We start from the raw sequence: 61,579 nt of genomic DNA on the forward strand, positions 1-61,579 counted from the left end.
GCACTGAAAACATTTATTTACTGTTTTTAGAACTAAATACAGCCCAGCAAGCATGAACAAAACACCATGGCAACCCAGGCATGCTCTGACACCACAGTATTTTCCAATAAACACTTTAATAATTTGTTTGGACTTTGCAAATAGTTTGTGAATTTTTGTTAACCCCTTAAATGGCCAGAGTCCACTGGCAGGCCCAAAGTTGTATTACACATTTTCATTACACTATGACCTAAGAATTTGCATCCCTGTAGTTACTGAATAATAATAAGCCTTAGTAAGTAACAAACCTGGGATATTAAGGAGTTTTACATTTGTAGTATTTCTATTGGTCCATTCATCATGACAGTTTGGCACACTGTAAACAGCTGCTTTCAAATCATGTTAATACAAAATGCCAATGCAGGGTTTTGTTCTGACAGCAATGATTGTTGTACTGATTTATTATGTCATATCAAAACATTTGTTTCTATATTAAATCTGATTTGATCTTTCAGGGTTACAACGAAGAAGAACAAGCAGCTCTGCATGAGGGAAATAATCCTGAAAAATGACTAACTTCAGAGCTGCAGCTTCAACACAGCCCCGACGCAGCAAACAGAGCAGCTAAAAGCTTCACACTCCCCTTTAATCATCACGGGATTTTATCAATCAGCGCTTTGCTTTTTTCTCTGTTTATCGGTTCAGTTTTAATCAGCTTTGTCATATCATTGATGGTTTAACTCTGTGGAAATAAAACAATTTATAACAAAAATCTCAGCAGAGCAAAGTAACATCGGAAAGACCAATTAAAGTTCGGTGCTGCAGCTTCTATACAGTATACAATACATAACACAGCTTCTATACAGTATACAGTGTATTGTGTCTTTGCAGTATTTGTAATGCTTATTTTATGCTGTGAATCAAAATAAAACAATGCATTTCAAACATTAAGTGAATTATTTATATTGTCAACGTACTTTATGGATATTATATGAAAAGAGTGATGCAGTGAGATTGATATAGCAGTGATATCGTAGAGGCTGTGTGTGTACAGAATCGGTGTGTAATACTGAGATATGCATAATACATAATGTGTTTCGTATAGTCATCTTGTAATAATGCACAGGATTGGGTCGACACCTCAAAAAGTGGTGGAACAAAACTTTTCAGCTGTTTGAGAGACAAAATGCTGCTACTCCACTTCATGTCATGACATTAGCATGCCAGCCTATTAATGAACAGAGTCAGTGCTTGTTTTGGTTCTATACTTCAGATTTAAACTGTACCAGACTAAAGTGCACCAAATAACACATGTGGGGTTTTTTTTTAGTTATTGGTGAGAAATTTTGCAAGTGCTGTGTTACTCTCACATTCACCACCATGAAAAGAAAGAAGAGAGAAAATAGAGACGCTTCTAAGTTCATCATACTGCAACAGAATTCGTGACCAAAACTCCACGATCCATATGCAAAAATCAAAAGCATTTCTTTGATTTTTTTTAGCTTGTGATGCAAGAACAATATCCCTGTTGTCAGAAGAAAAACCTTGTCTCCAAAATGAGTGAACTGTACAGGAGAAGGAAAAAAAACTGCATTACTTTTAATGTAAGTCAGTGGAACCAGACCTCTTGGAATTCATGAAATTTACACACAGTGTAAAAATCAACAGGTATTTTCAGCAGTGTTTCCTGCAGATGTTAAGGAGAGCTCATCTCCCACCAACCAGCTCTACCACCTTCTGCAGAGGCACAATGGAGAGCAGAAGCAGCTGTTTTACTGCCTTGTGTACCGTCTGTGTTCAGTTTTATATTTATTGTCTTTTGTATTTAAGTGACACTTTTTTTAATCCCACAAACGGGGAAATTCCACCTCCGCATTTAACCCATCCGTTAAGCGAAACACCACATACACACTAGTGAATACACACACTAGGGGGCAGTGAGAACACTTGCTCAGAGCAGTGGGCATCCCTATCTACGGCGCCCGGGGAGCAGTTGGGGGTTAGGTGTCTTGCTCAAGGATCGAACCGGCAACCTTCCGGTGACAGGGCCAGTTCCCTAACTTCCAGCCCACGACTGCCCCATTGCACTGTCCTGTCTGCACTGTGTAAAATGTACTGATTAGCACGTGTTGAAATGAGCTGAAATGACAAAAAAGCCTATTGAACTCTTGCATGTTGTGCCTGTGGCCCCTGTACTACCCATGAGCTACAATAATGATCTTTATCATAACCTTACACATGCTGACTTCTGCTCAACATTGCATTGCACTGCTTTTCACCATCATGCCTTTTAAATTAAAGGGTCCCTCCAAAATTTTGTTTCTGTTGCTTATATATCAGTATACCTATGATACAATATGTTATTCATGAGAAACAGACTAATTTTTGTGGAGTTCATGGTTAGGGAACCATGAAAGGAGGGAATGTGGAGTTAAAGTTTTCTTAAAATTACTGCATTGACTATTAGTAGTAGATTAATAAAAGCACAGTAATCCTCTCACTAAGGATAGGCCTTGATTCATGTATGTGGGGGAGGTTTAACACTGGAGAGTCCCTGAAACTAGAAGCATCGAAAACAAGGACGATCTAACCTCCAAAGAGCGAAGTAAGCCGATAAGAACACGCAGATAACGGGTTTTTGGAGGCCGATAATAAACAAAAGTTAAAGGGCCTTTGAAAAGGATGGAACAGGTTTGGTACAGCCAAAAACAAAACAAAACAACAAACAAACAAACAAAAAAAAACACAATGTTTGCAAAGTGTGTCCAAGAAAAGTGCAGAGTCAGGATATAATGGGGACTAAGATGATGGGAAACAAGGTAAACAGGAGGGCCGATTATTTCATCGCCCCCAAATAGGATATATAAAAAAGGGTGTTTTGTGATGATCTTTGCATTGTGGTTGCCACCTGAAGCTCAGTAAAAGATGAGGGCCTTTTCCTTCCTTCCACATGAACTCAGCGGCTGAAGCCTTTTATTCTACTGTCTCTACTTTTTTAGTTGAATACTCTTTTATTTATTTCTTGTAAGTGAATAAGCAACAATTAGAACAAAACCACAGCACAGAATAGTTTACTATTTAAACCTCATATGTCGGAGCTTTGGGCAAGGAGAAAATAGCTCTTAGTCCCGACAGTTTCTTTTAAGGGTCCCTTAAACTTTGTTTTTGTTGCTTTTCAACTTTTTGGTTTCAAAAAGTTTCTGTTTTTCAAAGAAATCTGCAGACACACCTCCCAAGTTCGGTCTTAGAAGGCCAGAGTCAGGCTTAGAGTCCAGAGCCAGATGCTGTCCTATGTGGACCTGCACCTATAACTGATAAACTATGGAGAATTATCAAGTTTTGATGGAGTGGTCCTATTTTAATTGGCGTAGATTTTCTAGCCTGTACAGTACCGGTTTAGCGGCCCGGGAGAATCGCATGTGTTGTAAATATCACACATGACGCTACTCAGCCAATCAGATCTGTGCATTACGATGAGCACTGAGACTCGAGTGGGTGACACCACACAGGGGAGGGACGAGGCGAGAAACAGCAGTCGTAAGTTATTTCACGTCACGCTGTAAAAAGACAAAACTGATAATAAATATTGTTGAAATTTGACTGAATCAGACTTTATTTGATCTGATATTCAGTTGTCGGCTGTATAAGATGTTGATATTCCTACTCGGCTACTTCAGTAAACAGTATATGGCACTGAGCCATGATGCAAGTTAGACATTATGATGTTTTGGACCTTTGCTTGAGGATATTTTCTCTAACTGGACCTCATTGAATTTTAATTAAACACCTCCGTTTTATTTTTTTCACTAGCACATCCTTTCAGACCCACAGCGCAGAGTCATCTTCTCACTGTGGAAGGATGGGCAGAAACACCTGTGGATGTTTTCAAATCTAAGGCAGCTTGATGTTCTCCTCTCTCTCTATTTGCTGTTTATCAGATTGGGGTCGACCAGCTCTTCCAGGTGATTGTTAGGAGCCCCATTTTCTCTGCAGCTTTTAGTCATTTTCTGAACTTCAGTTTTGAAACTTGTTTTTTCACTTAAAGGAGAAATGAAAGTATTTGCATCTTTACAGAAGCCAGATAGGAAGGTTTTAAAAAGATGAAAATCTTTTCACTTCTGCATCAAATTAGCTGTGATGCGTGTGTGGAAGTGTATTGTTATCGGTTAATTCATGAACAGATAGAGACACAGGCCTTCACTGACTGCCTGCAGACTCATGCACTACACTTCAGACACATCAGGGCTGCTGTCATGGGTCATTTTCACACTAGAGCTTCTGCTCTGTGCTCTGAGAGGAAGATGTGGTGAGTGGTGGAGACGGCGGGGGACAGAACGGCCTGCTTTTAATAAACTAATTTAAATACAGAGCCTTAACAGCTCAAAATGGGGGTAGAGAGAGAGAGGGGGGGTGTGAGAGAGAGAGAGAGGGAGAGAGATGGGGGAGAGAGGGAGAGAGATGGGGGAGAGAGAGAGAGAGAGAGAGAGAGAGAGAGAGAGAGCGAGAGAGAGAGAGAGAGAGAGAGAGAGAGAGAGAGAGAGAGAGAGAGAGCGAGAGAGAGAGGGGGGGGGGGGGGGGGGGGGAGAGGGGGGGGGGGGAGAGGGGGAGAGGGGGGAGAGAGGGAGAGGGGGGAGAGAGAAACATTCAGAGCTTCAGAAGCCTGCAGAGATGGAGATGAGCTGTGTGTGTTTGGTGCTGTAGCCTATTTGTTTGGTTCAGATTGCTTCAGCCTAACAGGACTTACAATAGAATATTCAGGGTCTCTTTCGAGTGAATCTCTCTATGACAAACACTGAGAAAGACACAGAATAACAAACTACAAGGCTTTAAACCAAGAAGCACCCAGAGCAAAGCAAACACTGGACAGACAAGTAAACACTACATGTAACAACGTAATGTAGAGTAGACTCCTATGAGCTTAATCTAAGGGCTTGATATAAAAAACTGGAAAACTGCAACATTTAAAGTAAAAATTATATTAATTTAATGTATAAATGTCAAATGTCAGTGTTTAAGCTAAACGTAGAGTCTGAAAGAGAAAGGAAACTCTTGTTAACTCGCTGCTCGGTGAGCAAAAAGGCCGCTTACTGGTCTTTTAGAGTGAAATGAAATGCGTTCATTAAAACAATTACATCACTTAAAGTCCCTGAAATGATACATTAACATGTATCTAAACTTGTGTGTGTTTATTTATAGTCATTAAGGATATTTTCTTGCTGGTAAAGCAAAATGAATAAACAGTTCAGATGTTTTTCATTAGTGAAATCTTTGGTACTCAGGCTGTTCTGTTTATGGACCGAATGCTGACTCTCATCAGTTAGATAACACAGCGCTGAGAGATTAGAGGCACAAAACACACGCACTGCAGGCGACGGTCGCTCACCGATGTTTACCGATAGCCTAACAGCATCTGAGGGCAAACAGTCGGCTTGGTGTGTCAGAACCATAAAACACCTAAAGCAATGAACAAGAAAATTTGGGTGGTTTAGAAATACAAGTTCTTTTCTGCTTTTGTAATTTGAGAGTTTTCTGAAGAAACAAAGTCATATGGTGTCCCTCAAAGCTTAGTTCTAAGGCCCTTACTGTTCTTCATTTAGCATTCCAGGGACCATTAGGAATGCAAGCTTGATATTTATCACATTTGCTTAGGCTAGTGTATGCTTATAAGTACAGTGGCTGATTTTCGGCCCTGTGGTGTGTATTGACAGGCCTGAGCGCAGACATTTGGTAAGAGGCTCACGAAGAAAAAAGAGAAGAGAAATCAAGCATATTGCGGTCAGTCTTATTACAGAGATTGTGTTCGAGATGAAACCAAAACCAAGTGATGAGAGTTTTTCCAAAGGCAGTGAAGAGCAGCAACATTACCATCCCTGCTGAAATGTGACCTCTAGTCACTCTGGCTTTACTCAGTACACTCTTTAATTGCAGAATCCGGTTAAAACTCTGTTAGGAGCTTGACAGAGTCTCTTATAAATCCCCTTGTAGGAATGTTTTACAATAAAGAAAACTTGGTGTACAGAATTATTAACACCACTTATGGCCAATGTTAAGTTTAGTTGTTGCTAAAATAACTGCATATGGAATGTGACGCTTTCTTAAAGAGATTATTAAGAGATCATTGGGGGGATTTGCAGCTCTGTGGTCATGCATTACAGGTTTGAGTTACTGAAGACAACCACAGAGAGTTTTGCTGCACCAGAGGAGAAGCCTGAGAATCTCAGAGCATAAGCCGACTCACTCGGGGTGAGGCTGAGCCTCATCGAGCAGAAATACACACGCAAACCAAGAGGGCAGCGGTATAGTCTAAGGGCCAAGGGGCAGGTGCCTAAGCTCTGCTGGGGTCTATCTGTGCATGTGCCTGGAAATTGTGTTACTTTCATTTGGACTGTAGTGTTTTCATCTTTCCATGAAATGTACAAGCAACCAGCTGCTTCATTAAAACCACCTCCTTTTATTGACACTCACTGTCCATTTTACCACTTCTGCTGACCATATAGGAGCTTTTTGTAGTCCCACAGTTACAGAATGTAGTCCATCTGTTTTTTTTCCTGCATACTTTGTTATCCTGTTCTTCGGTGGTCAGGACCTCCACAGAGCAGGTATTATTTGGGTGGTGGATCATTCTCAGCACTGCAATGACACTGACATAATGGTGGTGTGTTAGTGTGTGCTGTGCTGGTGCAAGTGGATCATACACAGCAGTAAACTCTGTGTCCACTCTAAACACTCCTACCTTGCTGGCACACCTTGTAGATGTTACGTCAGAGACAGTAGCTCATCTGCTGCTGCACAGTTTGTGTTGATCATCCTCTAGTCCTTCATCAGTGGTCACAGGACGCTGAGGTGTTTACAAACTCAAGCAGCACTGCTGTGTCTTATTCACTCGCACCAGCGCAACACACACTAACGCCCCATCACCACATCAACCACCCTCACCTGGGCTCTGAAATTAGTCAGTCATGGTCACTGGGGGCTTTTTCCCTTTCTAAATGAAAATACAGGTGCAGATGTGTAGATGACCACACTGATAATAAATTACTTTCTCAAATGCAAGTGAAGAGCTGAGGTTGGTGGCTTTGAATGTTTTGCTCAGAATGTTCCATTTACCCTGCTTTAGTCTAGTTTTAGGTCCTATTTGTGGGCCTCATACAATCAGATTCTGGACCCGGCTGCAGCCTGCATCACCTCCATCTCTTCTGCCCACTGTAAAGCCTCCCGCAGGCAAGTTGTCTTAGCCAGCCACAATAGCTGGTGGAGTTGGTGCCCCACCAGATCATTGCTCGTTCCATGAGATTGTCGTCTTGACGCTGCTTCTTTTGCCAATTCTGACACCACTGTAGCATAGGGGGTACACAGACGAAGCTAAGACAACTCCAAGTTCATGCCCATAAAGCATCTTCGTTTGGAAGTGACTCGCCAGTCAGAGTACAAGACAGGAAAATTGCTCTCATTTCCAAATGGGAAAAATTAATCTGGCACAGCAGATTAATAGGTTACTGCATTAATAAACTGCATCACAGGTTTCTAGTAGACCACTGAGCTTATCAGATACAGAGTTGTTATCATCATGGGTCATCTTCATACTAGAGCTTCTGCTTTGAGAGGAAGATGTGGTGAACAGGGGAGGCAGCGTGGGGAGGGGGGCTTTAAGAAATGATTGAAATTTTTTTTAATTCACTTAAAGACTGAGAGACTCAAACTAGAGTTGCAGTTGAACAGACAAACATTCAGAGATTCACTCGCCTGCAGAGAAGATGAGCTGTGTGTGTTTGGTGCTTGGGCTGGTCCTGCTGATGACCGTCTCCTCAGATGCTACCGGTGAGTTTAACACACTTTTTAGCTGTACATGCAGATCCAGGTGAACAATCAGGGGTGGGAAATGTAGTAGTTGTACTTTATCACTACATTTAAATGTTATTTTGGAAGTTTTGTAATTTTCTTTTTAGTCATGTCAAATGTATAAAACAAACATTATAATAAAATCTATTAAAATGTTTAGATGAGGTGTTACAATACATATTATTAATATTAGCTATTGTTAGCTAATAGCATTAACAATACAACTACTAATTAATACAAATAACTTCACATCATGCTATTTATAGCCTTAGTTTTATTGACGTCATTTTTATTACTGAAGTAAAGTTAGTTGTAGTGGAGTTTGATGGATGTTATACAGAGTCATTTAACCCTGAACAGTCTGGATTTAACAGGTGTTTTGTGTGCAGGTGTAGCTGTAGTGGAGCTGATGATGGTGCGTTGGTTTTTACAGTAATTAAAACATTAATATTCTCTTCTCCTCCTCAGCTGCTCTTGGTCATCCTGATAACTGCTGCTTCACTTTCGTCACTTTTAAAATTCCAGACAAAGAAATACTAAAAGTTGAAAAACTAGATTCCAGCTGCCCAAAGCAGGGCTTTCTGTGAGTATCTAACTTTAGAGGGTATATATATATATATGCTCCACTGTCTGAACGCAGCTAGTTTTGTATAATTAATGTCTTATTTATAGCAGAACACACAAAAAACAGAAAAGTAGCAGCACTGGACTTCGTCATTACACCGGCATATCAATAAACACACGCGTGTGTGAATGATGGTAGCCGACTAATGTTTGATCAGAAATTTCATAAAGCCTATAAAGAAGAACCGTCGCGCCTCGTCTGTGAAAACGTGGCTGGAACGCACAGCGAAGACTCAGACTGACATGCGATGTTCACTTAATGCAGCTGAGTGGAGGGAAGCAACTCTCTATAAACAGAAGCTGCAGTCTGGAAAACTGGAAAACTGTAACATTTAAAGTAAAAATTATATTAATTTAATGTATAAATGTCAAATGTCAGTGTTTAAGCTAAACGTAGAGTCTGAAAGAGAAAGGAAAGTGTTGTTAACTCGCTGCTCGGTGAGCAAAAAGGCCGCTTACTGGTCTTTTAGAGTGAAATGAAATACGTTCATTAAAACATGTCAGTAATTACATCACTTAAAGTCCCTGAAATGATACATTAACATGTATCTAAACTTGTGTGTGTTTATTTATAGTCATTAAGGATATTTTCTTGCTGGTAAAGCAAAATGAATAAACAGTTCAGATGTTTTTCATTAGTGAAATCTTTAGTACTCAGGCTGTTCTGTTTATGGACCGAATGCTGACTCTCATCAGTTAGATAACACAGCGCTGAGAGATTAGAGGCACAAAACACACGCACTGCAGGCGACGGTCGCTCACCGATGTTTACCGATAGCCTAACAGCATCTGAGGGCAAACAGTCGGCTTGGTGTGTCGGAACCATAAAACACCTAAAGCAGTGAACAAGTCGGGTGCCATTAGCGCTCATGTAGGTTTGAGTCTTGCGACTTTTAGCTGCGACCCTTACTACACGATTAGTAGTGCGCTCAATTGAAATAATAAAGAAAATAATTCATAAATAAGTCATTTCCTGTGTGTGTGTGTGTGTGTGTGTGTGTGTGTGTGTGAGGATGGCGTGTCATATTGTTGAAAATTTCAATTTCACATAAACGATTAAAAAAATATTACAAAATACTTTGTAGCTTGGCGACTCTTTACGTTGCTTATAGCAAGAAATGGCCAAAACCATTAAAATAAAACCATTAAAGTAAATGTACACCACCGTTAGCTTGGCACTAGTGAAAATGATTATACTGGCTGTGATGTTTGGATAAATAAAGTGAAGATAAGACCACCAGGAGTGCTGAGTGTGTGTTAATGTAATTGTGCTAGTAATATTATTTATAATGTAATCTTTTCTGTCCCTGTAATGGACAGTTACCCTTTTTATATTCCGATTATGTAACTCTGAGCTATTTGTGTGGTTCAGGATTACAACACCGAGGGGCAAGTACTGCAAGAAAAACCTGTGGCACTCTACAGGGAATTGGGAACCCAGACCACCTGTGGATTTCAGCTCATCTCAAGGCAAGTTGTGCACATTATATGATTTTCATAATAATAATAATAATAATAATAATAATAATAATAATAATAATAATAATAATAATGTGAGTTTAAGACACTTTCTAGCTTTACATGCAGATCCAGGTGAACAATCAGGGGTGGGAAATATTCCGTAGTAGTTTCAATTTTTTTTGTTCATGTTAAATCCAGTAAATATCCACTAACTACATTACATACAATTATTAATATTGACTATTACTATTTTTAATACTACTAGTAGTAGCAGAGGTAAAATATATTTTTGATGGTTTATTTATGGTTTATAAGGAGGAAGATGCCCTAGGTGTTCCCTAATAAAACATAATACATTTTATAATAATAATAATAATAATAATAATAATAATAATAATAATAGTAGTAGTAGTAGTAGTAGTAGTATTGTGTTGTTAGAATCAGAATCAAGATTTATTGGCCAGGTATGTTTATAAATACAAGGAATTTGTTTTTGGTTACAGGAGTTCACAGTGCACAGTAGTCATAGTAATAAAAACTGCTGTACTATTGCAGCTGAACATATTACAAAATAATATTAACTACTACTATTACTACTACTACTACTACTACTAATAATAATAAAGCTGTCAACATTTCTAGTAAAAGTAATTAAAATATTAAAATTAAGCCATTATTATTATTATTATTATTATTATTATGAGTGGTAGTAGTAGTAGTAGTAGTAGTAGTAGACACTGTTGTAGTACTGTATACTGTACATACCCAGAGAGGATATATTGTTTCTGGATGTTTAATAATGAGAGGTTGTCAGGTTTTAATAATGTCAGGTTTTGATGTTCGGACACGCCTGTTTAACCCTGAACAGTCTGGATTTAACATGTGCTGTGTGTTCACGCGGAGCTGCAGTGGAGCCGATGATGAATGTTGTTTTTACAGTAATGAAAAACATGAACCAAGAACATTTTCTTCTCCTCTTCATCAGCTCGTCCTACTCGCCCTCCTGATCCTCCTCAGTGCTGTTCCAACTTCGTCACTTTCACAATTCCACAGGAAGAAATCATAGACACTGTAAAAACACCTTCCAGCTGCCCAGAGCAGGGCTACATGTGAGTATTTCACTTCAGCAGATATTATATATAGACATATAAAGATATGAGTTACTGTTTTATTACAGTATATACACCTCTGTCTGTGTATTATACCTTTGATCTGATTTGTTACTGAACAGTAGTAACTGCAAAAATAAATAATGGATTACTTTTTATTACGTTTAGATTGTTTATATATGTTAAAAAGTATATGATGAAATGAAGACAATTGAAAAAGACAACTATTACTTAACAGAAGACAAACAGGACAACTGCACTCGTCAAGGAAAGTGATATTTTACATGACATGTAATATTCATGTCCTATCTTGTAACTGCTTTTAGATAAATGTATGACTTAGAACTGACAAGCAGGTAATCTCATCTCCTGGGAAAAATTGATGGGGGGTAGCAAGGTGAGGGGGTCCCACCTCAGTCATATTCTTTTCAAGTAATTATATATGATATATAACTTTTACTTATCTTAATTGTGTGCAAATTAAACAATAAATGATACTTAATACATATGAATAAATTAAATCAGTTGCAGTTTGCATCAAAAACGTAACATTTTAATTTGACATAAATAAAAAAAATTATATATATATATATATTTTTTTTTATGGGCCGTTTGTTGCTTTGTGACATCTTACATTCCTTAAAATGACAAGAATTGTCCCTGAGACCATATGTGATAAATGTAGCTTGACAATAACACAGCTTTGCAATTCCTATAGAAATGAAGTGAAGGTTTACTGTTATTGTGCTAGTAGTCTTATTTTTGATAATGTAATCTGAAATTTGATTACTCTTTATTTCAGTACCTGTATCCATCTACTCTGTAAATCTGACTGTGCTCTCCTTGGCTAAGGCTGTACTGTTTCTTTCAGGATTACAACACATAAGGGCCAGTACTGCAAGCGCTCCCTGTCACGCTCTACAAAACCTACGCCTACTGTGCCGCCAGTGACTTTCAGGATTACAACACCTCAGGGTAAGTTGTGCAAGGAGGAAGATGTACTAGCCTTCCCTAATCATACCTTATTATTTAATGGTGTTGTTGATGATAATAATAATCATTAATAATAATAATAATAATAATAGTGGTAGTAGAAGAAATAGTAGGAGTAGCATTATTATTATTATTATTATTATTATTATTATTATTATTATTAATAATAATAACAATAACAATACTACTACTACTACTAATAATAATAATAATAATAATAATAATAATAGCATTAGTAGTAGTAGTAGCAGCAGCAGCAGCAGCAGCAGCAGCAGCAGCAGCAGCAGCAGCATTATTATTATTATTATTATTATTATTATTATTATTATTATTATTATATTATATTATATTATATTTATTAATTATATTATATTATAATTAATAATAATAATAATAATAATAATAATAATAATATTATTATTATTATTATTATTATTATTATTATTATTATTATTAACAACAACAACAACAACACTAATAATAACAATACTAATAATAATAACTAACAATAATAATAACTAACAATAATAATAGCAGCATTAGTAGTAGTAGTAGTAGTAGTAGTGTTAGTAGTAGCAGCGGTAGTAGTAACAGTAGTAGTATTAGTAGCGGTAGTGTTAGTAATTTTAGTTTTAGTAGTAGCAATCGTAGTGGTAGTAGTAGTATTAGTAGTAGCAGCAGTATTAATAATAATAACTAACAATAATAATAATAGCAGCATTAGTAGTATTAGTAGTAGCAGCAGTATTAATAATAATAACTAACAATAATAATAATAGCAGCATTAGTAGTAGTAGTAGTAGTAGCAGCAGTAGTAGTATTAGTAGCGGTAGTAGTAGTACTACTACTAGTACTAATACTACTACTACTAATGGTAGTATTGCATAATTTACATCCAGTTCCAGGTGATTCATTTTGAGAAGACAGATCATTTTAAGACGCTTGTGCACATTCATGTAACCCTGAACTGTCTGTATCTAACATGTGCTTGTTGGTCAGGTGTGGAGTATAAACTGCACTGCTGGTTTTTTCAGTAATTAAAACATTAAATGTCTAAAAATGTTTTTCTCCAAAATCACTGACTAAAAATGTTTTCTTCTCTTTCTCAGCTCGCGTCATCACTCGTCCTGATCCGTGCTGTCGCAACTTTATCTCTTCTAAAATTCCAGAGAAAGAAATCATCAAAGTTGAAAAAACACCTTCCGACTGTCCAAAGCAGGGCTATATGTGAGTTTTTACCTTTAGAGGATATAAACACATTTGTCTTAACATTAACCTCTCAGTCTCCAGGGTATATTTTGGTTGTTCCATCTGAATTTTCATGACCAAATCGTAAGGCGAATTATTCAGTAACTGCATGAAATAATTGCAAATTTTTCCTTTTTTTTTGTAAAAGTTTCCCTCAAATAAACAAAAAGTGTTTTATGATCTACACATATTACTCTATGCTTACAATGCTTTGTATTTTATACAATTTTTATAAAAATAATGTTTCCAGAGCAGATCACTGAAGAGACGCCGTCTGTTTATAGTTTAGAGCCCAGATTTGGGGAAAAACGGGTCGACTTTCAGTAGAAAAACAAAGTTCAGCTTCTTTTATTATAAGGGTTTAAAATGACGTCACCGTCTATTAGACTGGAGAGAAGAGCTACAGCCTCACACGACGCCCAGCTTCTGAATGGAGCTTATGAAATATGAAAGCTATGAAGAACATGACCAAGTGTGTTTTGGAACCACCGGTGGTCTCAAGGATTTATTTATTTGATTTATTTTAGAAACATTTTAGTTATATTTGTTGAAATACTCATTACATCCCGATAGCAATCAATAAATCAAATACTGTGAAAAAAAAATCTGTGTAGGCGACCAGACTGTAAAAACCCTGTCTAGTCATTTCATTCAGACCCAATACCTGCCCACCTCATGTCCTGCCCACATCTCACTCTGCACACCTACTTGTTTGCTCATGTGTGGAGTCTGTTATATGACTCTACACTTACATACATACACACACACACACAACCGAAAGGTAGTGAGCTAGGTTCACAAGAATGGCACAGAAAGTTACACAGGCACCTACAACCGCTTGCACTTCCAAAGAAAGAAAAGAGACAGAAGTTGGAAAGGTGTGAATGAGGTTGGATAAAGGGGTCAAAACCAGGGTGAACAACCTGGTGGCTTTCCAACAGTGGAGAAACCCGAAGGGGCTGAAAGGCCCGGAACGTGATGCCAAGGTTGCTCATTTTCTGTTGGACAGGCAATTTCCTGGTTTGTTTCTGGGACTTTTTAAATGTTGTTTTCCTGAATTGTGTAGGCAATGCTCCTGGCTACATATGGAGCTATGTTTTGTATTAGTCCAGCACTAATGTTTGCTAAGCTATAGGTGTGTGCTGGCTAGTGTGTGTGTGTTTTTGATGCCGCTTTTAAGCTCATTTGTCTTTATTTGTAGTTGTGAAAAGATTCTTCAACATCCACATCCCCCTTAAAAGCAAGACCACCACTCCCTGCAGTTTCCATTATTTTTGGAGTCTGATTGGGTGTATTTGTAAGTTTTGGGGGTGTGGCTTTTGGAGCTAAAAGTGCATGTTTTTTTATTGGATTTGTTATACTTCATCACCTACTCCAGCTTTAACTGTGCTATTCATGTCTTTCAGGGTTACAACAACTAGGGGCAAGTTTTGCATGGAAGAAGACATCTTAGCATCCTCTACACAGCAACAGAGTACTGTACCATCTGTGTATTTCACCATTACAACAGCTAGGGGCAAGTTGGACGATAAGGAAGATGACCTAGTGTCCACTACACCTCAGCAGAGTAGTGCATCAACTGTGAGCTCCAGTGTTCCACCAGCTATGAGTGAGTTCTGCACTCCATAATTCATGTAGAGCTTCTTTCAGAGCAAGTTTGCAGAAGCTATAGAACTGAACAGTCCAGACACAACACAAAAGATGCTTTTCCACTGCACTGAACGGCACGACTTGACTCACTTTTAGTACCAGCTACTTCATTTTCACCAACAGACAAAAAATACCCCTTTAATATAGCTGGTCATCACAGCAACGCTGCCTGAAGCTGATGGCAGCAAGACAAAAATCTGCTTTTTATATATTTTTTATATTTTTATACTGCAATTAGTGAGTGAAGAGGGCAAAACAACAAGCTGAAAGTTATCAGAAGACTACTTCGGTACCAAAATAGAAAAAATGAATCATCCTACTATCAATCCCCCAAATGCCACCAAAGACTCTGTTGATGGACAATCGTAATGAGTTTTAAAGCTGGATGTCCTCTAGATCAGGGTTTCTCAACTTGTGGGTTGTGGACCACCAGTGGGCCCTGAAGCACCCTGTAGTGGTCTGCAGGCCTGAACTTGAGGAGAGGCAGTAGTTCCTAGTGTGCCGGTCGAGACGTATAAATGAAAACATCGCAGGCACAGGCAGCCACGGGAGCGCAGTGCAGAGGGTTAGCCGGAGATGGAGAGGTGTCCCAGGGTGTGAATGCTCTGCCTGTATTCGGGTCTGCCTTAAACAGCTCAACTGGTCCAGCAAAACTTGTGGGTCTTGATCTGCTGTTCAGTTCACGGCTGGGGGAAACAAAATATGATAAAACGAGGGAATTCATCTGACAGCTGGCTTTCGCCTTCTTCTACCAGCACTTTCACACTGTATAACGTCTGATCTAGCGCTTGCATTTCATTCTTGCGGCTTGAACTGCAGCTGATAAAAACGTCACACAGGCCATTTTGACTTCGCATCAGCGACCTGATAGTTAAACTTGATGAACTAATAACAAAGAAGCAGAGATCAAGTAAGGTTTACTATTACTGTTGATTGTGACAATGCTAATCCAAAAAGCCCACTAGGTGGAGAGATAAACCACAAAAACCCTCAAAACTAAAGAGACATCACCATCTACCTGTTTTTCTTTTCACCCTTTTTGACCTCTGTACAAACATGTTTTACAAGGTGTTATGTTTTTTTTCACACAACTGTGACTGTTGATCTGATGATCTGATCTTTTTCAGGTCCTAATTCAAAAGGTTTTCAGTGCAAGCAATCAAGAAACAAAAAACTTATTTAAAAACATTGATTTTAGTTTTTCTGTGGGCTGCTATACTTTACAGTAATAAGCAGGTGGGGTGGAGAAGGTTGAGAACCCTTGCTCTAGATCAACCACTTGACATTCTGATTCAAAATAGCAAATTCTAGGTTACTCCCAAATTTGTTACCAGTGATTGGAGATGATTGTAACTCACTCATCCTGGGCTGTGCCCCTAAATTGTTTACGTTAGCTCCTACTAAGCCATTGTCCCAGTGTAAAATATTACAATTGTTTGTACATTAATAAAATAGTTGTAATGATGTTTGTGTGATATTAAATGTAATAAAACGCAGCTGAAACATCACTGACCAGACATCTGAGGACCATCAGCATAAACATGAATTATTTCAGTCTGTCTTTTGGAAACATCAGAGCACAGAGTCAGTGCTGGCTAGCATAACCAGTGATTTACTGGTTGCCAAATGATCTGAATAGAGAAGAGCAATATGGTGTTCCTCAAGGCTCTGTTTTAGGGACTTTACTGTTTTCCTTTTAGCTGTTAAAACATTTTTGTATAAGTTAGTATATGCAGGTAAGCATTATGGCTGATTTTTACCTGCGGTTTGTATTTGTGATGCCCATGCACAGACAGTTTGGGGGGCTGGGTTGTCATAAATCAGGGGCCAGATTCACAAAAGTCTCTTCAGTAAGAAAATCTTAAACATGTTTTTTTTTTACTTGACTACATACTTGCAAAAAAATTGAAATTCGTCCTCGTTTCATTCTTCATTTTTTTTTAACTCTTAAAAGCAAACACTTTTATGAATGATGTTCTTAAATATGTTTAAAAATAACCCCACAGCAATATAACAATTGTTTTAGACTAACAGCTAACGAGGTTTCATAAAATGCTATTGTAAAAATAAACCAAGGAGGATTTTCCTGTTGACTGTTTCCTGCTCCATTACTTCAAGTTTTGTTTGCAATTTAAAATGCTTGTTTAGATTTTAGATTAGTTACTCCCTTTAACACTGTTTATTGGCAAATTTGTGTTTAGGTGTTGTTCAAAATAACCACATTATGGGCTGTGACGTTTATATAAAGAGATCATCAAGTCAAGCAAGTCATTTGGGACGATTTCCAGCACTGAGGTGATGTGTGACAGGCTGGAGTCACTAAGGACCACGTATGCGTGGTGTTGCACCAGAGGGGGCGCCCGAGAGCAATTAATCTCATAGAACCTCTCATCTCATAGTTTACCCACGGCAAGGCTGAGCCTCATCTCTCTGGACTGGATCTTGAAGAATATGAAATACACACCAGCCAAGAAGGCAATTGAGGTCAAAGAAGACAGGTTGAGGTCAAAGGGGCAGGTGTACTAGACCCACCCACCCCCCACCCCATCAATGTTCTTTATATTCATATATAAAGAAACCAGATTTTTAAAAAGATTATATTATTATTATTTTTTTTTTTATAAAAGAGTAAGAAACCTTGAGAGGAATCAAGACTTAGAAGGGGAACCCATCCTCCTCTGGTCCACACTGGATAGCAAACATTGTTAGTATAAAATATTATAGAACACAGTGGGAAAAGCAGGTGGGGCAGCAGTTAATTAGATTAGATTATGATTAAGCAGCAGCAGCAGCATCTGAGGGTGAGGACTGCACAGCGTTGAACAGCAAGAAGCTCAGTGGTGGTCAAGCTGGTACAGAAGAGGCAGCAGCATTAGACGCGCAGGATGGACGGCTGTTCAACTCAGCAGAGAAAGGAATAAAACACTCAGTTCTGTAAAGAGTGACTGACCACAGATTACAGTATAATAGAGCAGCAGAGACTCCAGCAGGTCTAGACCTGACAGGGAAGACTAATCACCAAAGGCTCGACTATACATGTAAGTTTTTAGCCTAGACTTAAAGGCTGAGGCTGTGTCTGAGTCCCAAACATCAACAGGTAGATTATTCCAGAGCTGGGGGGGTTTGTATGAGAACGCTTTCCCCCCTGATGGAGCTTTATTAGTTCTAGGTACCAGTAGTGAGCAGCACCTTGTGATCCAAGCAGGTGTGGTGGTTCATAGTGGGAGAGAAGTTCACTCAGGTACTGAGGGGCGAGTCCGTTTAGAGCTTTATAAGTCAGTAATAGCCGCTCCCCACCTCTCTGGGCAAGTGTGCTCACTGTCCCCAAATGTGTGTGCTCTCACTAGTGTGTATGTGGTGTTTGACTGCACAGATTAAAATGTGGTTTAAATGTGGAGGTGAAATGTCCCTGTTGTGGGACTAATAAGGGCCACTTGATCTTAATCTACATACAAGTACACAGCGAAACGAAGACTGAGACCATGGTACAAACACAAACACAAGTGTAAAGCAATACAAAGCAAAATAAAGACTTACCACAAATACAAATACAGAACTAAGAATATACGCAATGCAGGATGAAACACACTGACGTATTGGCAGATATGAGCTTAGCAGTCACTGAGGTAGCAACCAAAGCAACAGTACACTGCAAATGAATCGATTCAGCATTTCTGTTGTCTTCCTGTTTAGCGATGTTATAAGCTACTGAAGGCCGACTGTAAAGTTTTAGAATGGTTAGTTTTTCTCTCTCTCTCTGGGTAAAGTTAGTGGTTTAAAGAAAGCTCTTAAGGCCCATGCTTGGAATTAGTTGTTTCGATGGGGTTCATTAGCTGAATAATCTGGTTTAATTTCCTGACTTTAGAGAACAATGCATTAATCAATTCATGTTTTTTCAGAATAGACTGGTTCTCTGGTTTCCAGTAACTGTGATGACTCATGCACTACATTCACACATCAGATGTCTTATCATGGGTCATCTTCACACTACTGTTTCAACTCGGTGCTCTGAGAGGAAGTGGGTGAATGGGGCGGAGGATGGGGAGGCGCGGTGGAGGAGTTGGGGGATTTGGAGGGGGGGGGGGGGGGCGGGTGTTGGTTTGGGTTAAGGGGAGTGGGGGGGGCAGAGTCACCTACCCTTAAATACACATCTAGATTTAAAGCGAATTTAATAAGTGTGTGAGCATCACCAGATCAAACTCGAGATACCCCCAGAGAGGAGAGGAACTTGCGGAGAAGATGGAGATGAAGATGCGCTGTGTGTGCTTGGTCCTGGGGCTGGTCCTGCTGATGACCGCCTCCTCAGACAGTGAACGTGAGTTTACAACATTAAGACACTTTCTTCTTCTTACAGGCAGACGCAGGAACAGAACCTGATTTGTATTGGAATAACAGTAACTATTCTACTGATCATCAATAGTAACAAGTACAAAATCATCTACAGGCCGAGTCCAAACTCACAGGACGCAGATTTATTTTATTTTATTTTTTATGCTGTCACAAGCCTCCGCCGTGCGGGGCTGAAGGTGGCGTTTGTTGCGGATTTTCTCAGCATACACAATTTGAGATGACCCCAGAGATAAAAGTGGATAATAAAATTAAAAATAATAAATAAAACCTGTCCTGTGACTTTTGACTCACTGTATTATTATTTGGTTGTAGTCGTGATTGAGTTGTATTCACTTCAATAAGTATTATTAGTAATCAGAGTGTGCAGACAATGTGGGTCATTTCACCCTGAATAGTTTCTATTTGACAGGACCTTCAGGTTCTGCAGAGTTGATGAAAGCAGGTTTCATTTCAGTAACTAAAACAAACTTTTTTCTGACCTTCCTTCTCAGCTCATGGTGCTGGCCATCCTGATGAGTGCTGTTTCACCTTCAGCGATATTAAAATTCCCCCCAAACGAATCATAAAAGTGGAAAAAACAAGTTCTGACTGCCCACAGCCAGGCTACATGTGAGTACCTACCTTCAGAAGAAGTTCAGCAGATAAGACTGTCTTGACTTTAAGCTAAATGAGGTCAGTTCTAAATCACTATAGCTGCGACTGACTGTTATCTGTGTTTTTCAGTGTTACTACGGTCAAGAACAAGTTCTGCAAGCATGAGATTAAGGAATTGACCATTTGAAGACTATATTCCAGCACTGCAGCTTCTATGTAACCCAAATGCAACATCTAAAGTGCATGAAAAGTTGATTTGCTCCTATATTCACCACATAGTATAATTCACAAATCAATGCTTTTTACTGCTGTGGATCCAAATAACAGAATAAAATGATGCAAGTGAACCGTTTCCATCGTCTCATTATTACGAGTAAGACAGCAGCGCTGCAGCCGCTGATTACGGTGAGCACACACATCAGCAGAACCACAGAAGCCATGTGTAGATCTGAGATAAGGATGATGCACAATGTTGTGTGTAGCATAACCGTTTCATCTTTAATAGTAATAATGTACAGTTAGGTAGACAGAACAGACAATAATAACATGAAGAAAAATCAACACAGTGAAATGGTTTTGGGCTGTAGTGTTACAAAGAAGGTGAGAGGTTCATGAATTGTTAAAGTTCTGGATATAGTTAGGGGAAAGTTTGGAAGTGGCTAAAGAGAGGTTTGGGAATGTTTGGGGAAAGGAGAGGTCTTGGGTCTGGGAATGTTTAAAAAACAGTTTTGGTTAGACCAGTGTTTCCCAACCAGGGAAGGGTTTTTGCTCCAACCAAGCTTGCAACACTTGGGGATGAAGGAAAAATGTGGCCTGTCTGAGGACCAGGTTGAGAAACACTGGAATAGAGGAAAGTTGGGGAAATGCTACAGTACGGTTAGGGAATGTTTAGGGAGAGGTTAGGGAATGGTAGAGGAAGAAGTTTAGATAAGAATTAGTGATAAGCTGACTCGAGTCCTGTGTTACTGATAGCTTCTTCACAGCTTACGAGTTCAGAGCAGAAACTGTGTGAGCAACAGGAGAATCAGAAGAACGAGTGTTTGAACTCGCATCGCGGACGAGTGTGTGTGTGTGTGTGTTTTCAGGTATGACACTTTTACTTACGAAGGTCACAGATGTGTAGAAAACCATGCTGATGATTTATTTTCTCAAACGCAGGTGAAGAGCTGAGGTTAGTGGTTTTGTATGTGTTGCTCAGTGTGTTCTCTCTGGCCTGTTATAGTCTAGCCTTAGATCCTATTAGTGAGCCTCATAGAAACAAAAGGAGCTTAATTGTCCACATGTAGGACATGGCGAGTTACTAAAGTACAGCATTCCTGTATTTGGACATTGAGCTTTCAAAGAGCAGGATGGACTTCAGCTCCTTATACTGATTTAAAGGCAGTCACACAGACTGATCCAGGATCAGATCCTCTGCAAACTTGTATGCAGCTTTTATCGATAACAGTAACACTGCTGCACTCGATACACTCGTACCACATTATGGCCGTGTAGGGTGTGTATAGCAACACATGGGCTACTGTCAGTAACTGCACTGAAAAAGTGCTGCACTGCATTTATTTGATTTAAATGTTTGAATCAAGTAAATTTAAGAAGTCACATTTTTTAGTGCAGATACTTACAAAATATGGTGTTTCTGATAAAACGGCCAATGTCTGTACAAGGTAGGTTGTAGGTCATAACTGGCACCTTTCACATGAGAAGAACCTGGAGAAGAAGCCCTGCCCACAGCAGTGAGGGTCATGGGGGAGTAGGGGGAGATCAATTTCATCACTCCACAAACAAAGGAAAAAAAAAACCCCAAAAACAAAACTGCCCTTTCGGTTGGTGGCGTTCTGCAACTGAAATAGGGCAAATTGAGCCGTCACATAAGTATCTACATTACTGTCAACATAACCATCCACATCAGTCATCATCAATCATTGAGTACATTTTGACACTCAGGCCACCGGCTTATTAACACTGTATTATAGGGACAATATTATCTGAATACATATGATCCAGCAAGGGTTTATTACAGTGTAGTCAGACCAGCTGGAGCTGTACAGAAACGTGTTACATGGAGCGGATCTCAGATGTTATCTATGACCCCATTAAAGTGAAACACTCGCACCCACACACCCACACCCCCCGCCCCCCAACACAGCATTATCAAACTCTCATAGGATGCTAGGTATACCATAAAACACGCCCTTTAAGCTGTAGTCCCACTCCGTTTCTGTTTGATAATTTTATTACACTGCATCTGCCTGACACATTTAAGGGGGAATTCCACCAATTTTTCAAAATTTAGGGTGGTCTGATACAAAGTGCACTGTTCTAAAGCATGTACACAATCAGAATTATTAAGAGTGGTGGTGATAGGAACCAGACATCTGAGGACTGTAATCCTTCACAGAAAGTTATCACAGTTAAAAGGATGCCTGTTGCTTACGATCAAGTTCTGAGAAAAGCTTTTGGGGGAAAATCCATTCATGATGAGGTACGTGCAGAGGGTTATAAGGCAAAATAGATTTTTTTTTTTACTATTTTAGCATCATCAGCGTTCAATATAAACACTCAGAAGACTCGTGTAGGTTCACTGGTGGTTCTGGATAGTAAATAAAATGGCTATATTTGTGTTAAATCCCCTTAAAGTCCCCTGGTTCCTATCACCACTGACTCATTTACCACTGTAAAGAAAGCCTGAATTGGCAGGTTCCTCTATAACAAAACCAGTCGGAAACACTGTTTACACCTCAGTAATTTACATATGTAGAAAATGTTAGAAAAATCTGTGGAATACCCTTTTGACTACTTCTGGCGTAGGTGGCCACATCCGCCCCTGCTCTTTATTTCAGCATCCCCTCATGGAAGAATGAGTGACATAACCATAACCAAATGAGTGTGAATGAAAAACAGCAGTGGCGTTTGAAAGCAAACCTGTTCTGACCTCAGCATACACAAATCGATGATGATGATGATGCCCATTTCCATTAGTTATCAGAGGAACATTATTATCCTCTTCATCATTAACATCTAACAGACATGCGCTGGGACAGGAGTGCAGTAGCAGCCACTGTCCACAAGAGGGCAAACTGGTCACCTGAGTGGAGTGGACAATGTGCTTGTATGTGAAATGTAGTTACATATAAGCGTCTAACACATGAAAGAAGCTGTTTTAGAAAGGTTTCAGTGAAACATGAGTGCAAATGGTGAGTGTAAAGCTGTGTGTGTCTAACCTAGGGGTCATAAGGTTAAGGACTAGGCTTCTAAAATGCTTACATATGAGCACCAACACCAAAACCACCACTTTTACAGCATTTAGCAGACGCTCTTATCCAGGGACACTTACAAGAAGTGATTTGTCTAGCTAGAGAAGGTACAATACATGACAATCAGCACTTAAATCAGCACTGAATTAAGAGACAGTCTTCAGTCTGCGTTTGAAGACAGTGAGAGACTCTGCTGTCCGGACAGCCAGTGGGAGTTCGTTCCCCCACCTGGGCTCCAGCACAGAGAACATTGTCAACGCTTGTCTTCCATGCACCTTGAAGGATGGCGGGTCAAGTCGAGCTGTACTCAAAGCTTGTGGTACAGTTCGAGATTTCACCATTGCCATCAAGCAGGAAGGGACTGGTCTATTTTTGGCTGTGTAGGCCAGCATTAGGGTTTTAAATCTGATTCATGCAGCTACAGGAAGCCAGTGAAGGGAGCGCAGCAGTGGGGTGACGTGGCTGAACTTGGGGAGGTTGAACACGAGCCGTGCTGCCGCAATCTGGATGAGTTGCAGAGGCTTGATGGCCTGGCATGGGAAGACCACCCAAGAGCAAGTTGCAGTAGTCAAGCCTTGAGATGACCAGAGACTGCACCAGCACCTGGGCGGCCTCTCGCGTAAGAAAGGGGTCGGATCCTACGGATGTTGTACAGGAGGAACCTGCATGGCCGAGTCAGGTTCGCGATGTGAGTCTGGATGGCCAGTTATCGCTCCTGAGTCACAATAAAACTTCTTGCCTCTGCAGATGGAACAATTAGAGAGTTCTTGAATGAGATGGCAAGATCATGATGAGGACCTGTAGTTGCAGGGATGAGCCGTATTGGCCCACATATGGGCCATATTTACAGCCAACCATGGAGCACTTTATTAGGAACACTAAACTAATACTGAGCTGGGCCTCCCTTTGCTCTTAGGGAACTCTTGGTTCCCATCACCACCACTGTAAAGAGTCTCTACAAATAAACTATTTCACACCAAACCACTCTGTTTACATGCCAGACACTGAATTATGCAGAAAAGTTTAAACTTTTGTGGAATTATCCTTTAAGTTCACTTATTATCTCTCTTTTAAAAGATCCATTTATGGACCTGTAATGGATCTTTACACTCTATTCTGTAACAGACCAGTAGCTAGTTTAAGGATTTAAGACTGGGAGGTAGGGGTGTTCCTTCTTTTACTCCTAGTGAGACTCTGGAGACTTCTGCATCAGCTGAAGCTGTTTGTCTTTTTTGGGAGTCCAGTTAGGAGACCATTACGGTGATCAATCCTGCTAGAAAAAAAGGCCTGGGTGAGTTTCTCAAGCTCTCCAGCTTCAGTCAGAAAGTCTCTGATCTCATTAATGTTTTTATGGTGATACACTGCTGATTTAGTAAATGCTTTGACAACTGATAACTCTGATCAGAGCCCCTCAGTGCATCAAGATTATGTACTAGTTCTTTAGAAAGCTGAATAAGCCTCTCATTGACCGAAATCTGATATGATCTTACAGAAAAAGAAGTCGATTAGTGAGCCAACATGGGACCTAATACTAGTGAGTGGTTGGTTAGTGTAGTGGGTAACACCTACCTTCTACACTGTAGACTGGGGTTTAATCCCCACTTGGGTCAGCAGCCGCCACTGTACCAATAAGAGTCCTTGGGCAAGACTCCCAACACCACCTTCGCCTACCTGTGTAAAATGATCAAACTAAGTCTGCCAAATGTCATAATTACAAATAGTTTTTTACGCAATGCCAGGACCACGAACCTCTCTAGTGCAGATATGATGTCAGATAGCTAACCAGGAGCTTACAGGAGCATGAGTGAGGAACCAGCCTTGTGACCGGAAGGTTGCCGGTTTGATCCCCAGAGCCAACAGCACATGACTGAGGTGTCCTTGAGCAAGACCCCCAACTCCTCCCGGGCTCTGCGGATTGAGCTGCCCACCACTCCGGGCAAGTGTGCTCACTGCCCTCTAGTGTGTGTGTGTGCTTACTTGAGTGTATGTGGTGTTTCACTTCATGGATGGGTTAAACGTGGAGGTGAAAATTTCCCTGTTGTGGGACTAATAAGGGTCTCTTAATCTAATCAATCAGAAGTGAAGTTTAAGTCTAGTCATGATGAAACGTGTCCAGTGAGAGGAGCTGCAGCTCTCTAATCCAGTCAAAATGCTTTGACTGTGATACACTAACTAATTTTTTCTGTAGTTCAGTCTGCTTTGACTTGTGAACACTGTCCTTGTATTCACCAAACAGCTAAACCAGACTGGCATAAATTGTGGCTCTCAGTTGACTTCTATTGAACCCTGTGTGGTCCAAATCAAATGAGAACATAAGAGCACATTTTTCTTAGTGCATATCAGAGCTGTGCTGACCACATAATCTGCCTGTTTTAACATTTCACTCTGTACAGACACTCATTGTTCATAATGACAGATCAGTACATACAATAGTAAATAAACGCTTTGGATTTCTGCACATGGATCTCAGTATGCTTTTGACCAAGAATCATGATTTATGATGAACGTAGACATTAAGCGTGTCTGTTATTCTGTTTTCATGGTGTCATTTCTGTGGGGAGTTCTGTGTGTTCTCCCCATGTTTCCTTCAGGTTCTCTGGTTTCCTCCCACAGTCCAAAGACATGCAGTCAGGTCAACTGGACCTGCTAAACTGCCCCTTGGTGTGAATGTGTACGTCAGTCTGTCTACCCTGTGATGGACTGGAGACCTATCCAGGGTATATCCTGCCTTCTGCCCAATGACAGCTGGGATAGGCTCCAGCACCACACGGCGACCCAGGAGGATAAGCGGTTTAGATGACGCGTGTGTTTTCATGGTGATGAAAGCCCATCTGTGTAATCTGATGCACTTTAGCTGCAGTTTGAGGCTGAACACAGTAGATTTTTGCTCTTATTCTTTAGTTTTTATCTTCATTCTGAGGCCGAGTCATCTTCTCCCAGTGGACGGATGGACAAACACCTGTGGATGTTTTCAGATCTAAAGCAGCTTGATTTTCTCCTCTCTCTTAAAGAGGAAAGCTTTAAGTGCGGCATATCTGACGGGGGGCAGTTTCGGGGTCGACCAGCTTTTCCAGGTGATTGTTAGGAGTCACATTGTCTCTGTAGACTCTGTAGACTCATATTTTTTGAACTGCAGTTTTTACAGAAACACAATCCAAATACTAGTTTAAAAAGCATTTTGCGTAATTTTCTACAAATGTTTTCAAATATGCATCTAATTTCATTTGAAAGATTCTTATTTAGCAGTGAGTTTAATTTAGTGAAACCTACCGAGCGGTGTTATTCTGATTGCCCATGTTCCGTGTTTTTGACCCCTGCTTTGTTTATCCCGTTTCTGACCTGTTGCTTCATCCTTTTTGTACTTGTGCCTCTCCTGACTGACCTGTGTTTGAATCCTTTGGCCTGTTTAACGATGACGACTTTTGCTCTGCCCTTTTGATTCTGGTTTGCTGTTAGTTATTAAACCGCCATTGTCCTTACACCCACAAGTGTCTCATTTCTGTCAACTCGTCACAGGTTTTCAGCCACTGTCTGGTGTTTAGTGCACTGAGCTTATCAGATACATCAGAGCTGCTATCAATGATCTTCATACTAGAGCTTCTGCTCTGCGCTCTGAAAGGAAGACGTGGTGAACGGAAGAGGCCGTAGGGGGGCAGAGCCTTAAATAAAGGACAGAAAATTACATGAATTTTTATAACAGAGACTCGAGATAAGGGCATAATTCAGAGCTTCAGACGCCTGCAGAGAAGATGGAGATGAGCTGTGTGTGTTTGGTGCTGGTCCTGCTGATGACCGTATCATTGGATTCTTGCAGTGAGTTGGACATTTTTCTGTTTTTAAAAATTGATACCATGCCATCATGCGTCATAACATATCGCTGCTGTCAGAAGGAAACCTCGTATGTCCATTTTTGTCATTTTTCAGTTTGACAGGTTTTAAAGTTGCCTGTTGCTCTTTATGTTGAGTGTGAGTTTCACAAAGAATGGCCCAAAATGACCTTGGAAAAAAAGTCTGGTTCCTTTGACTTACATTAGAGGAGAAGGCAAAAACCTACTTTTCTTTTAAAATGATCATTTGAGAGAAGAGGTTTTCTTCTGACTACAGCAATATGTTTATATGTGTGTGTGATCATATGTATAATTGTTTTTTCATATAAATACTAATTGTTTATTAAAACGTGCTGAAGTGTATTTTCTTTAGAAAAACTAGAACATGAGCAACACATGTTCGACACGAGAGTTCAAAAATCTGCATATATCTGTAGAATATACTACAAATAATAAAAATATCCAATTACTCGTATTAACTAAGAATAACTAATTATTTATTTTGATCTATTAATAGCCTATTATGACTATTGTCTTCATTATTAGCCGTTAGTTTGTAGTAGGTTGTAAAATGTGTTGTAGCTGATGTTTGGGCACCATCATCTGAACAGTCTGTATTTATCATGTGCTTTGTGTTCAGGTGCGGCCGTAGTGGAGCCGATGAAGGTGCGTTGGTTTTTCAGTAATGAACATGAACTAAACATATTCTCTTCTCTTCCGCAGCCTTTAGCCCTTGCCCTGATCAGTGCTGTTTCGACTTTAAATATCTTCAAATTACAGAAGAATACATCATAAAAATTTTAAAAACACATCCTCTCTAGCGAGAGCCCGGCTACATGTGAGTATCTAACTTTAAAAAGATGTATATGAATTGATTATTATATCTATATGATTATTAGAAATAAATTGTAACTGAATATCAGTAGATGAGACTATTGACCAATTTTAAATTTTAAATATGTTATAAAATGTTATTGTGTCGCTCCTGGTAGGGTCTCCCATGGTAAACTGGTCCTAGGTGACAGGTCAGACAAAGTGTGATCCATAATAACCCCTATGAAAAGACAAAAACAGGACTTGTGTACCCTGCCCAGAACTGGGTTACTGGGGCCCCACCATGGAGCCAGGCCTGGGGGAGGGGCTCACCAGCGAGCGTCTGGTGGTCAGGCATTTACTCATGGTGCCTGGCTGGGTTACATGAGTCCCCCCTCCCATCGACCCACCACCAATGGGAGGGGCAGTAGTAGAGGTTCGGTGATTTGTGGATGGGGCAGTGTCCAAAGGCGTGGGCCTTGGCATTCTGATCCTTGGTTGCTGAAACTGGCTTTTGGAACTTGGAACGTTACCTCACTGGTGGGGGAAGGAGCCTGAGTTGGTGCACGAGGTTGAGAGATACCGGCTAGATATAGGGGGCAGTCGTGGGCTGGAGGTTAGGGATCCAGCCTCATGACCGGAAGGTCGCCGGTTCGATCCCCAGAGCCGACAGCACATGACTGAGGTGTCCTTGAGCAAGATGCCTAACCCCCAACTGCTCCCCGGGCGCTGCGGATTGGGCTGCCCACTGCTCCGGGTGTGCTCACTGCCCCCTAGTGTGTGTGCTCACTAATGTGTATGTGGTGTTTCACTTCATGGATGGGTTAAATGCAGAGTTGAAATTTCCCCATTGTGGGACTAATAAGGGTCTCTTATATAGTCAGGCTCACCTCAACACACAGCTTGAGAGGGGCTGGACTTTATTCTTTTCTGGAGTTGCCCATGGTGAGAGGCAGTGGGCAGGTGTGGGCTCTCTCATAGCCCCCTCGACTCGGTGCCTGTATGTTGGGGTTTTCTCCGGTGGACGAGAGGGTAGCTTCCCTACGCCTTCGGGTTGGGGAACGGGTCCTGACTGCTGTCTGTGCTTATGCACCGAACAGCAGTTCAGAGTACCCAGCCTTCCTAGAGTCCTTGGGAAGGGTGCTTGGAAGTGCTTCTCCTGGAGAGTTGTCGTACTGGGGGACTAACGCTCACGTGTGCAATGACAGTGAGACCTGGAGGGGTGTGATTGGGAGGAATGGCCTCTCTGATCTGAACCCGAGTGGTGTTCAGTTTTTGGACTTCTGTGCAAACCACAGTTTGTCCATTACGAACACCATGTTTGAACACAAGGATGTCCATAAGTGCACATGGCACCAGGACACCCTAGGCTGCAGTTCAACGATTGACTTTGTAGTCGTGTCATCGGACTTGCGGCCATGTGTTTTGGACACTCGGGTAAAGAGAGGAGCGGAGCGGTCAACTGATCACCACCCAGTGGTGAGTTGGATCAGGTGGTGGGGGAAGATGCCGGTCAGACCAGGCAAGCCCAAACGTATAGTGAGGGTTTGCTGGGAAAGTCTGGCAGAAGAACCTGTCTTGATCTTCAACTCACACCTCCGTCAGAACTTTGACCAGATATCGGGGGAGGTGAGGGACATTGACTGAGAATGGGCCATGTTCCGTTCCTCCATAGTTGAAGCAGCTGAATGTAGCTGTGGCCGTAAGGTAGGTGGTGCCTGTCGGGGCGGTAATCCTCAATCCCGGTGGTGGACACCCCAGGTGAGAGATGCCGTCAAGCTGAAGGAGTCCTACCGGGCATGGTTGGCCTGTGGGACACCAGAGGCAGCTGGCAGGTATCGACAGGCCAAGCATTCTGCGGCTTCAGTCATTGCCAAGGCAAAAACCTGTGTATGGAAGGAGTTTGGTGAGGCCTTGGAAAGTGACCAAGTCGGCTCCAAAAAGATTCTGGCAAACCGTCAGGCGACTCAGAAGGGGAAAGCAGTGTTCCACTAGCACTGTATATAGTGATTGTGTGCTGCTGACTATGACTGAAGACGTCATTGGGCAGTGGAAGAAATACTTTGAGGACCTTCTCAATCCCACCGACACGTTCTCCAGTGAGGAGGCAGAGTCTGGGGACATGGGAACAGGCCTGTCCATTACTGAGGCTGAAGTCACTAAGGTAGTTAGTGCGTGGACAGCAGGGGCGGTGTCACTGGATTGGCAGACTGGGGTGGTGGTGCCTCTTTTTAAAAAAAAGGGGACCGGAGGGAGTGTTCCAACTACAGGGGAATCACACTCCTCAGCCTCCCTGGTAAGGTGTATGCAGGGGGGAAGAGCAGTGGGGGTTCCGCCCTGATCGTGGAACACTGGACCAACTCTTCACCCTCTCCAGGATTCTGGAGAGTTCATGGGAGTTTGCCCAACCAGTCCACATGTGCTTTGTGGATCTGGAGAAGGCATTCGACTGTGTTCCCCAGGGTATTCTGTGGGAGGTGCTTCGGGAGTACGGGGTACATGGCTCTTTGGTCCGAGCCATTCAGGGCCTGTACAAACAAAGCTGGAGTTTGGTTCGCAGTAAGTCAGACTCGTTCCCAGTGAGAGTTGGACTCCGTCAGGGCTGCCCCGTCACCGATTCTATTCATAAATTTTATGGATAGAATTTCTAGACGCAGTCAGGGGATGGAGGGTGTCCGGTTTGGTGACCTCAGGGTCACATTGCTGCTGTTTGCAGATGATGTGGTCCTATTGGGGACATCAGGTCGTGAACTTCAGCTTTCGCTGGATCGGTTTGCAGCCGAGTGTGAAGCGGCCAGGATGAGAATCAGTACCTCTAAATCTGAGACCATGGTTCTCAGGCGGAAAAGGGTGGAGAGCCCTCTCTGGGTCGGGGATAGGCTCTTGCCTCAAGTGGAGGAGTTCAAGTATCTCGGGGTCTTGTTCACGAGTGATGGTACAAGGGAGCAGGAGATTGACAGGCGGATTGGTGCTGGGTCAGCAGTGATGCGGGCTCTTTACCCATCTGTTGTGGTAAAGAAAGAGCTGAGCCATAAGGCAAGGCTCTCGATTTACCGGTTGATCTACATTCCCACCCTCACCTATGGTCATGAGCTTTGGGTAACGGCCGAAAGGATAAGATCGCGAATATATGCGGCCGAAATGAGTTTCCTCCGCAGGGTGTCTGGACTCTCCCTTAGAGATAGGGTGAGAAGTTCGGTCATCCGGGAGGGACTCGGAGTAGAGCTGCTGCTTCTTCACGTCGAGAGGAGCCAGCTGAGGTGGTTCGGGCATCTGGTTAGGATGCCTCCTGGACGCCTCCCTTGGGAGGTGTCACAGGCAAGTCCACCTGGGAGGAGACCCCGGGGAAGACCCAGGACAGGCTGGCGTGACTATATTGCCCAGCTGGCCTGGGAGTGCCTCGGAATCCCCCTTGGAGAGCTAGTGGAAGTGGCTGGGGAAAGGGAGGTCTGGGCCTCATTGCTTAGGATCCTGCCCCCGTGACCTGAATCCCAGAGAAGCGGAAGATAATGGATGGATGGATGGGACAGAACATGCAGAATACAGAGTACAACACTAAAAAGTGTTTACAACAGGATCCAAACACCCAAGAAACCCAGCTCTACTCGTTTTAGGTCAGGATATGATTCTACAAGAACACTGTCTTGGCCTTTTATGACTGAAACTAGGGCACTGGGAGAGGAGAGGACAAAAGAATGACAAATAAAAGAATAAAGCTGCTCTTTTTTATAATGGGTTTGTAGAAGATGTACACAGTGCTCTTCCAATAAACCTTTTTCTGCAAACCGGCTCTCCTGCGCTCTTCCTTGGCAATAGAAAAGACCAACTTCAGTGCAGATTGCCTTGACAAGCATTTCTTAAATGCATAATGCATAATATTCACCAGTGCTCTGTTGACTTGGTAACTGGACTTCCAAACCTTCTCTAACATTATCAGCACAAAATCTATGCACCAGGAGCTTCATGGTATGGGTTTCCATGGCTTAGCAGCTGCATACAAGTCTTACATCACCAGAAGCAATGCAAAGAGTCAGATCAAGTGGAGTAAAAGCAGCCACCACTGGATTCTGGAGCAGTGGAAACATTCTGTTGAGTGATGATTCGCACTGTCAGTCTGAAGGACGAGTCTAGGAGAATGTTACCTGCTATACTTCACTGTGCCAACTGTAAAGTTTGGCGTAGGAGGAATGATATGGGGTTGTTTTTCAGGGCCAAGACCCCTTGGTTCCAGTGAAGGGAAATCTTAATGCTTCAGCAGACCAAGACATTCTGGACAATTGTGTGCTCCATCTTCATGGAGACAGTTTGGGGAAGAACCTTTCCTGTTCCAGCATGACTGAGCCCCAGTGCACAAAGCAGCTCCATAAAGTCATGGCTGGGTGAGTTTGGTGTGGAAGAACTTGACTGGCCCTCACAGAGCTCTGGTCTCAACCCCATCCAACACCTTTGGGATAAACTAGAACAGAGATTGTGAGCCAGGCCCTCTCATCCAATGTCAGTGTCTGACCTCACAAATGCTCCCCTGGATGAGACACAATCTTGTTGAAAGCCCCCCAGAAGAGTGGAAGCTGTTACAGCTTCTAAGGCGGACCAACTCCAACATCCACCTATGGATTTAGAATGGGAGGTCATGCTCATCTCCTGTAGGTGTAATGAGTAGGTGTCCCAGTACTTTCGTCCATACAGTGTTTGTGGGTTTGCGTTTTATTATATAGTAAAACATTTGTCTGTATTAAATCAGATTTTCTGCTGAATAATCAGCAGATGAGGAAAAAAGCTAAAATCAGCAGCTACTGTGCTATTCATGTCTTTCAAAGTTACAACATCTGAAGGCAAATTCTGCATGGAGGAAGATGTCCTGGCATCTCTTACACAGCAACAGAGCACTGAGCCACCTGGGTTTTTCAATGTCACCACACCTACGAGCGAGTTGAAGAAGACGGAAGACGTCCACCCCACAGGAGCAGAGCACTGTGGAAACTATGACCTTTAGGGTTCCAGCAGCTCAGTGATTTCTGCATGCTGTAGTTCATACAGAGCTTCTGTATGATTAGAGGAGTGAACAGCTCTGCACCCTCAACCCTCAGTGTGAATAGCATAGTCTCTAGCAAATTACCATGAGGCTCTTGATAGCGCTAGATCATATTCTTATAACCTGGTAGAAAAACTAAAAACAAGAGTATATTCATATTTAAACTCCTATGGAAAGCTGGACTAATAAATGATCAGGGCATTAAAGATTCTGGTGGCTAGAGCTGTGTCTGTTCTGGTTGGCTATTTTCAAGGTAAAGAGGGAGCAGTCACATGTCTGGAGTAGTGAAGTTCATTAATTGTGCTCCATTACCAGACAAAGCAAGCCCATAAAACAGACTGACAGGCCCAGGTCATACACGATGGGCGTGACCAACATGACTATGTAGGGATAAATAAAAAAAATGTTCTAAACATTCACAGCACAGGCACACAATTGTATAAGGGTATGTAAACATCATATAGCAGTAAACAATACACAGCAATAGATTCCTTGGGCTGGAGGTTAGGGAACCAGACCTGTGACCGGAAGGTTGCCGCTTCGATCCCCTTGGCTGACAGTCCATGACTGAAGTGCCCTTGAGAGACACCTAACCCCCAATTACTCCCCAGGTGCCGTGGATAGGGCTGCCCACCGCTCTGGCCAAGTGTGCATGCATGTGGGTGTTTCACTGCACAGATGGGTTGTGTTCCACAACCTTAATCTATCCTATCCTCTTAGAGCAATATGACCACCATTTCCCTCTTTCTGCATGTCCTAAAGATGGGCCTCTTTCCCTTTAGTCCATGTACAGGAAACTGAGGAAATTAACTGTTATATTCATAAGGAATGACTACGCCAGTGTAGTTTAGTCAATGAGCACCAGAGAAATGAGGCAAAAATAAATATGTATTGGAGCAATAGCTGCAAGATCCCAGAAAACAAATCTCCAAAGTTGTTACTAACCCAGTTGAAGATCTGAGGTCCTTCTGGAGCAGGGTTTGGAATAATTCCACAAGAGCAGGTGTAACGGAGTTGAAATTAAACAGTTGATAAAATATTGAGTTTCACCAAAATGACTCCATCTTTGTAAAAAGGGTTAAGAACAATTGTAAAAAGTTATTTATATTTTTATATAAAAAGGAAAAAAACCTTACAAATATTTTTAGGGAGCTATTCTTTTCTTGCTGTGACATCACTGCAGACCATGTCCCTCTGCTGCTGCCGTACCTCCATCAGACGAGTGAGAGCTCTGAGATGGACGGTGTGTAACTGCTGTGGTTCCTCATTGATATATAGTTTAATTCAGTTCATATAGAGAAAAAAAACTTTGAAACTTTGTTCTAACACATTATATGAGCATGTGGCAATCTTAGAGTGTAGTTTTGATTAGAAATGCTATTTTGTTGAATTATTGCTCAGACATGTGCTTCAGCTAGCTGAGCCTCGGTAGCTAGCTATATGGCCAGCTAAAATTCGCCCTCAGAAGCAAAGTTCCATTATAAAAACTTCTAATTCCTTCTTACTTTATATTCATATGTTCAGCTTGCGATGTCTGCAGCCGTCTAAGGCAAGAGAGGATTAATACACTGTAAAATCCGTTTCAGGTATGTGCTCCCCAGTCTGTTCCCTCCTGAAATGTGCAGTGCAATTCGCTGATGCTAGCTAAGCAGCGTTAGTTTTGTATTTGTTCTGCAGTAAGCTCACTTTGTTTTGCCATAAGAGGAAAAAGAAAACGCTTTTCTCTGTCATTTTGGGATTTGTATGATATGAACAAACTATACGATCACATGTATGCTATTGTAATGTGAAGAGTGCTCTTTTGGGAGGAAATGCTATGAGCTCCATCAGACGAGTGAGAGCTCTGAGATGGACGCTTGCGATGTCTGCAGCCGTCTAAGGCAAGAGAGGATTAATACACTGTAAAATCCGTTTCAGAATAAACAGAGTGGAAAGCGAGCCCTTGTGTCCGACTGGTTGATGACCGAACAGTGGTCGTTACACATGCACTGTATTTATCAATGTTTCAGTAATTATCTGGAGCATAGAAGGTAGCAGAAAGTATTGAGAATTTGACATACAACTCCCTTTTGGTCAGAAAGTCTAAGACCCTTCTATTTTCCAGCACCACGTCCTGTAGAGATCATCCTTCACTAAGCAGAGATCTTTACTAGTCTCATTAGCTAGTTCCTGTGTGGCATAAGCCAACTAATATTTGCTGTACGGCATCCACGACGTCACCTAATGGAAATATTCCATCCTCCAGGCTCCACTATACAGGACTGAGGGTCTTTTATAAAGTAACCATTCCATGTTTATCTGATCTGGTAATGCCAAGATCTCTCTTCACACAATGCAAAAGTTCCACGACATTGTAATGTGACCCATGGATCAGTATGGACTGTAGTAGAGGTCATGACTACAGCCATGTAACAAACCACGCAATGAATCAACTGGGAGTGATGGATAAGCCTTGTTCCCATAAACTCAGGCCATCTTGAGTTTAACCAAGCATGAAGAAGGCAGCACAGAAAGGGGAATTCCATTATACCAGGTAGATTTATCTGGATGTTCATGGGTCAGTTACATTTTGATGAAGCAAGAAGTTGTAATCGTATGGTATCATCAACTTTCACAGGATATGATGCAGTGGCAGCTTCATATTCCAAATACGCAAACAGTGTTCTATGCCTTTTTGTAAACTTATGGTTTTACCCATTGTCATGGACACCTTTTCCGACCTAACATGGGTCCTGTCCTCTTGGGGTGTCGGAGCACTTGCCGCAAAGGGGAGGATAACCCCTGTGGAGGTTAACCCCTGTGACCTAAACATTGCAGAGCCTCCTCCTGGCCAGGGACAATAGGCCTTCCTTAGGCGGTTCTTTCCATGCATCCAACACCTGTTTGAGCGGCCGCAATGACTTCAGATAAAGTCCGGCAACATTGCAGTAGATTACCAGAAATAACATGCATGGCTGCAGCTTTCAAGTCAATAGTCCCAGGGAGTGACACTCGATGACCCATAATACTCTCAGTGACTGCTGATTATTCCTGTTGGTCAAAGCTCTGATATTACAAAGTATAACATGTAAAGCTTTCAGTCTGGTCTTCAAAAAGTTCTATTCATCCTTTCAACCTGACCAGATGCTCGAGGTCAATAGAGATGCCACTTTATCTCCAACAACCTTGCTACATCTGGTCAAATCTTCCCAGTAAAGTGACTTCTTTGATCACTCTCGATGACCTTTGGGACACCACACCTTAGGATAAAATCCCTCACCAAGCTTTTAGCAGTAAGCTAGTACCTTTAGTAGTGGTTTGTCTCTGAATCCATGTTGATGACTTACAAGTTGTCAAACCATAGTAATTAATCCAACTGCATTTCCTATAAAAGCCTGCTTGGTGGGGTTTGGTAGGGGAGCGAGACTGCAGGGCCTGAATTGGCCTTAAGGCAGTTGTCACCACCTTTATCTTGGCCCTTTGCTTTGTCTATGGCTCCCTCATGCTTGGAGACCACTATTGCCTTTAAAACCTAATACAAAGAACAACAGTGCTTAGCTGTGAAAGAACCTGCTGGATAAAATAAAGGTTGCATAAGATGTTTTCTAAATGTTGCAAGACTTTAATAGACATATCCTCATGGGTCCGGTTAGGAATATGTAGGCATGATCCAGCACACAAATGAGCTCATAACCCCTCATCCTCCACAGCCGACTATGGATGGGAGTCTCTGATGAACTTCAACTAGCTGCTTCCTTGGTTAACTTTGTCAAATCATTGTATTGTGATTTAATGACATGCATTTATTCTGAGTATGATAACGTAAGCATTAAAATTACTGAGAAAGAAAGTAAAGGCTTATAAAAATAAATTGGAGTTATTGTTGGACTCAAGCTCCTTCTGGAACAGCAAGCACAAGAGATTCTTCTATAAGTAAAACTGCCTTTACTTTCAGTTTTGTAAAAATAATGCATCTTAAAACCTCCGGTACAAAACACTACCTCCTGTTATTTTATATTGAAATCATTTTCTTGGAGACATTGCAACAGAAGATCTGGCTAACTAATCAATACTTAAGTGTGATGTGAAGTCAAAATCTATCCAGCTAAAGATTTAATAAAATTTAAATACTGAAACAGCTGGGTTTTTTGTAGCAACTGCCCAGAGACAGTTATTTACTGCATTGTCAGTACGTGAGAAAATTCTGCCCAAACTTCAGTGCCTTTGTTCATAACATTGTTGAAAAGTATTGTTTACTATGAAAATTTATTATTTGGTCTTTTGGAAAATCAAAGCTCAAACATTTATGGTCTTTGGAAGAGATTGAATATTGTATTGGTCCAGTCCTCTAAAACAAACAGCTATAAAAACTGTTGAAGCATGTGTGCACTTCAAGACTTATGTACACTATATGTACATACAGTACACCTACAGGAGCTTTGACATCCCATTCATTAATATGGAGTTGGTCCCCCTTTGCAGCTGTAACAGCTTCCACTCTTCTGGGAAGCTTTCTACAAGATTTCGGAGAGAGTCTGTAGGAATTTGTCCATTCATCCAGAAGATATGGATGTTGGGCAAGAGGGCCTGGCTCAGAATTTCCATCCCAAAGGTGCTGTATAGGGTTGAGGTCAGGGCTGAGGTGAGGGCCAGTCAAGTTCTCACCCTGCTGAGCCTTTACGGAGCCTCTTTGGGCAATGGCTCATTTGTGCTGGAACAGTAAATGTTCTTCCCCAACTGTTCCCACAAAGATGGAAGTGAACAATTGTTCAGAATGTCTTGGTCTGCTGAAGCATTAAGATTTCTACACCAACCCCTGAAAAACAACCCCAGCCCCCTGCTCCTATGTTAGCAATAGGTGTAGCTAAAACACTGGAACTCAATTAGGAGGCTTGTCCCAATACTTTTGTCTATAGCATATACCCCCCCCCCCCCCCCCGAAAATGTATATATTTATATGCAGCTGATCACACACACACACACACACACACACACACACACACACACACACACACACACACACACACACACACACAAAAAATGCCCCGAAACAGGAGAAGACTTCCTCTTTCCAGCAGGATCCATTGTTCAGCAAACTTTCGCAGCTCCAGCACTCGAGCGCTCCAACCAGCAAGTCTGCTCCACCCACAGACTCTTAAATACAGCCCGTGGTTCCACCTCCCTATGGAACAGGGTGGTGGGGTTTCCAGACCCTCCATACACAAACTGAGGCAGCCACGTGTTGGGGCAGCAACCGAGGCCTCATTTGTCTTCATTCACATGATTCTCTGAAAATACAGCCTTGATGCAGAGCTTCGTTTGGATTTTGTCTACATCCAAAATCTGCCTCAGAACCTCTGGATCAAACGCAGCAAGTTGGCCTTGTAGACAGAAAGTCTCACACCAAGTATTTTGAGCAGAACTTTTGGAACTGAATATACAAAAACCTTAATACTGCCTTCTAAAGCTTGTGTTTTCCTTAAAGACCCCCCTTGACACATCACCTCCTTAATAGACAGAGCGATGGAGATGTGCTGTGGGTGTTTGGTGCTGGTCTTGCTGATGACCGTCTCCTCAGATGCTCAGTGTGAGTAAACATTAACATGTTTTGTAGCTTTTAAAACAGATACTGTGTTACAGTCTTGAGGAAAAGTTTGCGTACTCTGGTCAAATGACGTGCTAGTAAAAAGTGAACTGCTGTGACAGGACATTTAATAAACGTAAATAAAGAGGTTTGTTCTCTGCAGAGGATGAGAACTTTTCACTTAGGACATGAATATTTGGCTGGGGGTCTTAAAAGCTTCTGTATGTTATATGTAAAAATAAATAAATAAATAAACTACCAATAATTCTATCAAAAAAATTACTTCTACCAGTCCTGCTAGTAACCAGATCATTATCTCCAGATTATTATTGTTGTGATCAATACTATTATTATAATTAATGTAAGACCTGTTTGTTTTAGGTTCCATGGTTTGACCTTAATACCAAAGCTGTGAACTTAGCCAGAAGCCCCCTTCGTCCTTCTGAGAGTCCAGCCAGCTGGGGAAACTCAAATGACCAGAGACTAGGTCTGTACTCAGAAGGCTTTCCCCATTTATTAATCAGAATAGCAGAGATTACACACACACACACACACACACACACACACACACACAAGCCTTGCATGATCATGCGACAAGACAACAGAGAGGGGATTGGATGAAATAGTTATAGGTGGACAAGAACCCCCAAGGACATTTGACATCCAGATACACAGAGCCTAAACAGATAAGTGTTAGGAAATTGCTGATTGGATAACGTCAGAGTTAAAATGAGCTGAGGCCTCTGTGTGACACTGGCCCTAAGGCCTAGTCATGAACCCAGGATTGTGCATTGATCAGTATGCACCGACATTAGGATCTAGCAATTAATAGCAGTAGTAAAGTTAGTTGTATTGGATTTTGATTGTTTATATACAGAGTCATTTAACCCTGAACAGGCCATGTTTAACATGTGCTTTGTGTTCAGGTGTAGCTGTAGTGGAGCTGATGAAGGAATATTGGCTTTTAGAGTTATTAAAAACTTGTTACGGGACAGCGGGGAGGTGGACCCGACTGCAGAACTGAAAAACCAGTGAAGAGAACCAAATAAATTCACTACAGCAATGGAGTGCATGTTTGGAAGGCTGTGATTGAGGTGACCTGGAGCCAAGCCGAACCACCGCGTACTGACTGGCAGTTACCCATGTGCCAATGGCTAAGGCACCCCAAAGAAATGAAAATGGAGATGGAGGGAATGACAAATGGGGGAGAAATAAATAAATAAAATCCTGAAACCAGCGTTCTCAAACAAAGGCTGAACTAGAAAGATGAAGTAAGAGACTGAAAACAAAAACACACCTCCCCCATTAAAAAGAAGGGAAGGTGGACTTCCCAGTAGCTGCCTCTAGCCTGCTTTTCTTTAGTTTTGGGCCACTTTCTTTTCTCAGCCCACTCTTTTCTTTTCTTTTCTTTTCTTTTCTTTTCTTTTCTTTTCTTTTCTTTTCTTACACTAAGTACCATACCAGTCACCCCTCTACAAAGGTGTGACAAATGCCTCTGTTTGCCACAGCCTTAAGTAGAGGAGTCTGCAGGTGTGTCAAGTTGGGCCTAATCAGCCCGGGGGCTTCTGGGAATTGGAGTTCCCTGAAGTTATGACCCCGTGTTGCCGTCGTCCTCTGCTGGCAGCTGGCGGTGCAGGCTGGACACCCTGCCGTCATCGCCCTCTGCTGGCCACAGGCGAGGCCAGCTGAACCCTTATAAAACTAAGAATGTTTGGTTCTCCTCATCATCAGTTCGAACCACTAGCCATCCTGTTCTGTGCTGTTTTGACTTTGTCTGTTTTAAAATTTCACCAAAAAATATCATAAAAGTTCAAAAGTGCCCAAAGTCAGCCTATATGTGAGTATCTAACTTTAGAGGATATTTATATATGCGGGTTACTGTTTTACTGTGTTATTGAACATCAGCAGATGAGACTCTAATGACTGTAAGAAGAATGAGGTCAGTTCTAACCCTGTGCAGCAGCAGCTCACTGTGTTCAGGGTTGGGAGGGATACTTTAAACACGTACACCAGCACAGATTACTGACCAGCTCTTAATAATCTGGAATACGACATCATCTGTGACCTCATCAGATGGATCGCTGTATTAAACTGGATCTCTCAGTAATTTAAGTCATTTTGTCACAACAACTGCCGCTGTTTTCAAATTATGTTAAAATAAACAAAGATACAAAGATTTTGTTCTGAGAGAAAAATTAAAAAAGAAATAAAAAATGTTTGATTATGTCAGATAAACACATTTGTTTCCATTTTAAAGTTGATTTGCATTTTTTTCCAGATTAAAACGCAGAGGGGCCGTTTCTGCGAGGAGGAAATAATCCTGCAGTAAATCTAGACTCCAGATCTGCAGCTTCAACACAGCCCAGACGCAGCAAACAGAGCAGCTAAAAGCTTTTAACAAACCTCTAATCATCGCATGATTTATTGATCAGCACTTTGCTTTTTCAGTATTATTATTTCAGTATTCAGTCTATCCTCTATGCAATATACACTATACAGTATATCGCTACTGTTGGAACAAAACCTCGTATCTCCAAAGTGGGAACTTTACAGGAGAAGGAAAAAACCTACTTTACTTTGAATGCTGGTCAATGGAACCAGACATATTTCTAAGCAATTTTAGGCAGTTTCTTTTGGTCCATTCATCATGAAAGTTTGACACAACATAAAGGACAAAATACATTTTCAAATTATGTAAAAAACTAGAAAACGACAAAAATTGAGATACAAGGTTTTGTTCCGACAGCAAAAATATGCTGATCTTGCTTCTTTTTCTGTATTATTAATGCTCATTTTTATGCTACTGTATGAATTCAAATAAAATAAAGCATTGCAAACATTTTAAACGAATCATTTAAACGGTCATAGCGTTACATGGATATTATATAAGAGAGTAGCGTCTTTTGCTCAAATGAATTTTTATTCAAAGTGTCTCGATCACAAGCCCAGGACAGACTCCTTGGTGTCAGTGATGTCACTCTCAGATCAGTGGGAGTGGGGTTGTATACTCCATGACACCCCAGTACAGTCCTAAGCCTGTCCTAATAACTGATTGGATAACAGAAGTCTCTGAAGTAGCATTTAGAGAGCGAACCATGTTTTGACAGTTAGAATTGCTTACATAAATAAAAAGGCCTTTCCTGTTATCCCAAAAAGCAGAACTGATACAAGTCATGACTCTGACTGCAAAGTATTCCACACCAAACTCTCATCCTTTGGTGAACCACAATTTATTGAGTGGTAGTTCATTTTATCATTTAATGACCAAGAAGCACCAACGTTGACAGAAAGGCCTAAAACTTTGGGAGCGTAAAACTTTGGGAGAGTCTGTTCAACATAAATGATGAACTAACCTAACTTTGTGTAAATAGAGCACAATATAGAAATATGTCCACATATGCAGTCGTGACCAGGGGTGCAACTACATACTTTCTGAGGTGGATGCAAACATATTATCGGCGCCCCCCCCCCCCCAAAACCCCGCCCCTTAACTTAAAGTGACTGAAAAAAGTTAAAATTAAAATCAAATATTTAAGCAGGCAAGCTAAAATAAGGAACTTTATAAACAGAATACAAATTAAATGGTAAGAGCAAAAAACAAGCAATGAGGATTTAATTAAGAAGAAATAAAATAATTCAGAATAAACTGATAAGTGGACAGGCTAAAATGTAATGCAATAAAATAGAGATTAATAATTAGAATAATAAAATATAAGCACAAAGAAAGAGGGTTAAAACACCAAGTTTATATAAAAAAGTAAATTATGGAAATAAAATAAACAGTAAAACAAGACAGAATAAATAAAAGGAAGAAATAAATGAAATAAAATAAATAAAAAGGTAAAACAGAAAATTTAATAAATGAAAGGACAAAATAAATAAAAATGTAAAGGAAAACTCAACTAAAGCAGTTACAGGCTGAATGTGTCTGAATGTGGCTAGAAACTAAGAGTTTAAGATGATTTAGTGCCACCAGCGAGCTGAGCTTTAGACCAGGCCGCCACGGTTAGCATATTAGCTAGAGTGTTGACTAGCTAGGTTAGCTAGCTAAACAGGCTACTATAAAGAGCTGTGGCTTGACTAATGTCACTCGTTTTGAAGTTAAACCGAGAAAATAACCAGTTCAGGGTTAATCAGGTCGTAGATGGAGAACCAAGTTTAGCTTTAACGTTAGCTTGCTGCCTCACTGCTATCATTCATCTGGCTGGCTGGGTAATATGGCTAGCCTTAGCTAGCACAGTAACATACATCTTAAACTGAACAGGCGACCTCTTCTGATTGTGTGAATCTATTCCCGGTGAAGTTCGGGATCTTTGGGGAAACTATGGAAGGTTTGACCTCTATTAGATTCGTTTATTTTTGAATAAGTGCATTTGGGAACGCAGCAGTGAGGCAGCTTTGCTAGAACCCAGTGGTCCAGCGCTACTTTCGTACCCTACAGTCTCGTTTGGGTAGACAAAGGTGACGTAGGTGAATAAAGCGTATAAACTGACCAACCTGCTGTCTTTCAACCACTTTGAGAAGCTTTTCTTCATCCCTACAACATCTTTTTCTCTCTCCCTCTTCCGTTCCCAATGGGGCGCGTTCTCAAGCGCCTGTGTTTGGGAGCAAATGACAGGAGGGTGGGGACGGAGTGGATGGGCGCCTGATTAGTGCTGTGCTGTTTTTTGATGTGTATTATCAGACTTGAACAAACAGCTCTTACAGAAAATACAGACTAGAAATAATTTTCCGGCATCATTTTGGCGCCCCTGTAGTGCAGCGCCCATATGCACCGCATACCCCCTTTTTGCGCCACTGGTCGGGACTGTAGAAATTCAGAAAAAAGCCGCGTCAAACACCATTTCATTTTATAGTAAATTAGTTTGGGCTGGTTTTTGTTATGAACAGACGCCTACAGATCAACACAGTAAAGGAGCTCATCTGTGATCCTGAGTTTAAAGCCAGTTTTTATTCAACTTAAACTTGGAACTAAGTTGTAAATAAATCTGAAACTGAAACTTTGCTTGTGTGTAAAAAGTGATTTCAGAGCCACTCGGTTCTCCCTGATGGAAACTGTTTACCTTCAGTGTTTTGTGCTTTGTGTTAAAGTAAAGACACCCAAGGTAAAATCTTCCTCCAGTAAAAGTAGAAGTTCCTCCCTTTAGACCTCCACTTGAGTAAAAGTACTAAAGTATTTACCTTCAAATGTACTTAAGTATAAAGTAAAAGTACTAAAAGAGTAATTCTGGCTCTGATGTCCTGTTATCATTTTTATAACCAGACTGGCTTCATGAACTCATTTCAGGTGAAAGTCCTCCAGCGTCTCTCTTGGTAAACCAGTCTTTTAATAGAACGTCATTAATTAGTGACGCTGACGTCTATTAAAATGATCAGAAGCACAAAACACTGAAGGTGTTCACAGAAACACAAGTACAAAGCACTGCAATAAAATAGACTTACCACAAATACAAATACAGAACTAAGAATACATGCAATGCAGGATGAAACACACTATGACGTATTGGCAGATATGAGCTTAGCAGTCACTGAGGTAGCAACCAAAGCAACAGTACACTGCAAATGAATCGATTCAGCATTTCTGTTGTCTTCCTGTTTAGCGATGTTATAAGCTACTGAAGGCCGACTGTAAAGTTTTAGAATGGTTAGTTTTTCTTTCTCTCTCTGGGTAAAGTTAGTGGTTTAAAGAAAGCTCTTAAGGCCCATGCTTGGAATTAGTTTTGATGGGGTTCATTAGCTGAATAATATGGTTTAATTTCCTGACTTTAGAGAACAATGCATTAATCAATTCATTTTTTTTAGAAGAATAGACTGGTTCTCCGATTTCTAGTAACTGATCACTGCATTTCACACATCAGATGACTTGTCATGGGTCATCTTCACACTACTGTTTCAACTCTGCTCTAAGAGGAAGTGGGTGAATGGGGCGGAGGATGGACAGGCAGTGGCGGCAGGGGGGTGGGGGCAGAGCAGAGCCACCTACCCTTAAATACACATCTAGATTTAAAGCGAATTTAATAAGTGTGTGAGCATCACCAGATCAAACTCGAGATACCCCCAGAGAGAGGAGAGGAACTTGCGGAGAAGATGGAGATGAAGATGCGCTGTGTGTGCTTGGTCCTGGGGCTGGTCCTGCTGATGACCGTTCTCCTCAGACAGTGAACGTGAGTTTACAACATTAAGACACTTTCTTCTTCTTACAGGCAGACGCAGGAACAGAACCTGATATGTATTGGAATAACAGTAACTATTCTACTGATCATTATCAATAGTAACAAGTACAAAATCATCTACAGGCCGAGTCCAGACTCACAGGACGCAGATTTATTTTATTTTATTTTATTTTTATGCTGTCACAAGCCTCCGCCGTGCGGGCTGAAGGTGGCGTTTGTTGTGGATTTTCTCAGCATACACAATTTGAGATGACCCCAGAGATAAAAGTGGATAATAAAATTAAAAATAATAAATAATACCTGTCCTGTGACTTTTGACTCACTGTATTATTATTTGGTTGTAGTCGTGATTGAGTTGTATTCACTTCAATAAGTATTATTAGTAATCAGAGTGTGCAGACAATGTGGGTCATTTCACCCTGAATAGTTTCTATTTGACAGGACCTTCAGGTTCTGCTGAGTTGATGAAAGCAGGTTTCATTTCAGTAACTAAAAACAAACTCAGTTTTCTGACCTTCCTTCTCAGCTCATGGTGATGGCCATCCTGATGAGTGCTGTTTCACCTTCAGCGATATTAAAATTCCCCCCAAACGAATCATAAAAGTGGAAAAAACAAGTTCTGACTGCCCACAGCCAGGCTACATGTGAGTACCTACCTTCAGAAGAAGTTCGGCAGATAAGATTGTCTTGACTTTAAACTAAATGAGGTCAGTTCTAAATCACTATAGCTGCGACTGACTGTTATCTGTGTTTTTCAGTGTTACTACGGTCAAGAACAAGTTCTGCAAGCATGACATAAAGGAATTGACCATTTGAAGACTATATTCCAGCACTGCAGCTTCTATGTAACCCAAATGCAACATCTAAAGTGCATGAAAAGTTGATTTGCTCCTATATTCACCATATTGTGAATTATACTATCGATGCTTTTTACTGCTGTGGATCCAAATAACAGAATAAAATGATGCAAGTGAACCGTTTCCATCGTCTCATTATTACGAGTAAGACAGCAGCGCTGCAGCCGCTGATTACGGTGAGCACACACATCAGCAGAACCACAGAAGCCATGTGTAGATCTGAGATAAGGATGATGCACAATGTTGTGTGTAGCATAACCGTTTCATCTTTAATAGTAATAATGTACAGTTAGGTAGACAGAACAGACAATAATAACGAAGAAAAATCAACACAGTGAAATGGTTTTGGGCTGTAGTGTTACGAAGAAGGTGAGAGGTTCATGAATTGTTAAAGTTCTGGATATAGTTAGGGGAAAGTTTGGAAGTGGCTAAAGAGAGGTTGGGAATGTTTGGGGAAAGGAGAGGTCTTGGGTCTGGGAATGTTTAAAAAACAGTTTTGGTTAGACCAGTGTTTCCCAACCAGGGAAGGGTTTTTGCTCCAACCAAGCTTGCAACACTTAGGGATGAAGGAAAATGTGGCCTGTCTGAGGACCAGGTTGAGAAACACTGGAATAGAGAAGAGTTAGGGAAATGCTACAGTACGGTTAGGGAATGTTTAGGGAGAGGTTTGGAAATGGTAGAGGAAGAAGTTTAGATAAGAATTAGTGATAAGCTGACTCGAGTCCTGTGTTACTGATAGCTTCTTCACAGCTTACGAGTTCAGAGCAGAAACTGTGTGAGCATCAGGAGAATCAGAAGAACGAGTGTTTGAACTCGCATCGCGGACGAGTGTGTGTGTTTTCAGGTATGACACTTTTACTTACGAAGGTCACAGATGTGTAGAAAACCATGCTGATGATTTATTTTCTCAAACGCAGGTGAAGAGCTGAGGTTAGTGGTTTTGTATGTGTTGCTCAGTGTGTTCTCTCTGGCCTGTTATAGTCTAGCCTTAGATCCTATTAGTGAGCCTCATAGAAACAAAAGGAGCTTAATTGTCCACATGTAGGACATGGCGAGTTACTAAAGTGCAGCATTCCTGTATTTGGACATTGAGCTTTCAAAGAGCAGGATGGACTTCAGCTCCTTATACTGATTTAAAGGCAGTCACACAGACTGATCCAGGATCAGATCCTCTGCAAACTTGTATGCAGCTTTATCGATAACAGTAACACTGCTGCGCTCGATACACTCGTACCACACTACGGCGTGTAGGGTGTGTATAGCAACACATGGGCTACTGTCAGTAACTGCACTGAAAAACTGCTGCACTGCATTTATTTGATTTAAATGTTTGAATCAAGTAAATTTAAGAAGTCACATTTTTTAGTGCAGATACTTACAAAATATGGTGTTTCTGATAAACGGCCAATGTCTGTACAAGGTAGGTTGTAGGTCATAACTGGCACCTTTCACATGAGAAGAACCTGGAGAAGAAGCCCTGCCCACAGCAGTGAGGGTCATGGGGGAGTAGGGGGAGATCAATTTCATCACTCCACAAACAAAGGAAAAAAAAAAAACCCAAAAACAAAACTGCCCTTCGGTTGGTGGCGTTCTGCAACTGAAATAGGGCAAATTGAGCCGTCACATAAGTATCTACATTACTGTCAACACAACCATCCACATCAGTCATCATTTATCATTGAGTACATTTTGACACTCAGGCCACCGGCTTATTAACACTGTATTATAGGGACAATATTATCTGAATACATATGATCCAGCAAGGGTTTATTACAGTGTAGTCAGACCAGCTGGAGCTGTACAGAAACGTGTTACATGGAGCGGATCTCAGATGTATCTATGACCCCATTAAAGTGAAACACTCACATAGTAAATAAAATGGCTATATTTGTGTTAAATCCCCTTAAAGTCCCCTGGTTCCTATCACCACTGACTCATTTACCACTGTAAAGAAAGCCTGAATTGGCAGGTTCCTCTATAACAAAACCAGTCGGAAACACTGTTTACACCTCAGTGATTTACATATGTAGAAAATGTTAGAAAAATCTGTGGAATACCCTTTTGACTACTTTTGGCGTAGGTGGCCACATCCGCCCCTGCTCTTTATTTCAGCATCCCCTCATGGAAGAATGAGTGACATAACCATAACCAAATGAGTGTGAATGAAAAACAGCAGTGGCGTTTGAAAGCAAACCTGTTCTGACCTCAGCAGACACAAATCGATGATGATGATGCCCATTTCCATTAGTTATCAGAGGAACATTATTATCCTCTTCATCATTAACATCTAACAGACATTGCGCTGGGACAGGAGTGCAGTAGCAGCCACTGTCCACAAGAGGGCAAACTGGTCACCTGAGTGGAGGGACAATGTGCTTGTATGTAAAATGTAGTTACAATATAAGCGTCTAACACATGAAAGAAGCTGTTTTAGAAAGGTTTCAGTGAAACATGAGTGCAATGGTGAGTGTAAAGCTGTGTGTGTCTAACCTAGGGGTCATAAGGTTAAGGACTAGGCTTCTAAAATGCTTACATATGAGCACCAACACCAAAACACCACTTTTACAGCATTTAGCAGACGCTCTTATCCAGGGACACTTACAAGAATGATTGTCTAGCTAGAGAAGGTACAATACATGACAATCAGCACTTAAATCAGCACTGAATTAAGAGACGGTCTTCAGTCTGCGTTGAAGACAGTGAGAGACTCTGCTGTCCGGACAGCCAGTGGGAGTTCGTTCCCCCACCTGGGCTCCAGCACAGAGAACATTGTCACGCTTGTCTTCCATGCACCTTGAAGGATGGCGGGTCAAGTCGAGCTGTACTCAAAGCTTGTGGTACAGTTCGAGATTTCACCATTGCCATCAAGCAGGAAGGGACTGGTCTATTTTTGGCTGTGTAGGCCAGCATTAGGGTTTTAAATCTGATTCATGCAGCTACAGGAAGCCAGTGAAGGGAGCGCAGCAGTGGGGTGACGTGGCTGAACTTGGGGAGGTTGAACACGAGCCATGCTGCCGCAATCTGCCGAATCAAAACGAGGCTTGATGGCCTGGCATGGGAAGACCACCCAAGAGCAAGTTGCAGTAGTCAAGCCTTGAGATGACCAGAGACTGCACCAGCACCTGGGCGGCCTCTCGCGTAAGAAAGGGGTCGGATCCTACGGATGTTGTACAGGAGGAACCTGCATGACCGAGTCAGGTTCGCGATGTGAGTCTGGATGGCCAGTTATCGCTCCTGAGTCACAATAAAACTTCTTGCCTCTGCAGATGGAACAATTAGAGAGTTCTTGAATGAGATGGCAAGATCATGATGAGGACCTGTAGTTGCAGGGATGAGCTGTATTGGCCCACATATGGGCCATATTTACAGCCAACCATGGAGCACTTTATTAGGAACACTAAACTAATACTGAGCTGGGCCTCCCTTTGCTCTTAGGGAACTCTTGGTTCCCATCACCACCACTGTAAAGAGTCTCTACAAATAAACTATTTCACACCAAACCACTCTGTTTACATGCCAGACACTGAATTATGCAGAAAAGTTGAAACTTTTGTGGAATTATCCTTTAAGTTCACTTATTATCTCTCTTTTAAAAGATCCATTTATGGACCTGTAATGGATCTTTACACTCTATTCTGTAACAGACCAGTAGCTAGTTTAAGGATTTAAGACTGGGAGGTAGGGGTGTTCCTTCTTTTACTCCTAGTGAGACTCTGGAGACTTCTGCATCAGCTGAAGCTGTTTGTCTTTTTTGGGAGTCCAGTTAGGAGACCATTACGGTGATCAATCCTGCTAGAAAAAAAGGCCTGGGTGAGTTTCTCAAGCTCTCCAGCTTCAGTCAGAAAGTCTCTGATCTCATTAATGTTTTTATGGTGATACACTGCTGATTTAGTAAATGCTTTGACAACTGATAACTCCGATCAGAGCCCCTCAGTGCATCAAGATTATGTACTAGTTCTTTAGAAAGCTGAATAAGCCTCTCATTGACCGAAATCTGATATGCTCATTTCAATTTGACCATAGACCATAGACTTCTTGATCTTACAGAAAAAGAAGTCGATTAGTGAGCCAACATGGGACCTAATACTAGTGAGTGGTTGGTTAGTGTAGTGGGTAACACCTACCTTCTACACTGTAGACTGGGGTTTAATCCCCACTTGGGTCAGCAGCCGCCACTGTACCAATAAGAGTCCTTGGGCAAGACTCCCAACACCACCTTCGCCTACCTGTGTAAAATGATCAAACTAAGTCTGCCAAATGTCATAATTACAAATAGTTTTTTACGCAATGCCAGGACCACGAACCTCTCTAGTGCAGATATGATGTCAGATAGCTAACCAGGAGCTTACAGGAGCATGAGTGAGGAACCAGCCTTGTGACCGGAAGGTTGCCGGTTTGATCCCCAGAGCCAACAGCACATGACTGAGGTGTCCTTGAGCAAGACCCCCAACTCCTCCCGGGCTCTGCGGATTGAGCTGCCCACCACTCCGGGCAAGTGTGCTCACTGCCCTCTAGTGTGTGTGTGTGCTTACTTGAGTGTATGTGGTGTTTCACTTCTTCGTGGAGGTGAAAATTTCCCTGTTGTGGGACTAATAAGGGTCTCTTAATCTAATCAATCAGAAGTGAAGTTTAAGTCTAGTCATGATGAAACATGTCCAGTGAGAGGAGCTGCAGCTCTCTAATCCAGTCAAAATGCTTTGACTGTGATACACTAACTAATTTTTTCTGTAGTTCAGTCTGCTTTGACTTGTGAACACTGTCCTTGTATTCACCAAACAGCTAAACCAGACTGGCATAAATTGTGGCTCTCAGTTGACTTCTATTGAACCCTGTGTGGTCCAAATCAAATGAGAACATAAGAGCACATTTTTCTTAGTGCATATCAGAGCTGTGCTGACCACATAATCTGCCTGTTTAACATTTCACTCTGTACAGACACTCATTGTTCATAATGACAGATCAGTACATACAATAGTAAATAAACGCTTTGGATTTCTGCACATGGATCTCAGTATGCTTTTGACCAAGAATCATGATTTATGATGAACGTAGACATTAAGCGTGTCGTTATTCTGTTTTCATGGCATCATTTCTGTGGGAGTTTGTTGTTCTCCCCATGTTTCCTTCAGGTTCTCTGGTTTCCTCCCACAGTCCAAAGACATGCAGTCAGGTCAACTGGACCTGCTAAACTGCCCCTTGGTGTGAATGTGTACGTCAGTCTGTCTACCCTGTGATGGACTGGAGACCTATCCAGGGTATATCCTGCCTTCTGCCCAATGACAGCTGGGATAGGCTCCAGCACCACACGGCGACCCAGGAGGATAAGCGGTTTAGATGACGCGTGTGTTTTCATGGTGATGAAAGCCCATCTGTGTAATCTGATGCACTTTAGCTGCAGTTTGAGGCTGAACACAGTAGATTTTTGCTCTTATTCTTTAGTTTTTATCTTCTTTCTGAGGCGAGTCATCTTCTCCCAGTGGACGGATGGACAAACACCTGTGGATGTTTTCAGATCTAAAGCAGCTTGATTTTCTCCTCTCTCTTAAAGAGGAAAGCTTTAAGTGCGGCATATCTGACGGGGGGCAGTTTCGGGGTCGACCAGCTTTTCCAGGTGATTGTTAGGAGTCACATTGTCTCTGTAGACTCTGTAGACTCATATTTTTGAACTGCAGTTTTTACAGAAACACAATCCAAATACTAGTTTAAAAAGCATTTTGCGTAATTTTCTACAAATGTTTTCAAATATGCATCTAATTTCATTTGAAAGATTCTTATTTAGCAGTGAGTTTAATTTAGTGAAACCTACCGAGCGGTGTTATTCTGATTGCCCATGTTCCGTGTTTTTGACCCCTGCTTTGTTTATCCCGTTTCTGACCTGTTGCTTCATCCTTTTTGTACTTGTGCCTCTCCTGACTGACCTGTGTTTGAATCCTTTGGCCTGTTTAACGATGACGACTTTTGCTCTGCCCTTTTGATTCTGGTTTGCTGTTAGTTATTAAACCGCCATTGTCCTTACACCCACAAGTGTCTCATTTCTGTCAACTCGTCACAGGTTTTCAGCCACTGTCTGGTGTTTAGTGCACTGAGCTTATCAGATACATCAGAGCTGCTATCAATGATCTTCATACTAGAGCTTCTGCTCTGCGCTCTGAAAGGAAGACGTGGTGAACGGAAGAGGCCGTAGGGGGGCAGAGCCTTAAATAAAGGACAGAAAATTACATGAATTTTTATAACAGAGACTCGAGATAAGGGCATAATTCAGAGCTTCAGACGCCTGCAGAGAAGATGGAGATGAGCTGTGTGTGTTTGGTGCTGGTCCTGCTGATGACCGTATCATTGGATTCTTGCAGTGAGTTGGACATTTTTCTGTTTTTAAAAATTGATACCATGCCATCATGCGTCATAACATATCGCTGCTGTCAGAAGGAAACCTCGTATGTCCATTTTTGTCATTTTTCAGTTTGACAGGTTTTAAAGTTGCCTGTTGCTCTTTATGTTGAGTGTGAGTTTCACAAAGAATGGCCCAAAATGACCTTGGAAAAAAAGTCTGGTTCCTTTGACTTACATTAGAGGAGAAGGCAAAAACCTACTTTTCTTTTAAAATGATCATTTGAGAGAAGAGGTTTTCTTCTGACTACAGCAATATGTTTATATGTGTGTGTGATCATATGTATAATTGTTTTTTCATATAAATACTAATTGTTTATTAAAACGTGCTGAAGTGTATTTTCTTTAGAAAAACTAGAACATGAGCAACACATGTTCGACACGAGAGTTCAAAAATCTGCATATATCTGTAGAATATACTACAAATAATAAAAATATCCAATTACGTATTAACTAAGAATAACTAATTATTTATTTTGATCTATTAATAGCCTATTATGACTATTGTCTTCATTATTAGCCGTTAGTTTGTAGTAGGTTGTAAAATGTGTTGTAGCTGATGTTTGGGCACCATCATCTGAACAGTCTGTATTTATCATGTGCTTTGTGTTCAGGTGCGGCCGTAGTGGAGCCGATGAAGGTGCGTTGGTTTTTCAGTAATGAACATGAACTAAACATATTCTCTTCTCTTCCGCAGCCTTTAGCCCTTGCCCTGATCAGTGCTGTTTCGACTTTAAATATCTTCAAATTACAGAAGAATACATCATAAAAATTTTAAAAACACATCCTCTCTAGCGAGAGCCCGGCTACATGTGAGTATCTAACTTTAAAAAGATGTATATGAATTGATTATTATATCTATATGATTATTAGAAATAAATTGTAACTGAATATCAGTAGATGAGACTATTGACCAATTTTAAATTTTAAATATGTTATAAAATGTTATTGTGTCGCTCCTGGTAGGGTCTCCCATGGTAAACTGGTCCTAGGTGACAGGTCAGACAAAGTGTGATCCATAATAACCCCTATGAAAAGACAAAAACAGGACTTGTGTACCCTGCCCAGAACTGGGTTACTGGGGCCCCACCATGGAGCCAGGCCTGGGGGAGGGGCTCACCAGCGAGCGTCTGGTGGTCAGGCATTTACTCATGGTGCCTGGCTGGGTTACATGAGTCCCCCCTCCCATCGACCCACCACCAATGGGAGGGGCAGTAGTAGAGGTTCGGTGATTTGTGGATGGGGCAGTGTCCAAAGGCGTGGGCCTTGGCATTCTGATCCTTGGTTGCTGAAACTGGCTTTTGGAACTTGGAACGTTACCTCACTGGTGGGGGAAGGAGCCTGAGTTGGTGCACGAGGTTGAGAGATACCGGCTAGATATAGGGGGCAGTCGTGGGCTGGAGGTTAGGGATCCAGCCTCATGACCGGAAGGTCGCCGGTTCGATCCCCAGAGCCGACAGCACATGACTGAGGTGTCCTTGAGCAAGATGCCTAACCCCCAACTGCTCCCCGGGCGCTGCGGATTGGGCTGCCCACTGCTCCGGGTGTGCTCACTGCCCCCTAGTGTGTGTGCTCACTAATGTGTATGTGGTGTTTCACTTCATGGATGGGTTAAATGCAGAGTTGAAATTTCCCCATTGTGGGACTAATAAGGGTCTCTTATATAGTCAGGCTCACCTCAACACACAGCTTGAGAGGGGCTGGACTTTATTCTTTTCTGGAGTTGCCCATGGTGAGAGGCAGTGGGCAGGTGTGGGCTCTCTCATAGCCCCCTCGACTCGGTGCCTGTATGTTGGGGTTTTCTCCGGTGGACGAGAGGGTAGCTTCCCTACGCCTTCGGGTTGGGGAACGGGTCCTGACTGCTGTCTGTGCTTATGCACCGAACAGCAGTTCAGAGTACCCAGCCTTCCTAGAGTCCTTGGGAAGGGTGCTTGGAAGTGCTTCTCCTGGAGAGTTGTCGTACTGGGGACTAACGCTCACGTGTGCAATGACAGTGAGACCTGGAGGGGTGTGATTGGGAGGAATGGCCTCTCTGATCTGAACCCGAGTGGTGTTCAGTTTTTGGACTTCTGTGCAAACCACAGTTTGTCCATTACGAACACCATTGTTTGAACACAAGGATGTCCATAAGTGCACATGCACAGGACACCCTAGGCTGCAGTTCAACGATTGACTTTGTAGTCGTGTCATCGGACTTGCGGCCATGTGTTTTAGGACACTCGGGTAAAGAGAGGAGCGGAGGCGGTCCAACTGATACCAACCCAGTGGTGAGTTGGATCAGGTGTGGGGGAAGATGCCGGTCAGACCAGGCAAGCCACAACGTATAGTGAGGGTTTGCTGGAAAGTCTGGCAGAAGAACCTGTCTTGATCTTCAACCTCACACCTCCGTCAGAAACTTTGACCAGATATCGGGGGAGGTGAGGGACATTGACTGAGATGGGCCATGTTCCGTTCCTCCATAGTTGAAGCAGCTGAATGTAGCTGTGGCCGTAAGGTAGGTGGTGGCCTGTCGGGGCGGTAATCCTCAATCCCGGTGGTGGACACCCCAGGTGAGAGATGCCGTCAAGCTGAAGGAGTCCTACCGGGCATGGTTGGCCTGTGGGACACCAGAGGCAGCTGCAGGTATAGACAGGCCAAGCATTCTGCGGCTTTCAGTCATTGCCAAGGCAAAAACCTGTGTATGGAAGGAGTTTGGTGAGGCCTTGGAAAGTGACCAAGTCGGCTCCAAAAAGATTCTGGCAAACCGTCAGGCGACTCAGAAGGGGAAAGCAGTGTTCCACTAGCACTGTAATAGTGATTGTGTGCTGCTGACTATGACTGAAGACGTCATTGGGCAGTGGAAGAAATACTTTGAGGACCTTCTCAATCCCACCGACACGTTCTCCAGTGAGGAGGCAGAGTCCTGGGGACATGGGAACAGGCCTGTCCATTACTGAGGCTGAAGTCACTAAGGTAGTTAGTGCGTGGACAGCAGGGGCGGTGTCACTGGATTGGCAGACTGGGGTGGTGGTGCCTCTTTTTAAAAAAAAGGGGGACCGGAGGGAGTGTTCCAACTACAGGGGAATCACACTCCTCAGCCTCCCTGGTAAGGTGTATGCAGGGGGGAAGAGCAGTGGGGGTTCCGCCCTGATCGTGGAACACTGGACCAACTCTTCACCCTCTCCAGGATTCTGGAGAGTTCATGGGAGTTTGCCCAACCAGTCCACATGTGCTTTGTGGATCTGGAGAAGGCATTCGACTGTGTTCCCCAGGGTATTCTGTGGGAGGTGCTTCGGGAGTACGGGGTACATGGCTCTTGGTCCGAGCCATTCAGGGCCTGTACAAACAAAGCTGGAGTTTGGTTCGCAGGTAAGTCAGACTCGTTCCCAGTGAGAGTTTGGACTCCGTCAGGGCTGCCCCGTCACCGATTCTATTCATAATTTTATGGATAGAATTTCTAGACGCAGTCAGGGGATGGAGGGTGTCCGGTTTGGTGACCTCAGGGTCACATTGCTGCTGTTTGCGATGATGTGGTCCTATTGGGGACATCAGGTCGTGAACTTCAGCTTTCGCTGGATCGGTTTGCAGCCGAGTGTGAAGCGGCCAGGATGAGAATCAGTACCTCTAAATCTGAGACCATGGTTCTCAGGCGGAAAAGGGTGGAGAGCCCTCTCTGGGTCGGGGATAGGCTCTTGCCTCAAGTGGAGGAGTTCAAGTATCTCGGGGTCTTGTTCACGAGTGATGGTACAAGGGAGCGGAGATTGACAGGCGGATTGGTGCTGGGTCAGCAGTGATGCGGGCTCTTTACCCATCTGTTGTGGTAAAGAAAGAGCTGAGCCATAAGGCAAGGCTCTCGATTTACCGGTTGATCTACATTCCCACCCTCACCTATGGTCATGAGCTTTGGGTAACGGCCGAAAGGATAAGATCGCGAATATAGCGGCCGAAATGAGTTCCTCCGCAGGGTGTCTGGACTCTCCCTTAGAGATAGGGTGAGAAGTTCGGTCATCCGGGAGGGGACTCGGAGTAGAGCTGCTGCTTCTTCACGTCGAGAGGAGCCAGCTGAGGTGGTTCGGGCATCTGGTTAGGATGCCTCCTGGACGCCTCCCTTGGGAGGTGTCACAGGCAAGTCCACCTGGGAGGAGACCCGGGGAAGACCCAGGACAGGCTGGCGTGACTATATTGCCCAGCTGGCCTGGGAGTGCCCTCGGAATCCCCCTTGGAGAGCTAGTGGAAGTGGCTGGGGAAAGGGAGGTCTGGGCCTCATTGCTTAGGAATCCTGCCCCCGTGACCTGAATCCCAGGAGAAGCGGAAGATAATGGATGGATGGATGGGACAGAACATGCAGAATACAGAGTACAACACTAAAAAGTGTTTACAACAGGATCCAAACACCCAAGAAACCAGCTCTACTCTGTTTTAGGTCAGGATATGATTCTACAAGAACACTGTCTTGGCCTTTTATGACTGAAACTAGGGCACTGGGAGAGGAGAAGGACAAAAGAATGACAAATAAAAGAATAAAGCTGCTCTTTTTTATAATGGGTTTGTAGAAGATGTACACAGTGCTCTTCCAATAAACCTTTTTCTGCAAACCGGCTCTCCTGCGCTCTTCCTTGGCAATAGAAAGACCAACTTCAGTGCAGATTGCCTTGACAAGCATTTCTTAAATGCATAATGCATATATTCACCAGTGCTCTGTTGACTTGGTAACTGGACTTCCAAACCTTCTCTAACATTATCAGCACAAATCTATGCACCAGGAGCTTCATGGTATGGGTTTCCATGGCTTAGCAGCTGCATACAAGTCTTACATCACCAGAAGCAATGCAAAGAGTCAGATCAAGTGGAGTAAAAGCAGCCACCACTGGATTCTGGAGCAGTGGAAACATTCTGTTGAGTGATGATTCGCACTGTCAGTCTGAAGGACGAGTCTAGGAGAATGTTACCTGCTATACTTCACTGTGCCAACTGTAAAGTTTGGCGTAGGAGGAATGATATGGGGTTGTTTTTCAGGGCCAAGACCCCTTGGTTCCAGTGAAGGGAAATCTTAATGCTTCAGCAGACCAAGACATTCTGGACAATTGTGTGCTCCATCTTCATGGAGACAGTTTGGGGAAGAACCTTTCCTGTTCCAGCATGACTGAGCCCCAGTGCACAAAGCAGCTCCATAAAGTCATGGCTGGGTGAGTTTGGTGTGGAAGAACTTGACTGGCCCTCACAGAGCTCTGGTCTCAACCCCATCCAACACCTTTGGGATAAACTAGAACAGAGATTGTGAGCCAGGCCCTCTCCATCCAATGTCAGTGTCTGACCTCACAAATGCTCCCCTGGATGAGACACAATCTTGTTGAAAGCCCCCCAGAAGAGTGGAAGCTGTTACAGCTTCTGAAGGCGGACCAACTCCAACATCCACCTATGGATTTAGAATGGGAGGTCATGCTCATCTCCTGTAGGTGTAATGAGTAGGTGTCCCAGTACTTTCGTCCATACAGTGTTTGTGGGGTTTGCGTTTTATTATATAGTAAAACATTTGTCTGTATTAAAATCAGATTTTCTGCTGAATAATCAGCAGATGAGGAAAAAAGCTAAAATCAGCAGCTACTGTGCTATTCATGTCTTTCAAAGTTACAACATCTGAAGGCAAATTCTGCATGGAGGAAGATGTCCTGGCATCTCTTACACAGCAACAGAGCACTGAGCCACCTGGGTTTTTCAATGTCACCACACCTACGAGCGAGTTGAAGAAGACGGAAGACGGTCCACCCCACAGGAGCAGAGCACTGTGGAAACTATGACCTTTAGGGTTCCAGCAGCTCAGTGATTTCTGCATGCTGTAGTTCATACAGAGCTTCTGTATGATTAGAGGAGTGAACAGCTCTGCACCCTCAACCCTCAGTGTGAATAGCATAGTCTCTAGCAAATTACCATGAGGCTCTTGATAGCGCTAGATCATATTCTTATAACCTGGTAGAAAAACTAAAAACAAGAGTATATTCATATTTAAACTCCTATGGAAAGCTGGACTAATAAATGATCAGGGCATTAAAGATTCTGGTGGCTAGAGCTGTGTCTGTTCTGGTTGGCTATTTTCAAGGTAAAGAGGGAGCAGTCACATGTCTGGAGTAGTGAAGTTCATTAATTGTGCTCCATTACCAGACAAAGCAAGCCCATAAAACAGACTGACAGGCCCAGGTCATACACGATGGGCGTGACCAACATGACTATGTAGGGATAAATAAAAAAAATGTTCTAAACATTCACAGCACAGGCACACAATTGTATAAGGGTATGTAAACATCATATAGCAGTAAACAATACACAGCAATAGATTCCTTGGGCTGGAGGTTAGGGAACCAGACCTGTGACCGGAAGGTTGCCGCTTCGATCCCCTTGGCTGACAGTCCATGACTGAAGTGCCCTTGAGAGACACCTAACCCCCAATTACTCCCCAGGTGCCGTGGATAGGGCTGCCCACCGCTCTGGCCAAGTGTGCATGCATGTGGGTGTTTCACTGCACAGATGGGTTGTGTTCCACAACCTTAATCTATCCTATCCTCTTAGAGCAATATGACCACCATTTCCCTCTTTCTGCATGTCCTAAAGATGGGCCTCTTTCCCTTTAGTCCATGTACAGGAAACTGAGGAAATTAACTGTTATATTCATAAGGAATGACTACGCCAGTGTAGTTTAGTCAATGAGCACCAGAGAAATGAGGCAAAAATAAATATGTATTGGAGCAATAGCTGCAAGATCCCAGAAAACAAATCTCCAAAGTTGTTACTAACCCAGTTGAAGATCTGAGGTCCTTCTGGAGCAGGGTTTGGAATAATTCCACAAGAGCAGGTGTAACGGAGTTGAAATTAAACAGTTGATAAAATATTGAGTTTCACCAAAATGACTCCATCTTTGTAAAAAGGGTTAAGAACAATTGTAAAAAGTTATTTATATTTTTATATAAAAAGGAAAAAAACCTTACAAATATTTTTAGGGAGCTATTCTTTTCTTGCTGTGACATCACTGCAGACCATGTCCCTCTGCTGCTGCCGTACCTCCATCAGACGAGTGAGAGCTCTGAGATGGACGGTGTGTAACTGCTGTGGTTCCTCATTGATATATAGTTTAATTCAGTTCATATAGAGAAAAAAAAACTTTGAAACTTTGTTCTAACACATTATATGAGCATGTGGCAATCTTAGAGTGTAGTTTTGATTAGAAATGCTATTTTGTTGAATTATTGCTCAGACATGTGCTTCAGCTAGCTGAGCCTCGGTAGCTAGCTATATGGCCAGCTAAAATTCGCCCTCAGAAGCAAAGTTCCATTATAAAAACTTCTAATTCCTTCTTACTTTATATTCATATGTTCAGCTTGCGATGTCTGCAGCCGTCTAAGGCAAGAGAGGATTAATACACTGTAAAATCCGTTTCAGGTATGTGCTCCCCAGTCTGTTCCCTCCTGAAATGTGCAGTGCAATTCGCTGATGCTAGCTAAGCAGCGTTAGTTTTGTATTTGTTCTGCAGTAAGCTCACTTTGTTTTGCCATAAGAGGAAAAAGAAAACGCTTTTCTCTGTCATTTTGGGATTTGTATGATATGAACAAACTATACGATCACATGTATGCTATTGTAATGTGAAGAGTGCTCTTTTGGGAGGAAATGCTATGAGCTCCATCAGACGAGTGAGAGCTCTGAGATGGACGCTTGCGATGTCTGCAGCCGTCTAAGGCAAGAGAGGATTAATACACTGTAAAATCCGTTTCAGAATAAACAGAGTGGAAAGCGAGCCCTTGTGTCCGACTGGTTGATGACCGAACAGTGGTCGTTACACATGCACTGTATTTATCAATGTTTCAGTAATTATCTGGAGCATAGAAGGTAGCAGAAAGTATTGAGAATTTGACATACAACTCCCTTTTGGTCAGAAAGTCTAAGACCCTTCTATTTTCCAGCACCACGTCCTGTAGAGATCATCCTTCACTAAGCAGAGATCTTTACTAGTCTCATTAGCTAGTTCCTGTGTGGCATAAGCCAACTAATATTTGCTGTACGGCATCCACGACGTCACCTAATGGAAATATTCCATCCTCCAGGCTCCACTATACAGGACTGAGGGTCTTTTATAAAGTAACCATTCCATGTTTATCTGATCTGGTAATGCCAAGATCTCTCTTCACACAATGCAAAAGTTCCACGACATTGTAATGTGACCCATGGATCAGTATGGACTGTAGTAGAGGTCATGACTACAGCCATGTAACAAACCACGCAATGAATCAACTGGGAGTGATGGATAAGCCTTGTTCCCATAAACTCAGGCCATCTTGAGTTTAACCAAGCATGAAGAAGGCAGCACAGAAAGGGGAATTCCATTATACCAGGTAGATTTATCTGGATGTTCATGGGTCAGTTACATTTTGATGAAGCAAGAAGTTGTAATCGTATGGTATCATCAACTTTCACAGGATATGATGCAGTGGCAGCTTCATATTCCAAATACGCAAACAGTGTTCTATGCCTTTTTGTAAACTTATGGTTTTACCCATTGTCATGGACACCTTTTCCGACCTAACATGGGTCCTGTCCTCTTGGGGTGTCGGAGCACTTGCCGCAAAGGGGAGGATAACCCCTGTGGAGGTTAACCCCTGTGACCTAAACATTGCAGAGCCTCCTCCTGGCCAGGGACAATAGGCCTTCCTTAGGCGGTTCTTTCCATGCATCCAACACCTGTTTGAGCGGCCGCAATGACTTCAGATAAAGTCCGGCAACATTGCAGTAGATTACCAGAAATAACATGCATGGCTGCAGCTTTCAAGTCAATAGTCCAGGGAGTGACACTCGATGACCCATAATACTCTCAGTGACTGCTGATTATTCCTGTTGGTCAAAGCTCTGATATTACAAAGTATAACATGTAAAGCTTTCAGTCTGGTCTTCAAAAAGTTCTATTCATCCTTTCAACCTGACCAGATGCTCGAGGTCAATAGAGATGCCACTTTATCTCCAACAACCTTGCTACATCTGGTCAAATCTTCCCAGTAAAGTGACTTCTTTGATCACTCTCGATGACCTTTGGGACACCACACCTTAGGATAAAATCCCTCACCAAGCTTTTAGCAGTAAGCTAGTACCTTTAGTAGTGGTTTGTCTCTGAATCCATGTTGATGACTTACAAGTTGTCAAACCATAGTAATTAATCCAACTGCATTTCCTATAAAAGCCTGCTTGGTGGGGTTTGGTAGGGGAGCGAGACTGCAGGGCCTGAATTGGCCTTAAGGCAGTTGTCACCACCTTTATCTTGGCCCTTTGCTTTGTCTATGGCTCCCTCATGCTTGGAGACCACTATTGCCTTTAAAACCTAATACAAAGAACAACAGTGCTTAGCTGTGAAAGAACCTGCTGGATAAAATAAAGGTTGCATAAGATGTTTTCTAAATGTTGCAAGACTTTAATAGACATATCCTCATGGGTCCGGTTAGGAATATGTAGGCATGATCCAGCACACAAATGAGCTCATAACCCCTCATCCTCCACAGCCGACTATGGATGGGAGTCTCTGATGAACTTCAACTAGCTGCTTCCTTGGTTAACTTTGTCAAATCATTGTATTGTGATTTAATGACATGCATTTATTCTGAGTATGATAACGTAAGCATTAAAATTACTGAGAAAGAAAGTAAAGGCTTATAAAATAAATTGGAGTTATTGTTGGACTCAAGCTCCTTCTGGAACAGCAAGCACAAGAGATTCTTCTATAAGTAAAACTGCCTTTACTTTCAGTTTTGTAAAAATAATGCATCTTAAAACCTCCGGTACAAAACACTACCTCCTGTTATTTTATATTGAAATC

At 42.1% G+C, this 61,579-nt stretch overlaps 3 protein-coding genes and 3 long non-coding RNA genes across 6 annotated transcripts in view; all 6 read left to right on the top strand.

The window, feature by feature from the left end:
* LOC108428101 (C-C motif chemokine 4 homolog) overlaps positions 1 to 926 on the top strand; it is a 3,337-nt gene extending 2,411 nt beyond the window's left edge. Inside the window, exon 3 of the mRNA XM_017698818.2 lies at positions 495 to 926. Within this exon, the coding sequence (XP_017554307.1) occupies positions 495 to 555 (61 nt within the window). The 3' untranslated portion in view covers positions 556 to 926. The remainder of the gene's footprint in view (positions 1 to 494) is intronic.
* An 18,155-nt stretch (positions 927 to 19,081) lies between these two features.
* Positions 19,082 to 20,199, top strand: LOC108428102 (C-C motif chemokine 14-like). Its single transcript, XM_017698819.2, has 3 exons — positions 19,082 to 19,218; positions 19,745 to 19,862; positions 19,977 to 20,199. Exons 1-3 carry the CDS (start codon positions 19,143 to 19,145, stop codon positions 20,032 to 20,034), a joined length of 252 nt encoding a protein of 83 aa, XP_017554308.1. The 5' UTR covers positions 19,082 to 19,142; the 3' UTR covers positions 20,035 to 20,199.
* A 6,638-nt stretch (positions 20,200 to 26,837) lies between these two features.
* LOC108428103 lies at positions 26,838 to 32,647 on the top strand. The gene is made up of 3 exons (XR_001857903.2): positions 26,838 to 26,914; positions 27,652 to 27,766; positions 32,559 to 32,647. It is a non-coding gene; the product is annotated as an uncharacterized LOC108428103 (long non-coding RNA).
* A 5,613-nt stretch (positions 32,648 to 38,260) lies between these two features.
* Positions 38,261 to 45,489, top strand: LOC119263804 (C-C motif chemokine 14-like). Its single transcript, XM_037540299.1, has 4 exons — positions 38,261 to 38,330; positions 44,492 to 44,500; positions 45,036 to 45,153; positions 45,268 to 45,489. The coding sequence occupies exons 1-4, from the start codon at positions 38,276 to 38,278 to the stop codon at positions 45,323 to 45,325; spliced, it is 240 nt and encodes a 79-aa protein (XP_037396196.1). The 5' UTR covers positions 38,261 to 38,275; the 3' UTR covers positions 45,326 to 45,489.
* Positions 45,490 to 51,638: 6,149 nt separating this feature from the next.
* LOC119263807 lies at positions 51,639 to 57,449 on the top strand. Its single transcript, XR_005130536.1, has 3 exons — positions 51,639 to 51,715; positions 52,451 to 52,565; positions 57,361 to 57,449. It is a non-coding gene; the product is annotated as an uncharacterized LOC119263807 (long non-coding RNA).
* Positions 57,450 to 58,659: 1,210 nt separating this feature from the next.
* LOC119263805 lies at positions 58,660 to 59,524 on the top strand. The gene is made up of 3 exons (XR_005130534.1): positions 58,660 to 58,819; positions 59,102 to 59,163; positions 59,495 to 59,524. It is a non-coding gene; the product is annotated as an uncharacterized LOC119263805 (long non-coding RNA).
* The last annotated feature ends 2,055 nt before the right edge of the window (positions 59,525 to 61,579 follow it).

The sequence above is a fragment of the Pygocentrus nattereri genome, chromosome 8 (assembly GCF_015220715.1).
Source record: "Pygocentrus nattereri isolate fPygNat1 chromosome 8, fPygNat1.pri, whole genome shotgun sequence".
NCBI lineage: Eukaryota > Metazoa > Chordata > Actinopteri > Characiformes > Serrasalmidae > Pygocentrus > Pygocentrus nattereri.

What these genes read in the sequence shown, in the direction of transcription:
- LOC108428102 (XM_017698819.2), top strand. Translation starts at nt 19,143, where the DNA reads ATGGAGATGAAGATGCGCTGTGTGTGCTTGGTCCTGGGGCTGGTCCTG. An exon ending in CGCCTCCTCAGACAGTGAAC is followed by an intron (nt 19,219 to 19,744) that starts GTGAGTTTACAA and finishes CTTCCTTCTCAG; the next exon opens with CTCATGGTGCTGGCCATCCT. An exon ending in TGCCCACAGCCAGGCTACAT is followed by an intron (nt 19,863 to 19,976) that starts GTGAGTACCTAC and finishes TGTGTTTTTCAG; the next exon opens with TGTTACTACGGTCAAGAACA.
- LOC119263804 (XM_037540299.1), top strand. Translation starts at nt 38,276, where the DNA reads ATGGAGATGTGCTGTGGGTGTTTGGTGCTGGTCTTGCTGATGACCGTC. An exon ending in TGCCCACAGCCAGGCTACAT is followed by an intron (nt 45,154 to 45,267) that starts GTGAGTACCTAC and finishes TGTGTTTTTCAG; the next exon opens with TGTTACTACGGTCAAGAACA.